The sequence below is a fragment of the Eumetopias jubatus genome, unplaced genomic scaffold (assembly GCF_037043125.1).
Source record: "Eumetopias jubatus isolate StellerSeaLion01/CBP00866 unplaced genomic scaffold, mEumJub1_p1.0 scaffold_2, whole genome shotgun sequence".
NCBI lineage: Eukaryota > Metazoa > Chordata > Mammalia > Carnivora > Otariidae > Eumetopias > Eumetopias jubatus.
Window position 1 is genome coordinate 167,765,790 of NW_028274808.1, and position 54,078 is coordinate 167,819,867.

Sequence of the window (54,078 nt, forward strand, 5' to 3'; positions counted from 1 at the left end):
AAAAGATTAAATTTACTAAGCTTGACAAGGTATATTTGCTACTTCTATTCAACAGAAGAACCTTGACTTGAGTTAAATCCTCCAGTGATTTGCTTTGTGACTTTGGGGAAATTTCGTCAATTCCTTGTTCTTCAGTTCCCTTCACTTTAAGAGAAATAGGCCCAACATCTCTTAACAGTGGAAGGGTCAATGAACAAATGAACTAACCCATTATCCTGACCCAAATAGACAATGATGGCCAAATAGACAATGACCCAAATAGACAATGATGGTACTTTTGCTGGAGCCGATGGGAATGTGGTGCTCTCTTTCCACACAGGTGACAACTGCTGATGGCCAGGTGAACACTACAAAGGAAGAGCCTGCCAGAGAACAAAAAAACACAAGGAAAATCAGAGGCGAGAAATGGAGAGAGGTAGATTCCTAATAACACCATAGGAGCATCCATGCCTGCTCTATACCGGATATTCCTCCAGTCTTCAAGATCATGAGAACCTAAAGCATCTTAATCCCTACTCCATTTGCATTGTGTTTCTGTCACTGGCTACTAAAAGAGTTCTAATAAATATATGGAATCCTACTGGTGAGAAAAATATTAATTAAATCAAAGATGACTGTTCTTTTCTAGTCTTTAAAACGATGTGTCCACTCTAAAAAGGTCTTAGAAGCTGTCACAGGAAGGAAAGGGAGGGGATTAAACTTCCTCTGAATAGCTCAAGGGCCAGCAGCTGGAAGAAGCAAATTTGGGTTCAAAGTAAAGAACACCTTTCCGCCATTCAGAGATATATAAAACGGAATGGGCCCCTTCCTGAATATGTTCTGCACGTGTCTAAATTTCTTCCAACCTCACTGCCACTGCACCAGCCCCACTCATCTCAGCTCCCATCTAAACTACTACCAGAGCCTCCTAAAGTCATCTGTGCACTAAGCAGATGTTCATCAAGCCTCTGTTCTGTGCTAGGCACAGTTCTAGATGTTGAGGACTCGGCAGGGAGCAGAACGGACAAAAATCTCCCCCCCCCCAAAGGAGTCCCCCTTCAGGACACGGGAAACAAACAACATATAAGTACGATATACGACATGACAGATGGTGCTAGGTACGAGTGGGAAAGGAGATGTGGAGCGTGGAGGAGGCCTGGATTGCGATAGAAAGAGAGTGATCAGTGAGGCCCTCACTGAAAAAGAGAGGCCAGAGCTAAGACTGGAAGGAGATAAGGTAGGGAATGATGCAGACATGCGGGGAAAGAACACTTGAAGCAGAAGAAAGAAGGACAGTAAGAATCTGGAGGCAGGACATTAGGGCCTCTTCAAGACCAGTGAGGCTGGAGTAGAGTGAGGGAGGGGGAGAGTAGAAGGAATGAGGTCCAACAGGCAGGGAGTGGTTATAGATCATGAGGGGCCTTAAGTAGACAATTAAATATAATTTAAATATAAATTAAAAATAAAATCTGGATTTTACCCTATGGAGGAGAAAGACAATAAAGGGCAGTGGAGAGACATGATTATATTTTAAAAGGGTCACTCAGTCACTGTTTGGAAAATAGATTGTCTTCCTGCTGCCAATCTGATTCTCCATAGTCCATTGTCCACAATGCAGAATAAATCTTTTAAAACATCGTATAGTGACCCAGCAATCCACTCCTGGACATTTACTCCTCCCAAAATAAAATTTACATCCACACAAACACCTGTACATGACTTTTCAGAGCAGCCTTGTCTGTAATAGTCCCAAACTGAAAACAAGCAGAATGTCCTACCATCAGTGAATGGTTAAACAAACTGTGGGACGTCCATAGTATGAAATACAACTCAGCAATAAAAAGGAACAAACTATTGATACACACAACATGGAGAGATCTCAAGGGCACTAAACTAAGTGGAAAATCTCAAAAAATCACATATTGCATGATCCCATTTCTGTAACTACAGTTACATAAAATGTACCCATTGGAAGAAATGAAGGCTACCCAGGACCTTTCTGTACGATCTTTGCAATGTCCTGCAAATCTGCAATTATAGAAAACAAAGTTTTTTCTTAAAAAAGCATTGTAGAAAAGGAATTGTCTTTTGGTGGAAAATTATGCATTGTCTCCATATAGCACACCCTTCCAAGTTATCTGATTCTATTCTTTCATTGTCTTTGAATGATTTTTACAACTTTGAAAGTGTAGATAACTGACAGACATGCAAACTGTCCTGTCCAGTAAAGGCTCCCTTCCTCCCTCACCTGTACCTCCCCATGGAAAAAACCAGTTTGTCCATGGAAAAACCATTTGCACTTTCAATTCAACATTCCTCTATTCCATATCAATTTGTGCTTTTTTGACTTTTCCTTTGAATACTATGAGGGCATCAAACAAGTTAAATAAAATCGTTAACATCTGTTCATTTTTTGTGTGTACATATGAGAGTCATAATTTTACCTTTTCTGAAAATTATCTTTTAAGAGCATCAATCAGGTTGCGTCACTCCCGAGCTTCACCACCTCCAAGCTTCCTGTGGCATTTCAAATGAATGCCAGACATTTCCCAAGGTACACATAACACAGCACACGCTGGGCCCAGCCCACCCCAGGGCCTCATCTCCTCACCCTGCCCCTTGCCCGGACACTCTGGCTTCTTGCCCTTGCTTCAGCTCCCTGAGAACATCCAACGTGTTCCCACCTGCTGGCTCCTGCACTTGTTGTCCCTCAGCCTTGAGTGCTCTTCTCACGGATGGCTCTTTTTCACCAGTAAACTCCCAGCTCAACTGGTCCACCTCAGAGAGGTCGTCTCAAACCATTTATCAAAAGTAACATCCCCATCCTATTTTTTTCATCATAGTTATTTCTATCAGAAATATGATCAATAATAGTATTATGTATTACATATGTTTTATATATTTACTTTATTAGTATAATATTAACTATATAAGTATGCAATGTATTTACATATTATATTATGCGAATATAATATATTGTTTGGTTAGTTTCCAGCTTATTTATTACCTGCCCAACCCAATTCTATAATAGTAGGATCTTGGCATCTGCTTCCATTATATCCTCCAATGCTTAGAAAGGTACCTAGCACATAGTAGGCACTCAATAGATATTTGTTGAATAAATCCTTGGGAGAGCGGTATCTGGCCGGCTCAGTTGGTAGAGCATGCCATCTTGGGGTCATGAGTTCAAGCCCCACATTGGGCATAAAGCTTACTTAAAAAAAAACAACCAACCAACCAACAAATCCTTGGGTGAATGATGCTTCCGGAAGTGGTGAGATCCCCAGGACCGAAGTATTTAGGTATGGTTTGTACAACCACTAAGCAATGTCATAGAAAAGCTATAGGCATAGGATCAGTCACAAGAATAAAAGATCATGAAGGACTCTTCTAGTGCCACGAGTCTATGATTCTGAGGCCACTCCACCCTCTCTGCCATGCAGTGGGAAAAGCAAAGGAGTATTCCTCAGCTCTTTCCCACCAAATGATGGTACGCACACTCCTGTTCCTGCCGCAACATCATCTCAGCATTAAAATGTTGAAGCTAATCAGACATTTAATTTCAAAGTGGAAGGTCATTATCTTGTCACAAAATTTTATTCCAATTACTTTTTTTTCTATTATACGAAATGAATTAAAAGTAGCACAAAACATTGGGAGATCAAACAGTCAATCAGAAGCTCATTAAATATCATTGAAATTGGTGCAATAAAAAGCATTTCCCACAGCTGACTTATTATTTAAAAGCTATATTCTGGATGGCTCAAGGAATTGAATGCTGCCAATCAAAAATCACCCTGTCCATAAATAGCCAACTTGGCTTTAAAAAGTTCACTACCGTTTTTTTCTTTTTTGAGATAAGAGTAAATATCTAAGGAGATTTAAAGCATGGGTGTAATTACCATCCTATCAGCCCCCATGAGACCCTAAAGAGAAGATATCAGCAAAGTCACCATCTGATAATGTAGACTATAACTTAGAGAAAGATGCTTACAAAGTGCTACCAGTGATTTTATAAACACTTCAATACATTACATTTATGTACAATACTCAACTAAGTACAATCCCAGGCAGGGATTAGTGGTCAGTTACAAGTTTAAAATTGAGTCCAACTCCACACTTGGAATAAATGCCCATTTTATCTTCTCAAGAGTGATTATTAAGCACTTCATTTTTCTATGGACCCAGACGTAGGTGACTGTTAGCATGAGGATCTGTAAGTTGACTGTTTCTAAATTTCTAATATTTTTTCTACTAGGAGCCCTCCCCCCACCTTTTCCTTTAAAGCTATACCACTAATTTTAACATTCAGTTTTATAGAAATGACTACTTTTTGATGTATAGGATGACAGGTCCTTTTAGTTGGTAAAATACAACAACAAAAGTACTGTTCCCAGTCTCTTAAGGTGTTTAAGTGGTGAGGATGATACAAACTAAAAATACATAACCAAAAAGAGAAAGCTCTCAGGCATAGGAAATTACTTCTTCAGTAGAAGGACTCAAGAATTTCTCCCCTCTAAACCACCCCACACAAACACTGCCCCCACCCCAATTTCTTTTCAAACGCCAAGAATTAATGGCAAATTATTTGGGAGTAAAGTGGGAGGGAAACATTTCAATGCAAAATTCAGAACTGCTTTACCGAAAGGAAAGTGTGGGGAGGTTTGTTATCATTTATTTCCTCCAGTATATCATTCAATTTCAGCTGTCTCATGTCTCAGAAGAAGCTCCCCCATTTCTCACTTATGTGCCTAAGAAACATCTCTCTGGCATCTCAATCCCTCACCTTGTCTTTTACCAGCATTTCATTATTTCGTAACTGTCCCTCTCATACTTGTCTCCCTGTTTCCTAGTGACCCACGTGTCCTCATTTAGCAGTTTTCAGAAGCCAGGGAGAAACGTTGCAAATAATGTTAAATATGATTAATACCTTGAATTCCTTGAAATATGACATGCATGAGTTACAATGAAACCTCTTTTATTTCCCCATGAAATGCTTTTGCATAATGAGAAAGAAAATGTCCTCTATGCCCTAATCAGCTCTGACAGTTCCTGGACTCCCAAATACTTTTATTTATGGCATTATTTATTTCATCTCTAATAAATGGAAGGGGGGTACCCACAGCATGATCTGAGGAAGCTGAAGGAGAGAGAGAGACTATCCGGGGTGGAAGAACACAGAAGCTGAACCAGCAGAGAGAGGATTCCAAGGTAAGGGAGATATGGGAAATAAGAAGCAAAGGACCCGAACCCCCAAATGGGTCACTTTCCCAAGACTGAAAGAAAAACTCAAAAAGGAATGTAACTTCAGAGTGGTGAGAGGAGACTCATACATTAAGGAGGAGATGCACCCAGATTCCTAACCTGGGGAATGAAGACTGACAGGCTGGAAACCAATCCTGGGAGGGAGTACGCTGGCATCGGCGTCGGCCTAGGAGAAGGATGATTTACTCCAAGGAGCCTCTGGGAGAAGCCAGGGCACTCCTAGATTTGAAGACATCTCTACTCCATGGGGATCCTCCTCCAAACCACAGAAGCTCTTCTCTCATTCAAACAATTACTGGAATTGTGTGTCCTCCAGAAACACCGTCCTGGTGGCCCCAGATGCAGTGAGAAGCTCGCTGGGTTCTACAGGGAACGAGCAATCGGGCCACCTTGGTTCTCACATTTACGTATATATCAAATGACACTGTTGAAAGTATTTAATCACCATCCCAAAGGGAGGTATCAGGTCAGATTTTTTCCCTCAATTGCACAGAGTCTACGTGCTATGAGGATACGAATTCAAATGATCTGGATGCATGTCTACACTCTGCCACACACTCCCGAGTGTCTGGCTTTGGGCAATTACCTCGCGGAGCCTCTGTCTACTCATCTGTAGAATGGGGTAAATGATTCTGCTACATTCTCGGGGCCCCTACGGGAAATTAATAAAATAATGTGAAAGTCCGAGAGCCCGTACGCTCGTGGGATCTACAAGAGCTCAAAGGTCACATGCTGCGTGTGGGCGGACCCCGAGACGCGCAAACAACGCGCAGCGACCCTAGGTCAAGACCTGCAAGGTGTTCTTTTCCAAAGGTTGGGGGAGCAATTCCCGAGGGGCAGAACTGGCTGCAATACCTTCCCAAGGCACGCACGCCCCGCCCCAGCTACTACCAGCCCCTCTGTGCAACCCCGAGAGTTTAGGGTCACGTAGGGGGCGCCAGGAGCTCATTTCCGAAGCTGAACCCCGCCTGCAACGGCAAAGGCTTCAAGTCCGCACCTGGGGCTCCAAAGTCTCGCGCTGGCCGGGACCTCGCCCTGTTTATCCGCGCGCCCTCGGGATCCGGCTTTTCCCTTCCCTCCCCCCGTCGGAGGCGCACACCCGGCGCGCGGACCCCACGGGCGGCGGCGGCGGCGGCGCCAGGCCCCGCCCCCATTATCATTAGCAGATATTACCCTAAACACTTGCTCTTTACCTCCTTTCTCCCTCCAGGCATTGGCGAGGCGGCCTGTCAATCAGCGCTCGGGCGGCAGCCCCCCGCGCGGGGGCTCAGCGATGCCAGCCTCAGCGACAGGCGGCAGTGGCGGCGGCGGCGGCGGCCCAGGCACAGGCACACACCCTCCCACACGCGCGCACTCGGGCAGAGCCCGCGGGCGGGAGGCGGAGGCACCCTCGGAGGCCGGCGCCCGGCGGGGAGGGGGCGTGCGACCGGGGACCGGCCCCGAGGCGCAGGATGGAGGAGGAGATGCAGCCGGCGGAGGAGGGGCCCAGCGTCCCCAAAATCTACAAGCAGCGCAGCCCCTACAGCGTCCTCAAGACGTTCCCCAGCAAGAGACCGGCGCTGGCCAAGCGCTACGACAGACCCACCCTGGTGGAGCTGCCGCACGTCCGGCCGCCGCCGCCGCCCCCGCCGCCCCCGCCGCCCTTCGCGCCGCACGCCGCCGTCTCCATCAGCAGCAGCGAGCCGCCGCCGCCGCCGCCGCCGCCGCCGCCGCAGCAGCAGTTCCAGGCGCAGAGCTCCTACACCCCCGGGCCCGGCCGGGCCGCCGCCGCCGCCTCATCGTCGTCTCCATCCTGCACGCCCGCCGCGTCCCAGGGCCACCTGAGGACTCCGGCGCCGCCGCCGGCGTCCCCCGCCGCCTCCTCATCCTCGTCCTTCGCCGCCGTCGTCAGGTATGGCCCGGGCCCGGCGGCCGCAACGGGCAGCAGCAGCGCAGGCAGCGACGGCGCCAGCCTGGAGCTCAGTGCAGGTACCAACTCCTGGGCGCAACTTTCCTTCCCGCCCGGCCGCGGGGAGGGGTGGGGGCCCCGGGAACCAGAAGCTGGGCATGGCGGACCCCCTTTCGCGCGCCGGGCCTGGCGGGAGGGGCGCGGGGGGAGAGGGGTCGGCGCGGTACGGGCTGAGAGAGAGTCAGGGCGTCGGAGCGCAACCCTGAGGCCTCCACGCACCGGCAGCAACTTCTAGAGGATTCCCCGCCGCCGCCGCCGCCGCCGCCGCCGCCGCGTGCGGAGCTTCCGACGGCGAGCGCGCCTCCTAACAGGTGGCTCCGCGCTCGGATCCAGCTCGGCGCCCAGGAAGCGGGGCGGTGGCGGTCGGCGGCCGGGGTCCTTCGGACGGGGGGTCGGGGAGGCAGCCTCGGCGCCGAGGTTGCGCGCCGGACACCCCAGGGTGGCGGCCACGGCCGCACGGGGAGAGGCTGGCGCTGCTTTGGCGGCGCTCGGGGACGCCCTCCCTTTACCCTGGGCTGCTGCACTTTTTCCTTCCACTTTTCCTTTATCTCTCTTTCTTCTCCGCTTGTTTTTCCTTCTCTGTCTCCCTCCTTACCTTCCGGTCCTCTTTTTCACCACCTATTTGAGGCACTCTGACTCTGTCGCGGTCCAATCGGCTGGCTCTTGGGCTCGCTCTTTTTCTGTGTGCTCGTGTTTCTCGTGCGCGCGCTGTCTCTGCTCTCTCTGGCCCTCTTTCCCCACCGACCCCAGAGTCCCGGCCCGGGGGTGTAAGAGAGCGGGGTCCTCTGCACCAGCCCGCCAGGTGGACCTGGCGCTCGGCCCTGCGGCGGACTTTAGGGAGGGGGACGTCCCGCCCCCTCCCCCAGCCCAGGGACACCCCTCCCCCGGGCGCTCCGGGCCCGCCGCCCACGCCCCCCGCGCAGAGGGATGGGGCTGCGAGCATCTGAGCCCCAGCCCTGAAGAAAGGCCTGGTGGGGAGCGCCCACCCCAGGGAACGAGGCTCCTCTCCACTGGGAGCCTGCAGGAGGTCCCCTGGGAAAAGCCCGCTCTCCTTCGGGAGGTGGGCTGGTAGAAAGGCCACAGCCTGGGGCCTGCGCCCGGGGGCACTCTGCGCTCCCTCGGGGCGCGGAGCCGCGTTTATCTCGCTCCTGAGAACTAAAAGTTCCTGCTGAGGCCTTTCATGGCATTTTAGAGCCCCCCCCCCCCAATTCTGCGCATCCATGGATCCAAGGCTTTTGTCCCAATGAAAATATGAGCATTGTCTCTAAATGAGTTATAGAGGCCTGTGCTAACGTTACGTTGTTTGTCAGTATTTTGACGCATGAAGGATTGGTTTTAAGAAAGAAAATCTAATTACAGGTAATAGTGAAGACTTGTTCTGTCACATCTCTCACTGATTTGGAGACGTTTGACGGCTTTGAGTTGGGTTCTTATGTAGGTGTTCTTATTGTTTGTGGGGTGGTTTGTTGGTTTTTGGTTTTTGGGTTTTTGGTTTTTTTTTTCAGTTGCTCTTGACCCGATATTCTGTTGTGTTTTTATATTCATTGTTAGGTTACTCACCCATTTCCCTTTTGTCCGTTATTTTTCTTCTGTGTTCTCCCCTTCTTAGTAAGGTTTGTGTTCTTTTCTCTCTGGATTTGGAGTCTTATTTTCTTCTAATTCATGCCCATGTTTATTGCCTTGTTCTGCTTTATCTTTGTTTTATATGTTGTTTCTCCCCAGTTTGGGTCTTTTTCCCATTTTCTATGTTTTGCCTACCCCTTTGCATAACTTTAGTTCCACCATGTTCACTGGAGGTTCCCCCACCTTTTAATCTGCCTGTTGAGTCTTTAATCTCATCTTGCTTTCTGCTTTCAGTCTTTGCTGACTGTCTTTCAATCTTTTACTTCCTTTTATACACTATAAATCTGCCCCCTCCTTTCCATTTTCATTCATAGTTTTAACCTTGCTTTTTCCTGCTCTTTTTCCTGCATTGTTTCTTTTTTCTACACCAGCCACTTGCTGTCCTTTCCGTGCTCCCTCCTACTCTGACGGTGTCCTTGCTGTCTTTCGTCCACAAGGAGTTTGTGTGGTTTTCCTTTTCACCTTGTTGTAAATGTTCTCTTTCAGTGTTTCGTCCTAGTTAATTTCGTCTCTGTCCCCAGGTGGAAATCACAACATCACTGCATCTAAAAGAGTGAAAGGGGCTTTATTTGATGCCCCCTCAAACTCCCTCTATTTTTTATTTCCTTTTATTCTCAAGGCTGCTGTGGCTGCTGCTTTTCTTTTTTTCTTTAAGGTCATAGAGAGGTAAGCTTGATAGCACCAAGGGCAGGATGCCATGTGCTTGTTGGAAAGACAGGAATTGGTTGGTAGGTTTCTTCCATGCAGTGAGGAAAATGGTCTGGCAGCAAAAAAGAAAAGAAAAAAAAGCCGTAGTATTAGACATCATGAATTGTGGTCATAATATGAATCATTGATGGACAAAGCCGTCTCTTAACGGGCACAGAGATGTGAGTGGCCATCAGAGGGACAGTCACCTGAAGAGCTGATTGGCTCTTTGAGGAACTAGTGGTTCCACTTTGAACCAATGAGCATGTGTGCCCAGACAGACACCATTTCAGCATATTGGGGAGGGGGCTGGGGAGGGGGACAGTTGCTTGTTGCACCCTCACGAAAGTGTTATTGCAGCTACTCCAGCTACCTAGTAAACGGAAAATAGTCAACACATCCATGTGATGAATCGAGTCAAGGATAGAAGAGCTATAACTGAGCGTCAAGAGTAAATGCAGTGAAAAGATGAAAAGGTTGAAATGAATCTTATTTGCCATTAAGAGCCATAAGCCATTGAGAGGAGAAATGTGTGATTAAAAATAGATTTTTCAGCATTCTTATAAAATCTCATGAAGAGTATAATTTTCCTTAAAAGGGGTAATATACCATGGTTTTAAAAGCATATTTTTCCTCTGTGGGAGGCTTAGAGTTAAAATCCACGTAGATCTTGATATGCAGCCTAAATTTGGCATCAGGAAATGGGAAATTGCATCTTTAAGCAGAGTACAATCAAAAATGAATTACAATAAATCCTATATAATTGCATAGGTCATTCTCTTTAATGAGATTTTATTAACCTGACTGTCAAGCTTTTGAGTCAGGCAGATATTTTATCTTCTTCAACTGATAAAAGTGTCAGCTATAAACCACCATATAAATATTCATAAATCTACACATCTGTGGCAGCCTATCAGCATCATTCTTTTGGACATTAAAAGCATTCTAATTACTTTCTGTCTAGCAGAGCTGAAATGCTGCCTGTTATAGTATGTGCTTGGCAGGCATGATTGCTTTTGTTTGCCATCACAAATAGCAGCATCCTATTTTATATACCGATGGTCCAGAAAATATTCAGGGATTGACTGAGCAGGATGAATATTAGGAAGCACCATCTGGTTTTGATAGCACCGAGTATATTAACTCATCTGTTAATTTTTGACACATCATTGATTTATTTATTTAGAAAAATTGCATCCTGTTTTGCTGTGTTGATGTTTGCCATTATGAAAAAAAATTGGATGGCATTTTTTTTAAAAGACATAGTTCATTGATTTAAGACAAGGGTGATGCTCCCAAAGATGCTTTCATTTCCTAACTTCTATTTGCTATGCCATGAAGTCCTCTCTTAAGTTATATTAGTGTTTTAGGGAAATTATCTATATTGGATAAGCTGAAAAATCCTTTTGGTAGATATAACGTATGGATACATGATAGCACATCACAAAAATTTTTTTTCTGCTTCTGCATTTTTAATATTAATATATTTCACCCTTCGCTGGGCTAAAATCAAAAGGTTACCACTAATCTCAATGACTGTGATCTCCCTCATAGTAACAAATACTCCTGGGTATATGCTGTGATGGGCAAATTCCATTCAAGGCTTTACTTACAAAGAAGGACATTAAAGTAAGGCGCCTGTGTTTGATTGCCGAGTTCCCATCCCTCTTCTTATTCACTTATCAGATTTAGGATGGATTAAACCACTTAAATTCAGAAGAATTTCTAGAAATGAATTTTTTAAGCCACTTATATTCAGAAGATTTTCTAGAAATGAATTTTTTAATTAAAAAAATAATCACGGGTTCAGATTTTGGAATCAGACTAGGCACAATTTGCAACATATCCCAACAGATTGCACAGTAGAGCAAAATAAATTACAAGTGGTCACTTTACAGTGCTTCGTGATTGCGATTTATTAACATTTTGCAGTGTTTACTTTTAGAGAAGTTAGGAATAAAGTAGGTAGTTTTAAAGCCCCTTTGTAAACTGTTGACTTTGTACTTTTCCTGCCATCACTTGAGTGGAGCATTCTGTAACTAGGGGGAAAAAACAGTTAAAGAAATTCAAAATACATGTTCACACTTTGCTCAATTAAGAATCATGGGTCAGTGACCATTCAATTGTGTTCATACGAAAACAGAACTTTTCTCTATTTCTTAGCGATAATGGGCATTGCACAGTACTTGCATTTCTAATTATATTCTGTCTGGAAGGCTGAAGTATTGCTGGCTGCAGTACGTAGTAAGTAGAAAGATGTGCTGTTTTCTGCCAAGTGTGATGGTAATATTTTTCATCGTATTCTTCCATGTATTGATGTTAAAACACTATTTGAACGTTTTAAGGTACCAAAAAGAGGAGAAATTCAACTTTAGGGCTTATGGTTGCTATTTTTGCATCTCAGTTCTTAGAACAAATTCAGAATGAAGCATTTTTAAAAACTGAAGGCAAGAGCTGTGTTGTGTTTGTAGCTACCCTCTGATATTCTGAGAGCGCTTTAATACGTTATCTTCATAATGTAGTGTATCGCATAATGATTTTTTCTCAGCATATTATGAGTTTATCCGTCAATTAAGAAAACAAATCATGCTTGTCCCTAAGTCAGGTTTTTTTCCCTTAAAATCTATACCGTAATGTGATTTAGCAATATGATGAAAGCTACTGAGTGTGCTTTAGGACATTGAACAGATATATTCGAGTAATTCTTTATAGACACTTCTATTTTAGCCCTTCTTTTCATATTTTCCTCTCATCAAGGTTATGTTAAAGGTGTATAGGATGTAAATCAGTTGGGACTGTGCTGATTAAAATGCAAACAGTAAATACAACTTCAGGTCTAGAATGGGATTATAGGATTAAAATGAATGAAAACTACTAGTGTGCTAGAATTGAAAATTCCCAATCAATATCATCCTTTGATTTTACTAATAAAAGAACAAAAACCTGGAAGTGAAAATGACAATGCAACATTCTAAGTCCTCCCACTTGTATGGTTCAACTGTTTACTTTGTTTATTTGGTTTGGGTCAACGTAAAGAAATAATACCAAATATCTGAGGTCTTTCCCCATTACTTTTTGGTTTAAATCGTGGGCCCAGTTCTCCCCTTCCACCTGGCAGGGGACAGAGGCATCAATTCCAGTGTTTTGGTGTAAAAAGATACTTCCCATATCCACATTCCTTTTTCTCCCAAATAGCGAGTGGACTTTATCCTGGCTGCTGCTTCAACAAAGTTCCCAGCCCATCAACCAATTCTAGCCTGAAACTGTACTTGATATCTGGTTCTTCGGGACTCAAAAATCATTGTATAAAAAACAGGCCTGTGCCTAATATGTGTGGGATTTAGGACAAGAGTACAAATGCAGGCCTTCATACCATATATCTAAATAATTAACAAATTGTTAAATAAAGTATGTTCCCATCCACCTACCTTGATAAATACACCTTCTTAATGACCAGATTTGATTTTGGAGTTTTCAGCCAGCCCATGGCCTTCTCTCCCCACCCCCAGCTTCATCTTCCACTAGGAGGAACCTCACATACACAGGAATGGATGCCCCAGTCCAAACTTCCAGGCTCTGGCACCATGGTCTGTCTTTGGGAGAATGGCTCAGGGAAGAGTCCAACACAGGCCCTCGAAGCAGTTTGAGTAAGGAATTCCTGGATCTTGGGTACCTCACCATGGGGAGAGGGTGGGATGGAGGAGGATGGTTAGGGCAGGGGCCCTCCTGCCTGTGTCTAAGGGTTATGTTGTCCCTAGGGGTGAGAAAGCACTATGCCAGGAAGAACGCAGTCCTGTGGACTCGCAGCGTGCCCAGAGTGCTCTTGCCACCCCAGCCAAGGAAACGTGAAATGCTATAAACTAAGATCTACTTATTTACAAGAGGCCCTGCATATATTCAGTAAATATTTCATTGTCCCCACAGAAGCCCTCAAGCATCTCACTATTTTTCATTTTGGAAGTTTATCCCCCCCCCCCCAAAAATAACAGCTGATCAACATGTTCGGAGACAACAAGTAGCTAGATAAATTTCTATCATAAATAGTTACCGGCATCTAAAATCTATAGTATTTTGTTTGTGGCCATTATTCTGAGTAGGGAGGAGAGGAAATGAGAGGCATCCACCACCTCTATGTAAGCCTTATAAAGTATCCCTTTGTATTTATAAATAGTCCATTCCGGGTGGTGGTCAGGAAAGAAGAAAATGTACCTGGTGACATTTGCATTTAGGGTGAATGTTCAGGACCCTTTGACAACATGAAAACATGTTTTCACAATTTGAAGGGTTTTTGCTTGTTTTTCTAAACTGATTGCTTTCCACTTGGTTTTTGCTTTTCATCGATTGACGATTAATATGCTTTTGAATATGTTTCTGTGAACTAACCACCACTCTAGACACATGCCATTTTAAGAGACGTGGCAGTCTAATGGAAGAGGCTCTAAGAAGAGGCACTGCTGCTTTTCACGTGATACTTAATACAGATTGGCCTAAACATTGGCCTTGACAAGAAATCCAGGTTCACAGATAAATGAAAAGAAAGCATAGTGAACACAGATGTGGGATAACACAGTTTTGCTTTTGGGCTCATCATCATTTGCCTTATAGGCCACTCTTTGTTTTACCTTAGATGTCTAGTGAGCTCTTCAAAAGGACTTATCTTTCTCCAGTTTGCATCTGGGAGCAACGTACTCTCGGCAGGGATTGTATCAGCTGATTAATAGCAAGGGCATGAGGGCACTCCAGAAATAGAAGTAATGATTGCTGTAAGCCCTCCTATCAATGAGGAATTGAGTCTGCCGTGGCTGGCTCGATTCATTAGAGTAAGGATATTAATGAAGCCAAAGGTGTGAGTTCAGACCTGTGCAGGCCAGTTAATGCCACAGCAAGGGAGAGCTCTGTATGGTGCCCAAAGTCACAGTCCGGCCATTTCCCAGAGTGAGGGGGTGGGGGTAACTCTTCAGGCACCCCTCTGGTTACAGAATGACAGGAAGCTAATGCATCCTATCTTGTCACCTTAGTTTGGGACGAAGAGTAAAAATACCTATTTTTAACATTTTTGAATGTTAAGCTCAACATTGAGGACCGCACTTACCCCTAGTCTTTGGCTATCCGACTCTGATGTGTCTTTTCATGTGTTTCAGAGAGTCGAATGATCTTGGATGCCTTTGCCCAGCAATGCAGTCGAGTTCTTAGTCTCTTAAATTGTGGAGGAAAGCTTCTGGACTCCAACCATTCCCAATCCATGATTTCTTGCGTAAAGCAGGAAGGCTCGAGTTATACTGAAAGACAGGAGCAGTGTCCCATCGGGAAAGGGGTCCACAGTCAGACCTCAGATAACGTAGACGTAGACATGCAATATATGCAAAGGAAACAACAGACTTCTGCCTTTTTGAGGGTTTTCACTGACTCCCTACAAAATTACCTGCTCTCGGGGAGCTTCCCGACTCCAAACGCCTCATCGGTCAGTGAGTACGGCCACCTGGCCGACGTGGATCCTCTGTCAACCTCCCCCGTGCATACACTAGGTGGCTGGACCTCCCCGGCAACCTCTGAATCCCATGGTCACCCATCCTCTTCTACGCTGCCAGAGGAGGAGGAAGAGGAGGAAGAGGAAGGCTACTGTCCGAGATGTCAAGAACTGGAGCAGGAGGTTATTTCACTGCAACAAGAAAATGAAGAGCTCAGACGGAAATTAGAGAGCATCCCAGGTACTGTGCCATTTTCCTTGCCAGCTGCCTGCAGATCCTTCCTCCCATTGTCTCAGCTCTGTGTGTGTGTGTGTGTGTGTGTGTGTGTGTGTGTGTGTGTGTGTGTGTAGGTATGTGTATCTATTTTTCATTTTGGCCAGCAAGGGAGAAAAGTTGGGAAAAAACAGACATGCACACAGGGTGGCCTTCGCCTTTCAGTGCCAAACGGAAATTTCAGGACAAACTACTAGCCTTGTCCTGTTGATGTTTAGGTCGGGGCAAGGCCTGAAGACCACCGTCCTGTTTAAAGATGTCTCTATCCATATAAAAGTGATTCTAGACTTGACTGAAGAGTGCAGTAGGCCAAGCGTCATGACTCTCCGTTTTCGTCAAAAAGTGACCCTCTTTTTTAAAAGCAGCTTTTGTATTTTTAAAGACTTCATTATATGTGTTTTATTAGTAATAGAGAGTAAAATGGAATGATGCTTTCAGAGGGGGTACGTGAGTTGTACTGAGCAAGTGGTCTCTTCTGTTCCGTTAATTTCTTGCCATTCTTGCTAAGTTTCTGCAGGCATAGTCTCGGTTTAGCATGCAGGTTCCCCCTGAAAGTTGGTAAGCAACTGTAAACTAAGAGGAATAGATCTGAGACAGACCAGTAATTAAGCTGATCCCAAACTGTTTGTGCCCCTGGCGAAACAGGCATTTCCTGCCTCTTAGAGACACTAGATTTGGAGAGTTAGTAAAGTCATCTTTATGGCAAGATCTTCCCTGGGTTGCAAAGCCATGTTTTTACCTAAGTACCGATTTTGCTTCTATCTTTGAATTCATCCTTGCATGTCCGTGACTTACAAAAGACAGTAAGATCATTAGAAAAAAATCTTCAAACCCCGTTAATCACGCAGCCCCTTAATAAACATTTTTGAGCGTGTACCCACCAGTGTTCACATTTATTGGTTAATTACATACATGTCCTACTCTACTAATATAGTGTGTTCAAAATAAAATATATATAACACATTAAAAAATTTTAAGGCTGATACATAAATAGAAATAGAATGTTCTTTTCCTAACTCAATGTCTTTGAACCACTCAGTCTGGCAGCTGACTTAAAAAGAAGGAAATATTGAAGAATACTGTCCACTTGTTTATTAGTACACAGACAAAGCAAAAACAAAAGCAAGAACAAAAGCAAGTGTTAAGAATTGCCAAACCAGAAATTTATTTTCCTTCCATCCTTTCATTTAAAAGCATCCCCCAAATAGACCTGAGGTTTGGTTCAGGATATTTTGGAATTAGATGTAGTGCAATTGTGTTGTGGGGGAGAATGAGGAGGAGGTGAAGTAAATCCTTTCTTTTCCTTTGCCTTTGAGCCCTGGGGTTAGATAAAAGGTCGTGGTGTCTTTCCAAGCCAGCAGGCGGCAACTGCAGGAGACCCAGGGTAGAACTTAATGCAGGGGAACCAGGGCTGCTCTGGGTTCTCCCAAGTCCGAGAGAGTGGGTTACAGCTAACACACTGTGGGGTTTTACAGCTTTCACAGTTCCATAAATTATGGTTGGTTAACTTGGAGTTTTATCCCCAAAGGAGTATTTTCCATCTTGCTCCCCATCCTCCTCTTTCCCTGGGGGAGAAAATAGTGCCCTGGAGATCAACGAATTTTAGATACTTATATCAGCCATTCAGAACTGTGGCTCAGAGTTTCAGAGTGCAGGGACAGGTAACACAGATGTCCAGAGTGGTATTGTCTACTTCCCAGTCCTAAATGCTTGTCCTCGGCAAATACCAAACAACCTTGGGGTTTAGTCCTCCTCACGTTTCCCAAATCTGTACCGAATAACTCATCGCTGACCTGCCGTTAATCACTGTCTCTGTTTCCCAGAAAGATGGAAATGCTGCAATTTCTTGAGGCTTCTAGATGGTCCGATATTGAATGACACTTGTTGAAATTAGGCTGTGGTCACCACTGTTAGGGTAAACAGTCCAGCCCTGTTGACAGCCCCCTCCATGAACTTCAATCAAAAGCCATTTCACATGGAGAACCATGGTTGCTGTAAATAATCCATACTGAAACCCAACTATATAAACAAAAATCAATTTGTTGGGGCACCTGGGTGGCTCAGTTGTTTAGGTGTCTGCTTTTGGCTTAGGTCATGTTCTCAAGGTCCCAGGATCGAGCCCCATGTCAGGCCCCCTGCTCAGTGGGGAGTCTGTTTCTCCCTCTCTCTCTCTGCCCCTCTCCCTGCTGGTGCATGCTCTCTCTTTCTCTCAGATAAATAAAATCTTTATAAAAAAGAAAAGAAAGTCAGTCTGTCAGTTATGAATAGAAAAAAAATAGTATAAAATTCAAGAAAGATTAGCTATTTAAGGGGTGCCTGGGTGGTTCAGTCAGTTAAGCATCTGACTCAGTTTCAGCTCAGGTCATGATCTGAGGTCGTGAGATCGACCCCCATGTCAGGCTCCAGGCTGGGCATGGAGTCTGCTTGAGATGCTCTCTCTTCCTCCGTCCCCCCGCCCCTCCCCCATGCACACATACTCACTCTCTCTAAGAAAAAAAGAAAGAAAGATTAGCTTATTTGTGATTACTTAACACATGTACTCGTTACGTAGGGGTGCCTTAGTATTGGGCATCCAGTTGAATGCGTCGCTTACAATGAAAACTTGAAGCAGGCATTCCTCTCCCCTTGCCCACACTGCCCAAACTCCATCTTTGGCTGAACAACAAACCAGATTGTGGATGATCACCTAAGAATCCACCTTTCACTCTATTAGCTATGAATTTGGGGGGCGGGAGATTCATTATTTTTAGACGGCCATTTGAAGAAAAGTGTAGCAAGTGATAGATAAAATAGGTCAAGTAAAGAGGGTGAGTTAAAAGTAAAAAGCCATCTGGTTTTGCATGTAACAGGAGTATTTTGCCAGCAGTAGCTCTCCTGGATAGTTTGGGATGGATTTTCTCTTAAGCATTGTCAAGGTTTCCCAACAGCCCCAGCAGGCCTCTGTTGTTCTAAAGGCCAGTGCCTTTCCATGGGAGGGCCGGGTACCTGGGACCTTCTGGTAGTAGAAACTACCCTTATGTTGTGGGATTACTCTCCTTACAGCCCAGCAGGATGGATGAGTACAAAGGAGAAAGTAGCATTCGGAGGAAATAGGGTTAACAAGAAGATAGGGACGCCTGCCCAGGTCAGAGCTGAGGCACTGATTTTAGTCCCTTCTCGGCTGTTCCAGAGTTGTGCTGTTGAATGACTTTGAGATTCCTGGGTTTTCTTATTTTTCATTTTTTTCCTGAAATAAAGCGTTCGTACCTGGGAGCCGTTCGTGAAGTGGGACTTCCAGTGAGCCTGTTAGAATACAGGGGGAAATTGGCTCACCTGGGCAGCTATAAAAGGGGACAAAAAAGTGCAGACCTTACCAAAAAGAAAGAGGTTGGGGAAGGTGCTGCTCTTCCCGCACCACCTGACAGGGCCTGGGTTACTGTATTCTTTGTCAAGGAGTCAGCAAAGGCCTGTTGATTGTCAACCACATGCAAGCAAGGGGCTTCTGGAGAATTGTCCTCTGACTTCCTGCTCACAGTGATTTGCAGATGTGGATGAAGGAGCACTAGCACTTACTCTTTGGTGTTAGAGTATCACACCAGAAGGTAGAGAGTCCGTTGAAAAGTTTAAATTTTTTAAAAGAAAATGAAGATAAGTTAAAAGTAAAAAGCCGCAGAAGGAAATATTTGGATCCAGAATACGAAAAGCTGAGACCTTATTAAAAGAAGGAAAATGGGGCACCTGGGTGGCTCAGTCGTTAGGCGTCTGCCTTCAGCTCAGGTCATGATCCCGGGGTCCTGGGATTGAGCCCCACATCGGGCTCCCTGCTCCGCAGGAAGCCTGCTTCTCCCTCTCCCACGCCCCCTGCTTGTGTTCCCTCTCTCACTGTGTCTCTCTCTGTCAAATAAATAAATAAATAATCTTTAAAAAATAAAAATAAAAAAATAGAAGGAAAATGTTGGGGAAATGTCTTCCTGGAGGGAGTATCAGCTTAGAGCCGGCACACTTGTTTAGAAAGCTAATGGTCAGCAGCACAAGGCAAGAGAACTCCTAAGGGAGGGTGGATGTCAAATACCACATGTCATCTAATTTAAGACCCCATCGAATGCAAGACGTACCAGTATTCTGTTGTCCACTAAGAAGAAAATACTGCGAATCTTAACTGCCCCTTAGAATTCTCTCTGAACAAGCAAATATGAAAAAATATGGGTCTTAGATTCATAAAATATGGTAATTTTAGAAAATAATTTCCAAAGTAAAATAATTATGACTTGTTAAAAATACCTTGAGGCGTTTTAAGTGCCAAATATACAGAAATATACTACTGACATTATTAAAGGACTTTCTACTTTTTAAAAAGCACATTTATGATTATCTCAATTTATCTTCAGAACCCCGAACAAATATTAATATTCCCGCTTTATAGACAAACAGGTTGAAGCCGGGACAGGCCAAGTCTGTGGCAGAGCTAGGATTATTATCCAAGCCTCTTAACTCTAGATCTAGTTTATTACCCCCTTTCACCCTGAAAATAGAGTCGATTCTCACAGTTCATTGTAGTTACCTTCTATAAAGTCACTGTCAACACTGAATTAGCGAATACCGAGGCGTCACTACTCCGGGAAATACAGAGCTGGGTTTCTGAGGACCTCTGGTCACATTTTTTATCAACCGATCAATGCATGTTTATGTATGTTTTTGTTCAAAGAGACCTCATTTCATATCTAGTGTTGTCGGATTAACTGAATTTACAGCCCGCAGCACTGTAACTCCTGCTGAATGAAGCTTATCTAACGCGCATTTTCTCCCTGCTCTCATCGCCGCCTTCCTGCACTTAGAAGCACTAGACAGCCCTTCAGCTCTGCATTTGGGATCCCTTTTAAACAGCGAAATCGCCAACAAAAAGCACAAAAATGTGAAGAACATGGCACATGGAAAGAACATTTGCTGTGGTGCGAGAGCTGAAATAAGCAGGGGGAGCGTTCCCTTGTTCGACCTCAGCTGGGGAGCGTGCGCATCGGGCCACGGGGTTTTCAGTGACCCGCAGATGCCTGCCAGAGCCTCACACACGTGGGCATGACAGTTACAAATACACGTTAGCAAGCTGGCAAATTGGAAAACGTGGACTCTGCAAATAACGAGGATCGACTGTACTAACTCGAGGGTACAAACCAGAAAACTCACCTTGGATTATGCAGCTCTGATCCTGTTAGTCCACAGTTGTCGTTTCCTAAGAAGATTTTTAAAAGATAATCAGGAATGTCAGGTTTTTGGATAACTAATTTTGCAACAGCTAAAAGCCCTTGGAGTGAGTGCGGTGTAGCCGTGCTGGGGCCCTCTCTCCAGCCCCCTGCCCACCCGTGCCCACAAGTGCCTGTGGAGAAACGTTCAGGACGGCTTCGGGTCCTCAGAAGCATAAGGGCCACGTGTAGTGTGGGGATTCTAATATATGACTCAGAATATATTCAGAGTAAGAACTTGGAGCAAATGATAAGAACAGAGGAGTACAGGATTGAGCTCTTTTTATTAGAAATTGGTAAAAGTCATCACAACTCTTGCTATGGCCGTGAGATCGAGGGAGACATTGTTCTGTGGTGAAAGAGAATGGGTTCAGAGTCAAACCTGGTTTTGGATTTCTGCTATTTGCTACTACCTGTGGTTTTTGGCAAGTCACTCAACCATTCTGAGCCTGTTTCTTTTTTCTGTACAGTGAGGTTAATGATACTGTTGGAATGTTGGAAATGTTAAGTTCACTAACTAGCAACTGAGTGCCTCCCAGGTCTGCCAGTAAGTGCTCAATAAATAGCAATGTTCAGGAACAGAGAGAGGGAAACTGTCCTGCGCCCAGTAATACAGAAATCTCAAGTGGTTTTCTTAGATTATAAGTAGTAGTCTTACTGTGTAAGGAGGTCAGAACACAGTCAGTTACCCAGGTTAGCAACCTCAGATCCAGCCATAACGCGTTAACATCATGTCAGCTCCTTCTGGACTCCACCTCTCAGATGCCCATCACTTTGGGTTCCTCATCTCCCCACTGTTTTCATCCCGGCCTATCTCAGCATGGACGTTTGCATAGACACTCACCTCCTCCCAGACTCCAGCTTCTCCCCGCTGAAAAGCCCCAGATCGTCTGTTGCTGATAAGCCTCTAAAGGCTTCATTCACATGGTCTGTAAGTTCCAGCACTCATTATGACACATGAGGTCCTTCGTTACCTCAATCTTTTCCTGTCCGCTTTTGGAGACTCGACTCCCAGTTCCCACCAAATACCAAGTGTTCCAACCCCAGTGGACAGTTGGTGATTCCTGAGCAGCCTGACACTGGCTTCTGGTCTTCCCTTACTCCTGCTGTTCCTCCCCATTCAAGAACATATTCTCCTTCTCCCGACTTGAAAAACTCCTACTCCTCCTTCAGGACCCAGTTCAGGAGACACCTGCCTCTGTAACAAACTCTTTCCCCCAGTTCCCAGGCAGAATTCATCACTTTCCATTGTACGTCATGCATACTTCTGTGAAAGTCAGTATCGGGAGGTTTTTATGCGTGTATTTGTACTCTTTCCATCTCTCCTGGGTGTCCTGATAGGAGGAGAGGCAGGCCATGTAGCCATGGAAGCTCCTTGAGGACAGAGATGAAGCCAACGTCATGTGTGTCCCAAATCCGAGCCCAGTGTCAAGCATGCTGTGGCATCTCCACATTTCCGTGAAATTACACGGAGACAGGACAGTGTCCTAATCGGAAGCATAACTGTGCCTCTGTAAGGCTGAGCACTACTGGAAGCTCATCATCTGTCTCTCCGTATTTACAGTCAGGAGCTTAGACTTTACAGACATGGCGTGAAAAGGACACTTAAAGATGAGACAAGCGCACAGATGGCATGGTCATCAGGGCAGTAAATAATTTCCGTCTCCCTTTAAAATCGTAGGTGGTGTATTTTGTGAGTCTTTAAAAACAATGATACAGCAAAGTAGAACAACTAATGCTAGAGAAACTGACCAAGATGTTAATGTAATGATCTGCAGTGAAAATTAGGTACTCAAGACCTAAGCATCCTTAATGTGGGAAAAACACGGAATTGGATCAATTTTTTTTTAAGATTTTATTTATTTGGGAGAGAGAATGAGAGAGAGCACGAGAGGGAAGAGGGTCAGAGGGAGAAACAGACCCCCCCCGCTGAGCAGGGAGCCCGATGTGGGACTCGATCCCAGGACTCCAGGATCATGACCTGAGCCGAAGGCAGTCACTTAACCAACTGAGCCACCCAGGCGCCCTGGAGTGGTTTTTTCCTGGGAAGACCCTTACTTACTAGTTGCAGCAACCAAGTCAGTTAAGTGACCTCCAAGGAATTCACTAGACTCCTAGTCGTAAAATGAGACTAGCTTACATTGGGCAGTATTTACTGGCTGCTTTTGGCTTTACAGGTATTACTTCACAATAACTATATGCAGTAGGTAATTATTCTCTGTTTTACAGATGAGATAACAGAGGCTAAGAGAGGTTAAGTAACTTGCCCAGAATCAAACCATTCCTAGTGTCAGAGGAAGTACATGGAGGAGAAAAAAGTACCCAAGAATTATTTTAGGACCCATTTACACGTCTTTTTGTCAGCTAATTGATATTTACTAGTACTGTCTGAGAATGTGTTGAAGACCCTGTCTGTGTGGATTTAATGAACCTAACCCTGACCGTGACGACATCAAGCCGTCCAGGCCAGGGGCCCTGTCTGGTTTTGAGAGTCGTACATTCATCTAGATGTCTTAAGATACCCAGTGGAGCATTTGTAACCCGTTTCTCTCAGACTTTATTGACACGAAAGATCTTACTAACTTGCTTTTTTCCTCCCAGTTACTCTACTCTTTCCAGGATTCTCTGGTATGCATTCTAAAATGCTATTATATGGTGGGAGGGGGCGGAAATTATAGTTATTGATAATCAGGATAGATACTAGGGACATTTGGGGGTACCTTTCTGTTCTCCCTTCCCTTTAATAGAACTTTTTACAGTTTTTGGCTCCTCAGGTGTTGTCTCATTAAACATGCTAGGTGTATCTGCCTTTCTTTTGCAGAATGCATACGTGAACAAATGAAACCCGCCCAGTGGGTCTGAGGTGGTAGCTTTTCCATCGGCAAGAGTGACTTGCTTAATATTCAGAATGTGCATGAGGAGGCAATTAGATGTGAATGCATCTGGGGCATAATCAGCTCCTTGAGGATCCCGCTGCTCTTTTGCTGGAAGCCCTGACCTTCACTCTCTCATCCCTTGAAAGCCAGAGGAGCGGTGTCTGCCCTGGACTGCAGGAATCTTGCAGGAAGCACAGGCCCCTTGTTCCCCGTCTCCGAGGGCCCCATGTGTCCCCTGGGAAAGTCCACGGCGCTTCCACAGAACTGTAGGTTGACAGGACAGCAGGGCAAGAGAATGGGAGGTTTTCCACGATTTTCTTCTCGGTGTCCAGCGCTTCTCCCAGAAGTATAGCTGTGGGTCAGGATACTGCCTTTCCTTCCACTTTCTTCCCTCTTAAATAGACACCACTATCTCTACTTTCCACACTGACTGAATTTTTTTTTTCACTAAAAGTGTTTCATTTGATTATACAGCTTCCCATGTAGAAATCTAGGCAGCCCTCCAGACAGCCCCAGTAGGGGGTGACGTTCCGAATCTGTCCTTGCCCTGGGCTGGGTGGGGGCCTGGAGGCCTCTGCCTTGTGAGGATCAGGGCTGGGAGTGTGCCCGGGAAGGGCTGGTGAAATTAGAGGTACTTGACAGGTTTTATTGAACTTTGGTTTGACAAAAGGCCTACTCCGAACTGATAACATGTGTGTTTTCTTTTCATTGACTTTGTGGTTGTTCAGCAAATGCTTCCCCAACTTGAAGACTGTATTCAAGGACTGTAAGACACAGGTCCAGAAGGATGGTTATTTAAGAAAATACTTTTTTTGGCAAGAAGAAAAAATTCCTAAGCTACTTCTACTTGCTATCATTCATATTCTTCAAAAGGATGTTGATGTACATTTTGATTTGTTATGTTACAATGTGATGTCACCTAAAAAATTCAAAGCTTTTAGCAGTGTGGATAAAGATGGTAACTGATGTTTGCTATCTTTAAAAAAAAAAAATGAGAAAAAGTGCAGAAGGTAGGCAGTGATACTTTAAATTTGGAGTTTAGGTTAAATCATTATTATTGTCTTTAATGTGACAAAAACAGCCTAAGAAAACCCACAGCTGAGACTGATAGTGGCAATAATTCCTATAAATTAGGTTATTAACTAAGCTACCAAGACCTTTAAAAGCAATTAGTTAATACTACCCCTGAAAGGGCTCTAATATAAATCTTAAGATGTAGGAATTATTTATGCAGTGGTACAAAAATGTCAAGGCTCCATGTTGGGTTAGTATCTGTTCAGTTTTATTGGAATTATTCAATGAATCTATGAGATTAAGCCTCAGAAAATTAGTGCAACAGTTAACAGAAGACACAGTAACCAAATCTGCACTGGGCTGGCTCGGTAAGTACTCTGGGCACCTGTATCCACGTTGGGAAGCAGGTTTATGTTGCACAGCATTCCTGCTTGCTGCAGAACTTAGGAATGAATCTGTCATTAAAAACAAGTATTATATTATTGATTTAAAACTGGTGAAACATTAGTTTGCAGTACCTTGATTTTAAAAAGCATCGTTGGGTGCTAATGTTACAACTTGAGTCAAAGAAAACAAGAAAACGTCTCTTCTGTGAGTGGTGCACTGATCCTCCTTATTGTTGACCCAAATTCATCTTAGAGTGAGTATGACTTGAAAGTTTTCAGTGAATTGTGCTGAGCCCTAAAAATTCTCCCCAAACCGTAGCTAGCATCTGTTCTGTATTTACAAACTGAAATAACTACGGATGTCAAAAGAAAGAAGATTCTATTTTCTTTAGAAAATATGTCTTTTTTTTTTTTTTTAGAAGTTTCCATCAAAACTCTTTTTAAACCTTAAAGCTTTTCATTTGCTTGTCACGGGATAGCTAATGTGTAATCCCTGTCATCTCTTGCACGCAGTGCCCTGCCAGACCGTCTTAGATTACCTGAAGACCGTGCTGCAGCACCACAACCAGCTCCTGGTCCCTCAGCCCGCCGACCAGCCAACCGAGGTAGGTTTCTAGCAAAAAGGTATCTATGTGGTTCCATTAGGAATTTCTTTGAGACGAAGCTTCTTGATGGCATATGCGGATACCCCCGAGCAGATTGGCTAGCAGGACACAGCTTTGACTCCCTGAGGTTTGTGCCTCTTATTAGCTGTGCGTGTATACACCGTGGAGGAAGAGCGTGCACGTATCCAAACTCACCAGGATTCAACGCTGTGCGCCAAGAGGGGGAGACAAAGAAACAGCAGTTCAAATGGTGGAGGCCAGTCTGGCGGCATTCTTTCGGGAGAGCGGCTGAAATGGAGGCACCAACCTGCCCTTCTCTGGCAGAGCCAGGGTTCCAGAAAGCCCCTTGCTCTCAGGCACCTCCCACACTGTGTTAGATGGATATCTTCCAGACACTGGGGCTCCAGAACATTTATTCCTCTGGACCTCAATAAGAAGCAACCACAGTCTCTTCCAAAGAGCAGGAGAGATGGTCTGTTCTGCTGGGAATGGTAGGTCAGTGGAAACATGGCACATTTTTATAAGATTCTGAAGACTCAGTTTTGAATATGTGTTACTTTTATCTTATGGACTTTAGAACCTAAATCCAGTGGAAGAAGCAATTGCTGGGGTTAGAAACGTCTTGCATTGATAACAATAGATAAGTTCTTTTCACGTAGTTAAGCTTCCTGCACTTGGCAAGGTGAGTTGTTCATGCTGGTGAGGGCAGGCCGTTGACCCTCTCTCTCATCTCGTCCTCACACATCCTTCGACGCTCCCTGTGTCTAGTTAAAATCATCTCGAGGCTCCATCCTCGTGCATACCATTTCATAGATCCAGCTGCCCACCTGCTCTTCCCACCCTCATTCCATGCCTTGCAGCCGAAGAAATACGAGAACACACTCCTTTCCACATTTCTGCACATAAGAGAGGCCAGAGGATGGAAAAGGTGGCATCAGTCTGGTGCGCACTGAAGCTCTCTCACCTCCGGGTGAGGTGGTGACTCCGTTCACCTGAAGTTTGGAGAAGCTACTTCAGAGGTCTCTGCTCTTTTCCTCCAGCCCCCATCCCTAGTCCCACCACCCTCCCCCTTGAATTCAGCAAAAAAGTAAGCGATACCAAGTTGAACTCAATCCGGTGGATTCCGCCGCACTGATGTCTACCTTCCTGCACACCTGGTGCCCCCACCCAGGAAGCCGCGCCACCCACCCACATCTGTGCTTCCACCTCCGCTGCCCCCCCCCCCCCAGAACGCCGAGCCATTGGTCATTCCCCGCCTTGTGCACCGGGTTACTGGGTCAGACACGCTCCAGTCTTCCCACCCTGAAAGCAGGCATGCGTTTGATGCTCCCTCCGTCCCTCCATCATCGTGTTTTCTTCCTCCTTCCGCCCCCCGGCGTATCCTCTGTCAGCACTTCACTCTGCCCCACGACGCATCTGGCTCCGTGAAGGTGGGACGCAGGTTTCATCCCACGTGTGTCCCCAGGGCCTGTTGTCGAAGGCACTTACAGAACCGTGACCTCGTTTTTCTTAGGGATTGAACACTTGAAACACTGGTCTGTTACTCCACTCTTAGTTTCCACTTGCTCTTCCACCCCCCCCGTAATCTGGCTGCACCTCGACTGCTTCCCAGAGTCCTCTGCGAGTGGTCCTGGTGACTTCCCCAGTTGTGCAGTGCGGGGCCCTTCCTCCTGCCCTCGTCCTCCCCAGGACCCCGCTCTCCTTCTCCATGCTCTCTCTTCGCCTCAGTGTCAGGACTCTTCTTCTTTTCCCCGTCCTTTTCTTGTGCGGTAAGGAGTTTTGCATCCACAGTTGTCCAGAGTGCCACCCTTCATCCCCTTCCCTCGCTGTCCACTGCCCTTCTCTGCCCAGTTATGTTCTTTCTCTGAACACCAGCTACGTGCAGGTTAACAAGTCCCAAATCGGGAGCTGGGCTACCAGTCCCCAACTCCCTGCCGCTCTGTCCAACTGCCTGACAAGAGTCGGATGCCCTTGCACCCTCGAACTCACGCCATGGCCTCTGAATGCCCAGCCCTACCCCAGTTTTCTCTCCAACCCCAGGCAGAAATTTCTCAGGCATCACGGACTCCTCCCTCTTCCTCCTCCTCCTGACATCTGCTTGTTTTACAGCCACCTTGAGTAGTCTCTCCTCTCTACCTCCTTCCTCACACTTTGTACCTGGACTGTTAGAAAGGATTCTTCTCTCTTCTCCACACTGGAAGGTTAATTTTCTAAACTACAGATCCAAAAGGAATGTCACATGTTTAAAATCCTTTCATTGCTCCCTAGAACAGGGTCCACGTTTCTGAACTTGACGTTTCTATTGTACAAAAAAAGCACTTCCAAAAAGCCCACTTCCTCCAAGAAGCTTTCCCTGATTGCCACATCCTCTCTGTGCTGACAGAACACATTGTTCCTAATAAGAGTAATTCAGAAGTTACTTAAATACTAATGCATACATAGGTCTTCCATTTATGAGTCTGTGAATACGTTAAATGAGAGTGGTTCATTTTGTTTTTTTCAAAGTGACACATAGATCAGAGTTTAATAACCTGTTAGTGGCTAATTGAAGAGACTATGCAATCAGAATTCTATAAAAACAAAAATAGGGGACATATCTACATTTCCTCTGGATAGGAATATTTAAACTTTTATTACCCATCATCATCATCATTACACTATTTTTACTGTTATTTCAAGCACATGGGCATTTTCTTTTTTTTTTTAAATGTACTTTTTTTTTTTTAAAGATTTTATTTATTTTATTTGAGAGAGAGAATGAGAGAGAGAGAGCACATGAAAGCGGGAGGGTCAGAGGGAGAAGCAGACTCCCCGCTGAGCAGGGAGCCTGATGCGGGACTCGATCCTGGGACTCCAGGATCATGACCTGAGCCGAAGGCAGTCGCTTAACCAACTGAGCCACCCAGGCGCCCTGGGCATTTTCTTATTAGTGTTATTGATCACTTTTTATTTCTATTAACTATGCTAAAATAGTGTGGTAAATCTCATCCATAACACAGGAAGCATTTGAGTTGTTTGGGGCTGAGAATGACTTTTTTCTTTCTTTTCCTTTTTCTTAAAGAAAATTACCTCCAAATGGTATTTCTACACTTATGGAGAGCTTCATTTTATGGAGAGCTATTCAGCTCTTCTGTATAAGTGGATTCTTTTTAAGGATTTGAGAAAGCTTCTTTCTTGGGCTATGAGCTCCCTCATCTCAGGCACCTGTTATCTGGAAACAGACTCAACTCTGGTTTTGGGGCAAGCTCTGAATTCAGGGACCAGGTTCCCAGCTCTGCTTTTGCCTTGTCAGACCTTGGAAAAGGATTTAACATCCTTGGCCAAACTGCTGTGGGAATCCTGGCTTGCCCAATGAGCTCAGACACCCAAGGGAAAGCTGTTTTTAAAACTTGCACAACATTAGGGGCGCCTGGGTGGCTCATTTGGTTAAGCATCTGCCTTCAGCTCAGGTCATGATCCCAGGGCCCTGGGATGGAGCCCCGAGGCGAGATGGGCTCCCTGCTCATTGGGGAGTCCGCTTCTCCCTCTCCCTCTCCCCCTCCCCCTGCTTGTGCGCACGCTCTCACTCTCTCTCTCTCTCTCAAGTAGATAAAATCTTAAAAATTACTTGCACAACATTAAATGGAAGATTTAGCAACCAGCTGTTCAGTCCCCTTTTCTAAGGCTGACAGGTGGACTTACAAGAACCCTAACTGAGAGGATGGTCTTAAGGATTGGCAGAAGCCTTCTGTCCCCAGTACCCCTTTTTTAATGGTCCCTTGTCGTCGTCGTTCTCCTTGAAGTTCTTTAACTTTGCCAATGAATACTCATCAGAAGCTCTCCAAATGTCCCAGGGCTATAGCAGTTAAAAAAAGAGAGAGAGAAAGAAAAAAGAACTCTTGGCTGTAGCCACTGTTACTGAGTGTGTGCTTCGTGCTGGCCACGCTAGTGTCTACTGCAGTGGTCGTTCGACAAACGTTTGTTGCACCTACCGTGTGTAGGGTACTGTTCTTAGCCCTGAGAGTAGAGCATCAAGTAAAGCCGACTGAAAACCCCCGCCCTCGTGGGCTCGTCTTCAGGTGGGGAGACGGCGTGGTTTCCTCACCACAAACCTGCAAGCTGGGATTATTCTCCTTGCATTGACAGAAAGAGCTGCGGTGTAGACTCGAGTCGCTGGTCGCAGGCCCGCCCCCCAGCCCAGCTCTGCAGGTGCACCCAGTGGCGCCTCCTGTGAGGGGCCAACAGGCTGGGGCTGCCGGGCGCCTGGGGCTGGCCTCGGGCTGTGCGTCCCTGGCTCTGTAAATGGTGACAGTTATTAGTAACGTTCTTCCGCAGAAATACTCTTGACACAGTTTGTGGTCTGAGACAACCAGCCCTGGATTCCACTTTCCCTAGCCGCACCCCCCCCCCAGCTGCCCTGAGGACTCAGGGCTCAACGAATGAGAACCCCCGCAACCCCTTCCTTTCCTGACCAAGAGTGGGATGCCCTTGCACCCTCGAACTCACGCCATGGCCTCTGAATGCCCAGCCCTACCCCAGTTTTCTCTCCAACCCCAGGCAGAACCCACAGCAGTCTCCTGTGCATGGGAAGCAGAATTCTCTTCCTTGCTGTCTGCCTTCTCCTCCCTGCTGCGACCATCTGTTCTGTCTTTGGGAAGGACATCACCATCTCACCTGGGGGTCACCCTGACTCCTCAGTCCCCCACAGCCTGGCTTACTGAATTGGTTTCCTGACCCCCCGGATTCTCCTTCCTTCCTCCTCGCTTCTCCATCTGCACCACCACAGACTCCCATCATCCACCCCCGCACACCCCCACACTCTGACTCTCCCCTCCTGCTGTCCAACAGCAGCCTGGGCGGAGGGGCCCTTTGGAACCTCTGGGCTGTTGCCCACCTTTTGATCATTGATAGCACCAGAGCCAAGGGTAGGTTTCTGCCCCCACATACTGACATGTTAAACCCATGATAATTTAGTTCTACCTGTTCTACAAACAGGGAAGCTTCGGTCCAACCAGTTGAAGTCACTTGCTCAAGAAACACAAATAAGACCCGGAACCAACATCCAGCTCAAACTCCAGCTGTTGTAAATTCAAAGCACAAGCCATGTGCCTCAACTGCCTCCCTTAAGAAGGAAACCGAATCACATGCTGCTAGGTGAAAGAAGTGTGAACACCGTGGTGGTGACTTTGTGTGGGTGTGACTCCACAGCCGCCTCAGAGCACAAGCTGGCTGCCTCTTCCCTGTTGGTTCCTGGGCCGTTTGCCTCCTCAGTGCTTCACCAGCAGCACTGTTTGAAACAGAACCCTATCAGCCCCAAACGGTGCTGAATTTATCACCTGTAGTAAATTTGCAGAGTTGTAAAACTGGATGAGTTTTTCCTTCTTTATTTTGTACACCTTAATTACTAGGGAAGGAGTACATTAAAACTGAGATCATGGGTTAATTAATTTGTCCTGGACTGTAGAATTTTATGGACAACCAGAACTAAAGTAATTGTTGTGTAGGTGGAATTGACTAAACATGGCTTATAAATGTTACAGAAATTCCTGTAATTAGTCCCACTGCAGCTACTGAGCCTGGGAATTTTATAGCAGACATAAATTAAGAAGATGAAAAGGAAGAAAAATTTTGAGTTGACATAGTGGCATTTGCAGAAGCTATCATTTGAGGAAACCTGGTTGGCATTATTATTAATGATGATTTTGGGGGGTTCGCAATTCGCCCCTTTAAAGTTCACTTTTTAATGCTGTTTCCACCATTATGCAATGGCTATCAGGTGTTAGGTGAATTAAACACAAGTAGTAACTTACGAAAATAGACCACCAGCATCCTTTCTAAAAATACTTAACCGCCAACCAGAGGATGAAGAGACCTGTTTGATCACACTCTTCAAAGTCATTTTTGCATATTTTAATAGATTGAAAGGGAAAGTTACGGGTTATATTTAAATAGTGTTCCCTGTCATTGGATCTTGACACATTTTAACCTACCTGTTAAAATGCAAGTTATAAATAGCTCCTCTTTCAAAGGTGTTCATTATACCTCATTGGCTCTTGTTATAGAAAATGCAAATGTAATTTGAAAAGTGCCCGTTCTGAGTGCGAGCAATTACCTGTGCTCTTCAATACCTGGTTCATTGTCAGCCAAGCCACTTGGTTAAAAAGCATGTTTGCCTTTGAAATGGAGATCGCCTTCGCGGGCTGGCTGCCTGGCCGGCGGGCTGGCTAAATAGGTAATGAGAAAATACTTGGCTTTTCCAGGGGAGCAAGCAGCTGCTGAACAACTATCCTGTCTACATAACGAGCAAACAGTGGGACGAGGCTGTAAATTCTTCCAAGAAAGACGGGAGGCGGCTCCTTCGATACCTCATCAGATTTGTTTTCACAACCGATGAGCTTAAGTACTCATGCGGCCTTGGGAAAAGGAAAAGGTCAGTGCAGTCAGGAGAGACAGGTCCTGAAAGACGCCCTCTGGATCCAGTTAAAGTAACATGCCTCCGAGGTACTGCATCCTTCCGCTCAGTGTCACCATCTGTGATCTCATTTCACCGCATTGGCTGTGGTTCCCCCCGTGCAAGTGTCCAGCCTTGACTGTATTTTAGTTTTTCCCGCTGAGACCTCTATAGGCTTCATGTGGCCCATCTACTTGGTATCGAGAAGTTCTTTAAAAATTCCTCGTTTGCTTTAGCCTTGGCGTTCTCACGGAATGGCCCATAAGCATCACATAGCACCTCATGTTTCACGCTTCAAATTCAGATTTTCTTTGCTGCCACAGAAGGCCACCTCCAGCAAAACTGGAGCATGGGGAAACGCACAGAGGAAGGGAAGGGGTGGAATTTTTTTAAAAATTAGGAAAAGCAGATCTCCCGTTTCCATTTGCAGCCCGTGCCCCCCACTCCCCCAGCTACCTTCTCAAGAGGGCTTGCCCCCAACTCCTTATATTTATTTAGAGTTAATTTTCCTTAATATTGGGGTGCCTAAAGTATCTGTTGCCCAGCCAGACTTTATTCTGTTAGTTTTTTTTTAAATCTCTACCTTAAAAATATTGCTTCGATGATACCATTTCATCAGTATTAACAGCTGACTACTTTGCAGCTGATCCACACTGTGGTAGGCCAGGCAGAGGATGAGAAGGAAGAATTAAGAGGTATACAGTTGATTCAGCAGGTGCAAATAAAAACACAGCCTTTTAGACAAGTAGAAGCATTCTAGTGCCAACAGGAACACTGTTCACACCTGAAAAATTCATATCAAAAAGCTCAAGTATTAACCTGTGTATTTCAATAGTAATTTTATTGGTTGGAAAAACTTAATAATTTACTCCGGACAGGGATCAAAATATTTCCTGGCAAGGAAGTCACAGTGAGGAGACACTATTACTGATAAGGCCTTCGTGTACAGAAAGGACACTCCAACATCCCCTCCTGGGATGCCCACAGTAGTCTGCAACATTAGCGTGCCTGAGGCACATGGAGGTTTTGTTAGCAGCTGAAATTCCTCGGGCCCACCCCAAGCTTCTGATTCAGCAGATCGGGAGTGGGAGTGGGAGAGGCGTGCATTGCTGCTCATCACAACCACCCCAGGTGATTCTAGTGCAGGTGGCCCGTACTTGAGAGAACCAACTGGAATGAAAACACCCCTATCAACTAGGCACAGGTGCTCCAGAGCACCTCTGTCGGCCAGTCTGAAGATTCACTTACTAACAGTGGGTGATGGAAATTTCCAGGGTCTGTCTTAGCAAACTAGCCATAGTTTCCTTTATTCCTCAACATCATCAGAGCTGACACAGTTACTCACCAAGAGTAACAGAGGCGTTTGTGAGCTTGGGGCTCTCCTGGGAACACTGTACTCCAAGAAGTTGCCCTGGGGCCCATAAGGGGAGTCAGGACAAGGGGCCTCACAACGGTGTCCCTTTCCAGAAATTCTTATTCAACATTTCACATTTTAAGCAGCAAGTGAGTGAAACTGAGAGGTTAACATACCTCCCAGTGCACCCGTGCCTTGCCCTGAGAACGTTGTCTGACCTCTGTGACACTGACACAGTCCAGGTGGGCTAATCAGCATCTGTATCCTCCAGCTCCTGCCTCACCTGGCACCACACCCACAGCACCCCCCCCACCCTTGGGTGGAGAATCAAGAGGCAAAAAACGGCAATGGTCTGTGTCAGGGGTGGCTGATCCAAACATGTATATGCTTGTCCCAAAAGCTGAACTCCTAGGGCCTTCCTGTGACCCAGATGGGATTCCTTTCATAAAGCCTCAGACCTGGTGACTCCCGGGGTGGACATCCGTGTTGGGTGAGCAAGATTAGAACAGCCGAGGAAACGTCAGACTGTTGGACACTTAGTGATGGAAAACAGTTTGCAATGGAACCAGACTCCAGGCTGACCGATCCTGCAGGTGGTTTGACCCTAGAGGGAAGAGGGCCTGTGAAGATGCGTCCTGTCTGTGCAACAGAATGAGCTTTTAATAGTCTACCACAGTATCCGAGAAAGTCCTATCTCAGCAGCAGATGCCGAGGAGAGAGTGGAAGTTGACAGGTGTCACATAGCAGCACCTGCTCTGAGTCCCAGGGTCGCAGCGTCCTCATCCGCTAGCCTGTATTTCCTTGTGTTGATGTGAGTGGGGGATCCAGACAGAGGGAAACTACAACAGTTATTAGACACTTACAGAATACAGTAGGGATGGGAGGGGGACAGAAGAGGAATAGGGAGTTATCCTTCAGTGCTTCCCAGGCCTGCACTGTAGGCTAAGCCATCTGATTCTGGCAGTTTTGCAGGATGAGTTGCTGAATGAACACTGTTCTTTCCCTTGAGTAAGGCAGCCAGGGCTGGGACTCCGGTGAGGCTAGTGAGGCTCTCACCTCAGGCACATAATCGAAGGGGATACCCCTGCTTCTCTGCTAAGCTAGATTCTGCCTGCTGAGAAGGGCACGGTTCAATTTATGAGATTGTTGGGGTCCAAATACTCGAAGAGCTTCAGCTTCTCCTAAGGGCAAATAGGGCCGGGATTTCACGCAGTCATTTCAGACAAATCCAGTCCTGCGACCAGACCTGTTGTCTTGTAGAGGGAGCATTGTTGGAGAAGAAACTGTGTGTAAATAATAGTCACCTTGGACTATTTTGTAGTCAGCTGTGCAAAAATAACAGAGTTTGACTTAGAACTTTTTCCAAAATGCTCACTTCAGTTTACAAGTGTCCATATTAAAATAGTTAGGTAGGAGTTATGTATGTGCCCCGATGCCCGGAGAAAACAGAAGAAAGGATCGTGTGAGCTCAACCCAGAGGGTGGCTGAGTCTGTTTCATTGGAGTCTGAGTTCCTTTTTATACATTCACCCTTCCGGGCATGCCAATTGCTTTCTGGTGAAATTAAATACTTTAGAGGAAATCTCATTTAAGAAGTATTTGTCAGTACATGTGCGGATATCCCAATTGGAGAAATAAGTATGACCTATAATACATGTTAAAAACATGGAAATCTCTTCTGACCAAAATTCAGGCAGTTTCTCGGCCATTGAGATTTTGTTCTCTTACTGCACTTAATCTACAAATTAGTAGCTGGTTAAAGAATACCATACTGATGATATTTGCTGTTTCCAGAAATAGTGAACATTCTAAAAATGTGAGCAGATACTGACATAGGTTTGAAATGTACGCCATAACTTTTACTAAGCGTGATGTATAGTACATCTTATAAATCAGATTTACCTTTCGTTTCAATAGCAAATGTTCCTTAGGAGGATCACCTCACTTAACATGATTTTTACTTTTGCACATGAGTAGAAGGCTTACACGTAATTAGTTGAGTCTAAGAAGTGACATCATCATAACATTACATTGGATTTCCCATAAAGCTTTTCTTATAGAGCTTTTGTAAATGTGTAAGCAGCCTGTTCATCATCTTCTGCAAAAACCAGCTGTTTTTCTCTCTTTTTATTGTTGTGTATTCCCACAGAATTCATTAGGATGCACTGTACCTCCAACCCAGACTGGTGGATGCCCTCGGAGGAGCAGATCAACAAAGTGTTCAGCGACGCCGTGGGGCATGCCCGGCAGGGGCGGGCAGTGGGGACTTTCCTGCACAATGGTGGCTCATTTTACGAAGGGATCGATCACCAGGCTTCCCAGGATGAGGTCTTCAATAAAAATTCTCAGGATGGGTCTGGGGATTAGTGGACAAAATCTGGACACTGTAGCAGCTGGTCCTCTCATTGGTTCCAGTTGTCAATGTCCGGTTACCATCAACTGAGAGTCCAAAGCATGTCCTTCTGCCAGACTTGACACATCTCAAACCTTAAGTCTCTGACCTACTGCCACAGTTCCCAAATAGAAATCCATTGTAGGGTTGTTGGGGAAGTCTATGGAACCTACAACAGGCTTTCAGATTATAAAAAGAAAAAAACCACAGTTGCATTGAATTGATTCCTAGCTAGACAGTGAGGGTGAAAACAATAGGTGAGCTGCTGGTCACCTGTCTGAAACCTTCACGTACGCTCTGCTTCCTGAACAGAGCTGGTTCCCACAGAAGACTGGGGTAGAGTAGAGGAGATAGAGACACGGAGTTACTGTAAGGGACAATGAACAAACATCGTCTTTAAATAAGTTGTCTTTATATTTTCCAAAGACTTGAATTCATACTTTCAGCAAAGACGTAGGATAAGTGACACTGTGCTGTCTCAACATGGACAAAGTCTGTATGAAAAAGAGAAAAGAGGTCCCTGCTAGACAATGATTCTTTGGAAATCACCTGGGGTTTTTTCAGTAATTTTAGGAACCCCCCCCGCAAAAAAAAAAAAAAAAAAATTCTGCCATGTTGATCAGAAAGGCATGACATGATCTCTGGAGTTTACAAACAGTAAGTTTTCATTATGTCAGTCAAGAAACCTCCAAAGATCCAAAACCCTTTTTAAATGCTTGATTTCATAGGTTCATAGACCCACAGGTTCCATAGCCTTCCCTCAGACTTTGTTGACGCCAATGCCAGGGTGATGGATTGAGCAATGAGCATTTCAATCACTTAGTTGTTTGGTGCACTGAAGACCAAACAAATGGTGTGACTGATGGTATTCACTGAATTGACCAGATGTTCTGGAATTGTATACATACAGCTTCAAGGCCATTCTGACAACTATGCAATGGGCTTGTCTGTAATTGCTCTGAAATGTGAGGGTCTTTCTCTGAGTAGATCTTTCGAATTTGCATAAACTTTTGTTTCTTGTTGTCTCTGATGAAAATGTTTCATCCCAACTGTTTTGCTGCTTCGCCCCTCCCTCCTGCCCCCCCCCCCAGCCATGTTCCCTTGAACTACAAGCTCTAGCTAAGTTCACTGGTTTTCTCCCATTTAATTGGTTGAGCTCCATCTGTGAAATTACTACTGTCTTTGGGAGCATTCCTTACGTACAAACTGTGGAGATGCATTGCACGGCCAGTTCGAATGCGTCTCCTGGGCCCGGGGCCTAAGACCAGTTGCCCTGGGTCAGGTGTCCACAACGTTCTCCGCCGTGTGTGTGTGTCCCCACTGCCTCTGTGGGCCCGCAGGTGTCCACGATGTTCCCCGCCGTGTGTGTGTGGCCTAAGACCAGTTGCCCTGGGTCAGGTGTCCACGACATTCTCTGCCGTGTGTGTGTGGGGGGGGGGGGGGTCAGGTGTCCACGACATTCTCTGCCGTGTGTGTGTGTGTGTGTGTGTGTGTGTGTGTGTGTGTGTCCCCCCACTGCCTGAGCCAGACGCTGACACTCACCGGGGGTGCGGCATGGCATCTGAGGAGATACTGTGCCGTCTCCTCTCCTAAAGGTGCATGCACGTCCGTGAGGCCCGCCGAGCTTTCCAGCTGCTTCAGGGTGGGGGCCTCATGGCCGCCTCACTTTCAGATCAGGCCTCGCAAAGGATGTTCACGTACTTGTGGTGGGACCGCTGTGCCCCCTACAGAGCAAGGTTGTAAAAGCTCACCAGAAGGAAGACCGGATGCTGTCCCTGCTCTGTCTTCCTTTCTCTTGGTCTCTTTGGAGACCTGACGGTGTTGCTTGCTTTCTTGAGTTGATTCTCTACCTTTCTTTGGCAGCTGGACAGATTGCTCATGACTGGAAACTTCGTCTCGTGTCAGCTTGTAGAATCCTCCTTGAGTCCTTTTAGGACTGTTGTAAAATGGGTTGAATTAAAGCTGCTCAGGGTGCCGCTGTGCTCCATGTCCTTGATGAGAGAGGGAGGTCACAGGGGTGGCCTGACACGCAGGGCTCAGCTTGGCATTGTTACCTGTTCGAGGGGTGTTCAATGGGCACGGCGATCAGAAGAGCCTTCAGCAGTGAGTGTCTTTATGTGTCTCGTGAGTCCCCAAATTAAAACATCACAAAGAGTATGCCTACTTTTCAAACTGACCCGAAGGCCCAGGTGCCATTCCACTGGGTTCAGGATAACCCTCCAGGGACCCACATCAGAGGACGTAGGCCCAGAAGCCGTGGAGGGGAGCACTGGTCTGGGAGCAGTTTTCCTAGAGGCACACTTCTCACAGTCTCTTAAAGCTGCACTGCTCACAGTCTCACGGTTTACTCACCCCAGTGTTAAATGCTTTGGAGGAAATCTGTAAACTTGAAAGTTTGTACCTTCCTTTTTTACTTGAAAACATTTCATCCAGCCCTGGAACCTGAGCATCTCTCTGTTAGCATTCCTGATTTCCGCCACAGGGTTTGGGTTCCTGTCACCATTGGTGTTTCATAAGGTTTCACTAGGGATGTAGGAGGATAATGACAGAGTGTGTGCAAAAACTTGCTGCCCTCTCCTTTGGTGAGGGAATTGGGAGATGTATGTGGCCACTTCACAGCTGGAGAGCAAGTGGGTGAATTTATATTCTGGATCTTTCTTGGCCCTTCATCAGTCATAGACACATTGACCTAAGAGATTTATAAGGATTATAGAGGTATAAATTGTTAGAGTGTATTATTTGGTCCAACTACTCCACGTGTCAGATGTGTGGAATGGTTTTTTTTACTCCAGTAGCTATTCCTGTAATATCAGACGTTCTCCCCAAATCTAGACAAAAATACAGACTTGGGAATCTACAGGTTCGTGGTTTCTACATTTTCCTACCACCTTTAATGTCTTGCCCTCCCTCCTGTTGCTCTCAGAAAATGGATGGAGCATCATGTGAGATGAAACATGCACGATTTCCAGAAAAGCAAACCTACATTTGCCCTCATTTGGATTTTATCCTATAACCTGTGCTCTAGAATCTAAACCTGATACCCACCAACTACCTCCTTAGTTTTTTCTTAGATTTCAGTCATTTGTTCAAAGATCTCATTCTTGGATAACTTTATTTTTAGAAAAGATTTAAACCTAACTTTTCTCATTCAGTGCTATGTCATTTCATAGTACAGATCTATAATTTTTGACAGCTCTCATACAAATTTCTAGAAATGTAATAGAAAATGATTTTGCACATATGGCACAAGTCTTGCTGGTGTATGTTTAATGTGGCAACACTTGCCGTAACTGCTTGGCAAAACGTCAGCTAGAACGCTTGAGTCAGAACTCTGATGTAAATGTGTCCAAACAGCGGTATGTATCATTATGATATATTTTTGTAAACAGCGATGGCTTCTTTCAATCGTATAAGTACTGAATAAAAATAATCACTTCTCTTGGAATAAGGTAGGAAAATGCTCCCCAGCTGAATGGACCTCTGCAAAGTCACTTGCGTGTTTTTTAGAGAGTGAAGGACTGATACCCGACAGCTGAGTGCAAGAATACCAAGCCTCCAGTACTAGCTTCTTCGTGTGTAAAGTTCAAAACCAGAACAGGCAGCGTCTGCACATGAGAGACCACTCTCACCCTCCGTGTGTGTTCAGTTGCAGGAGACATTGAGAGGACTGGACTTGGTTCACCTAATGACCAGCTTGGTCAGTCTGCCTACTGAAGCTCTAAATTTACCAAATCTCTGTGGTACAGGTGGCCAGATTAACTTTCCTCGTGACCCTCTATAGCTGACTGATAACGAGGTCTAGGTGTTCTTTGACTCACAGTTCCCCAAATTATAATGAAAATACATCTACTAAGAAGACTCCTTCAGAATAATTGCCCCAGTACAAATGGCCACGTGGGTGCTGGCCACGTTGGAAAACTGTTCAGGCCCACCCCCAAACCACTCACAACAACAACTGTACTGACTGTAGCTGATAGTCATTGAGTTCTTGTTTTGCAGGTACTCTACTAAGCACTTTAGTGCATTCTCTCCTTTTAATCTGCACAGCCATCCTCCGGTTACTGTTGTCCCAGTTGATCCATAAAAACACTGCCCGAGGTGCTCTGCTAACAAGAGGATTACTTTGGGCTTAGTAAGCAGGGTGACTAGTTCAGTTTTCTCCAGTAGTCAACGCAGAGTTCTCAAAACCCATCAACACTTTGGAATGGATTTTGTTTAATTTATACCATCGAGGGAAAGATGGTGTTTGTGTTACTAAAAACCACCTTTAAGGTATGTTGATGCTTAAATAGGATCTTATAAACCATATCTCCTCTGGTAACTGCCCGGGTTTCTGCGTAAGACTTGACTTATGTAAGATTCCATGTTGAAGACTAGAAAAAGTTTTAAAGTAGTGACTAAATTAAGATTGCTAATTTGTTCACATTTGTTTCATAGGTTTCCTGTATAAAAATGCAGGGATATAAAAGAAAAATTTGAACTCAGTGAAGTGATAATCTTTGGGAACTCCTACGTGTTAGAAATGGCACTGGGCATCAGTTAGCTAATGTTTCATTCACTTTTTCACATTTGTTGTATTTGTAGCCTTAGAATTGGTAAGTCTGGTTTGGAAGAGAGGAATTTCATTTATGATGCCACTGTGAGAACTGTTGTGAAGATTTTGTAGGAAAATACAGTAATCTGTCGGTTCTTTCCTGTCGTGATGGCGTTAACATCTCTTTGGCTGTGTTTAAGTTCAAGAGCCTGCCAGGCCACGCGGGCCTGGCTTGTATTTCTTGGGAACAGGGCATGCTAGACCGTGAGATGGGTCCTGAAACGTTCAAGGTCACTGGTCCAGCCCGACTCTGCCCAATGTAAGCATCACCTCTCTGTCTCTCCTCTCTGGAACTTCATGTAGCAGCCTAACACTGGGGCCAACTTGCCTTTACTCTATTTTCTATGATGAACACTTGTGGAGAAACTGTGACAAATCCATTGATCCTAATATTTTTATTGTTGGAGTCTTGTTGATTCTCTATGAATAATTTCTATTTGATTGTACTGTGTAGAATTAATACCCACTAGGGATATGTTAATAAAACTATAAATGCATAGTGTAATATAGAATAGCAAGATTTTTTTGTGAACAATTTATATAGAAAAGTAAGTCATTTTTTAAGTGTTAGGCACATTTCTTTTAGGAACTTAAAATGTTATGAGAGTTTTTTAAACATTCAATATTTTTAATTATAAGAAACATTTGTTACTAGAGCCAGTTATTTCAGGTGTTCTAATTGGAGTATTGATTTTATTACCTCATATACCTCTAGAATGCCACATGTTCTGTTGGAGATAAAATTGCACAATAAATGTCAAGTCTCTGTTAAGTGTTTCTGCATCTTTCTCCAATTCATTGAAGAAGCTTTTCTGTTTGTTTGTTTTTTTTTAAAGAACCTTATGCCCCCTGAAGCTAAGGCTTTTCTGCTTATCTCTGAATGCCAAGAAAATATTATATACTTAAAACTCAAATAAAAGATACTCAAGTTATGTCAGGGAATCGATCAGAAATCATCCAAAAAAGTCATTTGATCTCGTGACTGAGAAGGACAAGCAGTGATGATGGAGAGTAGCGTGGGAGCCGAGAGGACTTCTACCCTTTGTTTTTCTGTATGTTCGCACTTCACACAGCCTGTTTCCTACGTGACGGCACCCTTCTGTTGGGGAGGAAAAAATCCTACAGCTGCTACTCATGACCTTTAAAAATGAACAAATGTTGATTGTTTATGGTTTTTGAACAGTGATCTGAGTACAAAACCAGAATAGTTATGGCTAAATAAAGTGGCATGATTGTGGCTTCCCACATTTAGTTATTATATAAAATATGAATCTGACAGCCATTATAGAATTATAAAATTGGGTAAATGTCATTTCATAAATCAGACTAAGTAAAAACTAAAAAGATGTTTCATTTTAGGGAAAATCTAAAGATGTGATTTTTTTCACTAGAAGATGCAACATTTCGACCAGGTGTTTTGGATGAAAGCAATAATTTAGTCCAAATAATTTGGGTTTCCATTGGGATGTCAAAATGGAATTTAAATTACTATTCTAAAACATTAAAAGAGGATTGTTAAGTAACTTTGAGTTTTTAAATATTTTCAAACCTACAAATGTTCTCAAATATTTTGAATATTAACCCCAGACACACAGGGTAAAGCTTCAGATTTAAATACTTGAAAAAGTATTAGGAACAAATTCATCCAGGTTGCAAGATATAAGATCAATATTCAAAAATCAGTTGTATTTCTATACACCAGCAACAGACAATTTGAAAATGAATTTAAGGACAATTCTACTTATAATAATATTGGAAAGAAGAATATACTTAAGAATAAATTTAATAAGTGCCAGACCTGTACACTGGAAACTATAAAACATCAATGGAAGGAATTTTAAAAGATCTAAATAATAACAATGGAGTGCAAGACTTAATATAATATTAAGATGGCAATACTCCTGGAAATGATCTACAGATTCATTGCAATTCCTATCCAAATCTCAGGAGAATTCTTTGCAGAAATTGACAAGCTGATCCTAAAATTCATATGGAAATGCGGGAAGCGCACATAGCCAACAGATAGACATCCTTACATTTTTGTTCAGTTGATTGTTAACAAAATGCCAGTTGAATGGGGAAAGAATAGTCTTTTCAACAAATGGTGGTGGGGCCACATGATATGATCTCATCAGAACAAATGCAGTTGGGGGCACCTGGGTGGCTCAATCAGTTAAGTGTCTGACTTAGTTTCAGCTCAGGTCATGATCCCAGGTCCCAGGGGTCGAGCCCTGCGTCAGGGTCTGAGGTCAGTGCAGAGTCTGCTTGTCCCTCTCCCTCTGCTCCTCCCCCCACTCACGCATATGTGCTCACTCTCTCAAAATAAATCTTTTAAAAAATGCAGTTGGAGGGTTGTCTGGCTGCCTCAGTAGGTAGAGTTTGCAACTCTTGATCTTGGGGACGAGAGTTCAAGCCACACGTTTGGGGTAGAGACTACTTAAAAAAAAAAATGTAGTTGGGACCTCTACCTCAAAACCGTATGCAAAAAATGAATCAAAGTGGATGATAGACCTAAATGAAAGAGCTAAAATTATAGAACTTTTAGAAGAAACCATAGTATTAAATTTTCATGATCCTGGATTAGGAAATAGCATCTTCAATTTGAAACCCAAAAGCATAAGCAACATTGAAAAAAATAAGATTAACTGGACTTCAGAGAACAACACTATGAAGAACGAAAAGACAACCCACAAACTAGGAGAAAATATTTGCAAGTCATATATCTGATAAGAGACTTGTAGTCAGAGTATATAGAACTCATAACTCAACAATAAAAACAGCCCAATTAAAAGTGGGCAAAGAATGAATACACATTCTCCAAGAAAGATGTATAAATGACCAATACGCACATGAAAAGATGCTTAACATCATTAGTTATTAGGGAGTTGTAAATCAAACCACAATGGAATACCACTTCACTAGGATCGCTACAGTGAAAATACACAATAACAAATGCTGGCAAAGATATAGAGCTATTGAAACCTTCATACCTTGCTGGTAGGAATGTAAAATGGTGCATTTTGAAAAACAGTCTGGCAGTTGCTTGAAACATTAAGAGTCAATATGTGACCCAGCAATTCTACTCATATACCTATGTTGCATACAGATGTTCACAGGACCATTCTTGATAATGGCCAAAAAGTGGAAACAATGTCCATCAATTGATGAATGGATAAACAAAATGTGGCGTTAAAAAAAAAATGTGTAATGTGTAGCCACACAATGGAATATTATTCAGCCATAAAGAAGGAGTGAAACAGCAACACCTCCTACAACATGAACGGACCCGGGAAGAATGAAAGAAGCCAAAGAAGGCCACTTTTCTAGGGCTCCATTTATAAGAACTATTCTGAGTAGTCAAAATACCAGGTAGGTCAATTTTAGAGTATGCTGCTCAGTGCATGGTTTACATAATGAAGGAACCAAACGTATTATGATACAATCCCTTTAAAGTTGATTATCATTCACACAGTAGATGTATGGAGAACCCGATGTGCCTGGCACTATTTCAAGCATCACGTCCCAAGAACCAAAGCGATACCACCCATGGCTGGATCCCTATTTGGAGGAAAATGACAAAGACCTATTATGAATTACGAGAAAACCCCAAGTTCCACTGTGCAACTTGTTCCTCCGAATAAAGCTATATTCAAAAAGCTTACTCCCGCACAAAACGAGAGACCATGCCATTGAGCCTGTGTCTCTGACCTACTGAGATAGCTCAAGCTGATGGTCTCTGCCAAAGCACATGCCAATTCAGGGCAAGAGTGGTTCATTATGATTTATGGTACTCCTGAGCCCTTGCTGAATTATTCTTGTTTTCTCTTTTCCTCCTCCCCGCCAAAGCCGCTGTTCAGACCCCACATAGACAGTCCTGGTGGTACACACCTGGTGTTTCAGGCAGTCTGTCAGCAAACAGATGGCCCCGTGCATTTGAGGAGTGTTTAATATAAAGGAAGAAGGAAGAAGAAATATTCGGTAAGAAGGTGTGGGCGGGTCAGACTGCAGCTCCGAGGGAGTGTAGTGTCCAGACCCGGCACCAGCAGGGGGGTGTCAGCCAGGAGGGGCAGACCAAGTGAGTGATTGGTGGCACTGGAATTAGGACTGTGTGGAGAAGTCTCCTCACCAGGAAACATGATCTCCCTGTAAGAAGCCCCGTTAGACTTGGCAGAGCCTGTGGGGCCGGAGCGGGAGGAATCAGCACCCTGACCGCCCTCCTCTTTTCTGTCCCCTGCTGCCGCTCCCCTCCAGCTGAAAGCATCTGGAAACCAGAAGGCCGGGAACCCATTCATAGCCATACAAGTCAGCATCCTGGGACACCGAGCCGGGGGAGAAAGAAAGGGAAGGTGGGAGGCACAACTGACATGATCATGGAGACTAGTCTGATGGTCCTAAGCGCCCTTGGGTTCCAGGCGCCTGGGTGGCTCAGTTGGTTGGGTGACTGCCTTCGGCTCAGGTCATGATCCTGGAGTCCTGGGATCGAGTCCCGCGTCGGGCTCCCTGCTCGGCGGGGAGTCTGCTGCTCCCTCTGACCCTTCCCCCTCTCATGCTCCATCTCATTCTCTCTCTCAAATACATAAATAAAATCTTTTAATAAAAAAAGAGCTCTTGGGTTCCGCCTCATTGGAATCCTGAGAGTTGATGTCTTTCCATCAATGACCTTGTAATTCCTAGGAAATTGGAATAGTTGACATTTATTTAGTCAGCAGGTTAAGTGTTTCACTAACATGATCACACTGAATCTTCTTTATGAGTCTATGACATAAAGTAATATTGTCCCCCCTCTCTGGATGAATAAACTGACAGAAGTTCCCAAGATGACAGAGCTAGTCGTGCCGAAGTGGTGAAGCCAAGGCACCCATCCGGGCGGTCCAACTGCAGGTAAGAAGCAGAGCTTTTACCTACTTCGGTAAAACTCATCTTTGAAGGTAATATCTGAAAGACTGAGAAAAAAAGTTGCAACGATGAGGCTAAGACAGCAACTACCTCTTACCTCTACCCAGCTCTGGCTGGTCAAACGGTACTCTCTCTGTCTCGATTTGGTCTGAGAAGACTTGCCACGTGAAATCCTGAAAAGAAGGCACAGATGAATATCGGTGCAATTTCTGGGTCCCCAGTGAGGCTTGGTTCGGCTTCAGTGTTAAAGCTCATTAGAGACACAGTCTCAGTGCCTCTGCTAACAGCCCTCTGGATGCATTGGTCTTGATGTTTAAGAAACAATGCTTCAGTCAATCAGTCATCAGTAAGGTAGAATGAAATACGTCTGAAAATAGAATCTGAGTCTTTGTACTTATCAAATGTCAAATTTTAATAAATTGGCTTATGCAGTGGTTTTGAAATACAGCTTTAAGATAAACATTCATTCCCATTTCCCAAAAATGTTATAGACCAGATTGATCCTGATCTTTTTTACTTTCTTTAGTCATAAAAATCAAAATTCATCAAAGCACAAAAATACTTAAGAATACCAATAATGAAAATGAATAACCAACAGTAGGCTGTGTGGTTGAAGAACAGCAAAGGGACCAGAACACAGAACTATAAATACCAGCATTTTTTAAAACCTAGGGTCCTCTTCCCAACAATAAGAGACTAAAAACAGGGGCGCCTGGGTGGCTCAGTCATTAAGCGTCTGCCTTCGGCTCAGGTCATGATCCCGGGGTCCTGGGATCGAGCCCCGCATCGGGCTCCCTGCTCTGCAGGAAGCCTGCTTCTCCCTCTCCCACTCCCCCTGCTCGTGTTCCCTCTCTCGCTGTCTCTCTCTCTGTCAAATAAATAAATAGAAAAGAAAATCTTAAAAAAAAAATAAAAACAGAGACTCTTCAGCCTCTGCCAGATTCTAAGGAGAAATTCAGGCCCTGGGGAGATAGGAGGAACAGAGGTATGAAATGTCTTCTACTCTGTCTCTTTTTTTGTACCATTGACAATGATTCATTCTCCTTCCTGGCAACACAGAAGCATTTTCAATTCAATTGAAAAAAAAAAACATAATAATGTGTTTGATTGTGGGTTGTATTGTGTTTTCTATTAGCATTTTGTGCTAAATAATTACCCTTTCGGTTTCTGGTGTATTTTTGGATAGACTGTTTTTCTGTGACTGCAGAAGAATGTCAAAGCCAAAACTAGGCACATAATATATGAAATATATGATAGCTCTGGAATTGGTAAATATTGGGGAACTCCATCACATTTCTCTTTAGGGATATTTAATGAGGAAAATTCTCACGAATCTCCAAGGAACTATAAACATTTGTTTAATGAAGAAGTGTCTAATCCTGGTGAAAAGTATAAAACAAGCCTTTTTCCTGAAATGTCATTAATAATGGAGAAGTTACAGATAGAAGGAATTTAAAGATCTTCTATGGAACAGGAATTACCATCACTTAAGGAAAAGTAAGGCCCAGAAAATTCTAGTAACTTTCTCAAGTCCATGCACCTATTGACTAGCAGTGCCTAAATGAATATCAAAATAATGGAACCGTGGTTTTACAACCACTTGTGCAAACTTCTTATCGCCTTGGCTGCCAGGAAGCCCAGTGTTAAATTGTATCTCTGTTGTATCTTCCTGTAGCTCAGCTTCTCTAGTATGTTTATTCCTTACCACCATCAACCATCTTTTCTGTTCTTGTCTTTGCATTTATCTTTGAAAATTTATTGTAACAGTGCTTTATTATTAAAAGCTATTTCTATTTGGAAATAAGTGAAGTACAGATAATAAGTATATTAGAATGCTTCCTGGAATGTAAATAGTAGTGTTCAAAATCTCTCTTCAGAAATAAGACACCTCCTTTACCCCTTCCTGTCACCATTGCCCCCGTCCCTGCCCCACACTCACAAAAACGTTTCAAAGTCTCTGTTCCAACTTATCCATAGATTCTGTCTTCTCAACCTTGCTGTCACTTCCCCACCAGGGTTCTGTCCCCTCTTTGCCTGCAATGAGGGTAAGAATCTGATGGATAAGGAAAAGTGAGGCACTTGCCCAGATCTACGGACATGTGATGTCCGGGGGACCCGATTCCTTGATTCCTTCCCTCTCTGGGATCCGACCTATGAGCCTTTGAGCAGAGAGAGCTCAAGTGTCGGTTGTCTGACAGGAGCTAGAGGAAGTAACATAAGGAGTGAGAACCAAGTGTGGTTTTAAGCTACCAAGACCTCAAGTTTAGTTTGTAACTGCAGTGTAACTCAATCTACTGTTGATTCATATTACAAGAGGATTCTAACCCTTTTGGGTCAGGACCACTCTGAGTATCCTATAAAAACTAGGGACTTTCTCCCTAGACGAACAGACACTCGGGATTTTCCAGGGCATTCCCAGGGATCCTTGAATCCCCTATAGCTTATCCGTGGTCTCCGTGTTATAAGAAGTCTTAATCTAGAACCTTCTTCTCCTCTGCTCAGAACCACCTTTTCCTTGATAGCTTCTCTTACAGTTCTTCATTTCTCCTGAGAGCACTTGTTGGCTACATAGGAAAGACTTGGGAGTAAAATATACTGCTCTAAAATATTAAAATGAAATGGCCAAATTATTGGAAATAATTTCCTTTTCTGGAAAGAGGGTATTAGAAAGACAAATGGATGAGCCATTTTCAAAATGAAAATTCCACTATTAAAAAAGCATTGTGCTACATCATTATTGAAACAAAGCAGCTTTGTTTTCCCATGATACCCTAAAAATGAATGGATGTACCTTCTCAGAATTCTGCCAAGCTTCAATCTGGTGGGTTCTTTAATATTAAAAACTTTATAGGATACTAATAAAAATATTTATAAAGGAACATTTTTGAAGGACAATTATTCGGTGCCAGAAACAGTCCTTCCCATTTTGTTAGCCAGACAAACCTGCCCATTTACATTGCAGACAGGCTCACGCTGCAGACTCAGCCACCCACATCATTCCCCACATGTCCCTGCCCTCCCTCCTTCCCTCTGCTCTAATCAGAAAGGCAAATGGAGCTGTTTGAGTGCCTCTACTCCGTACTGTCATATCTGTTCAGCGAGCAGATGTTTCTATTGCCTAGGTACTAAGTGCCCAACCATGAAAATACTTGGGGAGAATATTTAAAATCCGGCCACTCAAATTCATTCCTAAAATAAAGCTACTTTTACAAACAAGTAACCAGATAATGATCCAGTGCTTTTTAAAATCATTGCTTTTGGTCTCTTCCCGCTCTGGTTCTTACCCAACAACTAACAAAAACTAGTTCTGTCTCCCCTTGGAGCTATCTGAAGCCAAACGCCCATTTTGTTTTCTGTTTCCTTTTATTTTCCCTTTTCCTTTTTTCTTTTTTAAGCATGTATTATGTAGTATGGGCTGGGCCCCATGCAAGCGGTCAGCCCTAGGCCCTACCCTCGGGTCTCTAGCTCCCTCTTACCAGAGAAGAGAGAGGCTATGGAGCAAGAGAACTGTGATCTTTTCAGAACCACACGAGGGCAGCTTTCTCACCAGCTACCCCAGCCAGTGGGCTCCAGCCAGTGGGCTGTGGTTGGAGAGAATCAAAAGTAGCCCCTGCGAGATCTGGTCTTGTGAGACAGGGAAGTGGGCTCCCAAGGCGCCAAGCCTGGCTCAGTTTCTCCAGGACACAGCTCACGAGGAATGAAGTAGGATCTGGGTGTGCCGCTTACATGATGTGGGTTACGTGGGTTACAGCATACAGTTGTCCACACCCGGGTGCCTGGGTGGCTCAGTCCGTTGAGCCTCTGACTCTTGGTTTTAGCTCAGGTCATGATCTCAGGGTCCTGGGATCGAGCCCCGCCTCAGGCTCCATGCTCAGCGCGGAGTCTGCATGGGGCTCTCTCTGTGCCCCTCTCCCTGCTCGCACTCCCTCTAAAATAAATAAAAATTTAAAAAATAAAGTCTTCCACACCCATTCGTTAATGGAGTGCCTGAAGTGTTTTCTTCTGAAATCCTATGGTTAAAGCCTGTGTTATAATGAAAAACTCCTAGTTGAATATTTACTCTTAAAAATTATTGTTCTTTTAGCAGAGGGGAAAGGAAAGGTTGAATAACTTTCAAAATAATTGCAGGCGACAGCCCTTCCTACTCAAGAGACTACACTAGAAATACCTTGTGGAAAAAGAATCGCTTGCGTCCAAGCATGCTAAAGTTGAAAGAATTGTTTTATTACTAAACTATATTACTTATTGTCAACTTCTGGCTCGGTGGCTTTGTGATAGTTTCAAAGTCCTCAGTCCGCTTGGTAAAGGAAAAAATGGCTATTCCCATTGAATTTGTGGGTAACAGTGAATAGCCACAGGAGTATCCTGGAAATCTGAAAGGAAAACAAGCAGCATTACCATGGTAATAATACTCAGGATGAGGTGGGGGTAGCAAATGGGTCATCCTGTTATCTATCAGGGCATTCTGTGGCTTCAAAGCACTTAGGACAACCTTATAATTACATATTTGTGGGACTTTTTGTATCATTTGTACACCTCAGGAGATTTTTAGCTCTATGATGTCAGGGGACATAATTGATCTTTTTTTGCCTTTTTGTATTTTTTACCTAGCACAGTAGCTAGCATTTTGTGTGCAGCTCCAAAATATTTTCTAACGTGTTAGTGTACTGGGCTTACATGTATGTATATGCCTAGATGATGAACAGAGCAAAAAGCTTGTAAAGATTTGAAGAGGTTTGTGGGAAATAATTTAAGCCGTCCTAACTGTGGTCAGCGAGACAGTGCCGTGGAGCCTTCTCAGGCCACTCCCTCAGTTATAGGGGATCGAGGCATGTCCCCACCCATGACGGAGAGTGAAGACAGACAGGAAAACACTCAAGAAATAACGCTGTGTAGCTTCACTGTCGTTTGAAAAGTGCAAATACATTTGGGTTAAATAGGCGTGCAGAAACTGAAATGGCAATCGTATGCACAAATGGTGAAGACATTGGTTTAGTTCTCCCAAATTACTCTACACACCTAAGTAGCTAGAATGCACACATGATACAATGTTGCCATGCCTTGGCCCTCAATAAAATGCACAAACCTTGGAATACCTGGAACCCGGATTGAAATCCAAGCCCCAGGACATCCCGGCTGTGTCACTTTTGACAAGTCATTTAAAGCTCTCTGAGTTTTTGTTTCCTTATTTGTAAAATGATATCTACCTCTTTGAGTTAAAGTAAGAATTAAAGCTGACATCTTATTTGTGTTTTGTCTCTTCTTCGTTCCTTGTTTACTGCCTTGTTTTGGATTGAGTATTTATTACGATTCTACTTTATTTTCACTCTTGGCTTATAATTAGCTGTACCTCTTGGTGTGTGTTAGTGGTTGCTTGATGATTTACGATCTACATCTTTAACTTATCATGGTCTGCCTTAAAATAAAGTTTTATTTTATTTTTCCTTCCCTTCCCTTGTTGCTATATATTTTAGTTCACATTTGATATATATCCTATAGCACAATATATAATTATTTTTCCTTTAAACCATCAACTATCCATTAATTTTAAAAGTAAGAAAACATTTTTTATTTTTTATTTTTTATTTTTTTATTGTTATGTTAATCACCATACATTACATCATTAGTTTTGGATGTAGTGTTCCATGATTCATTGTTTGTGCATAACACCCAGTGCTCCACGCAGAATGTGCCCTCTTTAATACCCATCACCAGGCTAACCCATCCCCCCACCCCCCTCCCCTCTAGAACCCTCAGTTTGTTTCTCAGAGTCCATTGTCTCTCATGGTTCGTCTCCCCCTCCGATTTACTCCCCTTCATTTTTCCCTTCCTGCTATCTTCTTCTTCTTTTTTTTTTCTTAACATATATTGCATTATTTGTTTCAGAGGTACAGAGCTGTGATTCAACAGTCTTGCACAATTCACAGCGCTCACCATAGCACATACCCTCCCCAGTGTCTATCACCCAGCCACCCCATCCCTCCCACCCCCACCACTCCAGCAACCCTCAGTTTGTTTCCTGAGATTAAGAATTCCTCATATCAGTGAGGTCATATGATACATGTCTTTCTCTGATTGACTTATTTCGCTCAGCATAACACCCTCCAGTTCCATCCACGTCGTTGCAAATGGCAAGATCTCATTCCTTTTGATGGCTGCATAATATTCCATTATATATATATTTTTTTATATATATATATAATATATATATATATACCACATCTTTATCCATTCATCTGTCGATGGACATCTTGGCTCTTCCCACAGTTTGGCTATTGTGGACATTGCTGCTATAAACATTGGGGTGCACATACCCCTTCGGATCCCTACATTTGTATCTTTGTGGTAAATACCCAGTAGTGCAATTGCTGGATCGAACGGTAGCTCTATTTTCAACTGTTTGAGGAACCTCCATACTGTTTTCCAGAGTGGCTGCACCAGCTTGCATTCCCACCAACAGTGTAGGAGGGTTCCCCTTTCTCCACATCCCCACCAACATCTGTCGTTTCCTGACTTGTTAATTTTAGCCATTCTGATGGGTGTGAGGTGGTATCTCATTGAGGTTTTGATTTGGATTTCCCTGATGCCGAGCGATGTTGAGCACTTTTTTATGTGTCTGTTGGCCACTTGGATGTCTTTTTTGGAAAAATGTTCATGTCTTCTGCCCATTTCTTGATTGGATTATTTGTTCTTTGGGTGTTGAGTTTGGTAAGTTCTTTATAGATTTTGGATACTAGCCCTTTATCTGATATGTCATTTGCAAATATTTTCTCCCATTCTGTTGGTTCATCTTTTGGTTTTGTGGACTGTTTCTTTTGCTGTGCAAAAAAGCTTTTTATCTTGGTGAAATCCCAATAGTTCATTTTTGCCCTTGCTTCCCTTGCCTTTGGCAATGTTTCTAAGAAGAAGTTGCTGTGGCTGAGGTCGAAGAGGTTGCTGCCTGTGTTCTCCTTTAGGATTTTGATGGACTCCTGTCTCACATTTAGGTCTTTCAACCATTTGGAGTCTATTTTTGTGTGTGGCATAAGGAAATGGTCCAGTTTCATTCTTCTGCATGTGGCTGTCCAATTTTCCCAACACCATTTGTGGAAGAGACTGTCTTTTTGCCATTGGACATTCTTTCCTGCTTTGTCAAAGATTAGTTGACCATAGAGTTGAGGGTCCATTTCTGGGCTCTCTATTCTGTTCCATTGATCTATGTGTCTGTTTTTGTGCCAGTACCATACTGTCTTGATGATGACAGCTTTGTAATAGAGCTGGCAGTCCAGAATTGTGATGCCGTCAGCTTTGCTTTTCTTTTTCAAGATTCCTCTGGCTATTCGGGGTCTCTTCTGGCTCCATACAAATTTTAGGATTATTTGTTCCATTTCTTTGAAAAAAGTGGATGGTATTTTGATGGGGATTGCATTGAATGTGTAGATTGCTCTAGGTAGCATTGACATCTTCACAACGTTTGTTCTTCCAATCCATGAGCATGGAACGTTTTTCCATTTCTTTGTGTCTTCCTCAGTTTCTTTCATGAGTATTTTATAGTTTTCTGAGTACAGATCCTTTGCCTCTGGTTAGATTTATTCCTAGGTATCTTATGGTTTTGGGTGCAATTGTAAATGGGATTGACTCCTTAATTTGTCTCTCTCCTGTCTTGTTATTGGTGTGTAGGAATGCCACTGATTTCTGTGCATTGATTTTATATCCTGCCACTTTACTGAATTTCTGTATGAGTTCTAGCAGTTTTGGGGTGGAGTCTTTTGGGTTTTCCATATAAAGTATATCATCTGCAAAGAGTGAGAGTTTGACTTCCTCTTTGCCAATTTGGATGCCTCTGATTTCTTTTTGTTGTCTGATTGCTGTGGCTAGGACTTCTAATACTATGTTGAAGAGCAGTGGTGATAGTGGACATCCCTGCCGCGTTCCTGACCTTAGGGGGAAAGCTCTCAGCTTTTCCCCATTGAGAATGATATTCACTGTAGGTTTTTCATAGATGGCTTTTATGATATTGAGGTATGTACCCTCTATCCCTATACTCTGAAGAGTTTTGATCAAGAAAGGATGCTGTACTTTGTCAAATGCTTTTCCTGCATCTATTGAGAGGATCATATGACTCTTGTTCTTTCTTTTGTTAATATATTGTATCACGTTGATTGATTTACGGATGTTGAACCAGCCTTGCAGCCCAGGGATAAATCCCATTTGATCATGGTGAATAATCCTTTTAATGTACTGTTGGGTCCTATTGGCTAGTATTTTGGTGAGAATTTTTGCGTCCATGTTCATCAAGGATATTGGTCTGTAATTCTCCTTTTTGATGGGGTCTTTGTCTGGTTTGGGGATCAAGGTAATGGTGGCCTCATAAAATGAGTTTGGAAGTTTTCCTTCCATTTCTATTTTTTGGAACAGTTTCAGGAGAATAGGTATTAATTCTTCTTGAAATGTTTGGTAGAATTCCCCTGGGAAGCCATCTGGCCCTGGGCTTTTGTTTGTTGGGAGATTTTTGATGACTGCTTCAATTTCCTTAGTGGTTATAGGTCTGTTCAGGTTTTCTATTTCTTCCTGGTTCAATTTTGGTAGTTGGTACATCTCTAGGAATGCACCCATTTCTTCCAGGTTATCTAATTTGCTGGCATAGAGTTGCTCATAATATGTTCTTATAGTTGTTTGTATGACTTTGGTGTTGGTTGTGATCTCTCCTCTTTCATTCATGATTTTGTTGATTTGGGTCATTTCTCTTTTCTTTTTGATAAGTCTGGCCAGGGGTTTATCAATCTTGTTAATTCTTTCAAAGAACCAGCTCCTAGTTTTGTTGATCTGTTCTACTGTTCTTTTGGTTTCTATTTCATTGATTTCTGCTCTGATCTTTATTATTTCTCTTCTCCTGCTGGGTTTAGGCTTTATTTGCTATTTTTTCTCTAGCTCCTTTAGGTGTAGGGTTAGGTTGTATATTTGAGACCTTTCTTGTTTCTTGAGAAAGGCTTGTATTGCTATATACTTTCCTCTCAGGACTGCTTTGCTGTATCCCAAAGATTTTGAACAGTTGTGTTTTCATTTTCATTGGTTTCCATGAATTTTTTGAATT

General features: G+C 44.0%; 1 protein-coding gene across 1 annotated transcript; it reads left to right on the top strand.

The window, feature by feature from the left end:
• Positions 1 to 6,695: 6,695 nt before the first annotated feature.
• BEND4 (BEN domain containing 4) lies at positions 6,696 to 35,490 on the top strand. Its single transcript, XM_028088657.2, has 5 exons — positions 6,696 to 7,212; positions 14,644 to 15,210; positions 25,249 to 25,340; positions 31,580 to 31,820; positions 35,273 to 35,490. Exons 1-5 carry the CDS (start codon positions 6,696 to 6,698, stop codon positions 35,488 to 35,490), a joined length of 1,635 nt encoding a protein of 544 aa, XP_027944458.2.
• The last annotated feature ends 18,588 nt before the right edge of the window (positions 35,491 to 54,078 follow it).

Bases quoted from the DNA above. Each gene is read 5' to 3' on its own strand.
- BEND4 (XM_028088657.2), top strand. From the start codon at position 6,696: ATGGAGGAGGAGATGCAGCCGGCGGAGGAGGGGCCCAGCGTCCCCAAA. The intron at 15,211-25,248 runs GTACTGTGCCAT...TCTTGCACGCAG, and splicing joins GAAATTAGAGAGCATCCCAG to TGCCCTGCCAGACCGTCTTA. The intron at 25,341-31,579 runs GTAGGTTTCTAG...TGGCTTTTCCAG, and splicing joins CCGCCGACCAGCCAACCGAG to GGGAGCAAGCAGCTGCTGAA.